The sequence below is a fragment of the Diospyros lotus genome, chromosome 7 (genome assembly GCF_014633365.1).
Source record: "Diospyros lotus cultivar Yz01 chromosome 7, ASM1463336v1, whole genome shotgun sequence".
NCBI classification, from domain to species: domain Eukaryota; kingdom Viridiplantae; phylum Streptophyta; class Magnoliopsida; order Ericales; family Ebenaceae; genus Diospyros; species Diospyros lotus.
The window spans coordinates 29,780,944-29,853,032 of record NC_068344.1 but is presented as its reverse complement, the minus strand read 5'-3'; the positions used below and the strand labels follow the sequence as shown (position 1 = coordinate 29,853,032).

At 33.6% G+C, this 72,089-nt stretch overlaps 6 protein-coding genes across 7 annotated transcripts in view; 1 reads left to right on the top strand and 5 right to left on the bottom strand.

Moving 5' to 3' along the window:
• LOC127806073 (uncharacterized) overlaps window positions 1-1,469 on the bottom strand; it is a 6,514-nt gene extending 5,045 nt beyond the window's left edge. The window contains exon 1 of one of the 2 annotated variants that reach the window (XM_052343068.1): window positions 1,101-1,469. In XM_052343068.1, coding sequence (XP_052199028.1) covers window positions 1,101-1,388 — 288 coding nt within the window. In that variant the 5' untranslated portion in view covers window positions 1,389-1,469. The remainder of the gene's footprint in view (window positions 1-1,100) is intronic. The other variant, XM_052343067.1, reaches the window with a different exon arrangement.
• A 5,916-nt stretch (window positions 1,470-7,385) lies between these two features.
• Window positions 7,386-16,885, bottom strand: LOC127806071 (probable E3 ubiquitin-protein ligase XBOS32). The gene is made up of 10 exons (XM_052343065.1): window positions 16,227-16,885; window positions 16,042-16,101; window positions 15,828-15,899; window positions 15,557-15,732; window positions 15,319-15,479; window positions 11,206-11,264; window positions 11,088-11,134; window positions 9,543-9,683; window positions 8,994-9,079; window positions 7,386-8,245 (listed from the first exon to the last, which is right to left on the bottom strand). The coding sequence occupies exons 1-10, from the start codon at window positions 16,554-16,556 to the stop codon at window positions 7,734-7,736; spliced, it is 1,644 nt and encodes a 547-aa protein (XP_052199025.1). The 5' UTR covers window positions 16,557-16,885; the 3' UTR covers window positions 7,386-7,733.
• Window positions 16,886-32,281: 15,396 nt separating this feature from the next.
• Window positions 32,282-34,029, top strand: LOC127805513 (RING-H2 finger protein ATL13-like). Its single transcript, XM_052342274.1, has 2 exons — window positions 32,282-33,833; window positions 33,931-34,029. The coding sequence occupies exons 1-2, from the start codon at window positions 32,520-32,522 to the stop codon at window positions 33,949-33,951; spliced, it is 1,335 nt and encodes a 444-aa protein (XP_052198234.1). The 5' UTR covers window positions 32,282-32,519; the 3' UTR covers window positions 33,952-34,029.
• A 7,419-nt stretch (window positions 34,030-41,448) lies between these two features.
• LOC127805658 (uncharacterized) lies at window positions 41,449-45,108 on the bottom strand. Its single transcript, XM_052342410.1, has 5 exons — window positions 42,878-45,108; window positions 42,680-42,781; window positions 42,310-42,409; window positions 42,107-42,198; window positions 41,449-42,001 (listed from the first exon to the last, which is right to left on the bottom strand). Exons 1-5 carry the CDS (start codon window positions 45,106-45,108, stop codon window positions 41,449-41,451), a joined length of 3,078 nt encoding a protein of 1,025 aa, XP_052198370.1.
• Window positions 45,109-47,934: 2,826 nt separating this feature from the next.
• LOC127806984 (putative EG45-like domain containing protein 1) lies at window positions 47,935-49,774 on the bottom strand. Its single transcript, XM_052344634.1, has 3 exons — window positions 49,607-49,774; window positions 48,268-48,541; window positions 47,935-48,142 (listed from the first exon to the last, which is right to left on the bottom strand). The coding sequence occupies exons 1-3, from the start codon at window positions 49,713-49,715 to the stop codon at window positions 48,136-48,138; spliced, it is 390 nt and encodes a 129-aa protein (XP_052200594.1). The 5' UTR covers window positions 49,716-49,774; the 3' UTR covers window positions 47,935-48,135.
• An 18,384-nt stretch (window positions 49,775-68,158) lies between these two features.
• Window positions 68,159-69,274, bottom strand: LOC127806536 (EG45-like domain containing protein). The gene is made up of 3 exons (XM_052343901.1): window positions 69,107-69,274; window positions 68,461-68,707; window positions 68,159-68,349 (listed from the first exon to the last, which is right to left on the bottom strand). Exons 1-3 carry the CDS (start codon window positions 69,216-69,218, stop codon window positions 68,343-68,345), a joined length of 366 nt encoding a protein of 121 aa, XP_052199861.1. The 5' UTR covers window positions 69,219-69,274; the 3' UTR covers window positions 68,159-68,342.
• Window positions 69,275-72,089: the final 2,815 nt, after the last annotated feature.

Genomic DNA, 72,089 nt, shown 5'->3' with positions numbered 1-72,089 from the left:
GGGATTATAAGGAGTGAATATATTATTTGTTATAAAGTCATTTGGGGCTAAACTTCTTGTACTTGTTGATTATTGATAGTGAAATTTTGTTGAAAATCATCCTATGATTTTTTTCCTCACATTGAAGATTTTCGATGTAAAATCTTGTACTTCCTTTTGCAATTGTTTAGTGTTTCATTTTATTCAGTATGGCTATATCATTATCCAGTACTCTTTATTATATTACCACGATAAGGTATTTGTTGACTGTTTGATTATCTAGGTATTCTCCCAACACTAAGGACTGCAACCGAACATGTTATGTAAATTTTACAAGCAATGTCAACAAATCCATACAACTTTATGTCACTATAGTTTGCCTAATAGCTTAGAGAAGGAAAGGGCATAAATGTGGAGACTTGCCTTTCTATTTACGATTTCAAAAAGAAAGGCACAAAAACAAAATTCATAACCACACAACAGCTCTTGAGTCCTGACTCAGTCACTGTATTCATATTGGGTTCAATCGAGTACGTGCTTACCTTTCTGCTAAACTTGGAATATCTATTCAATATCTTCACAATTCAAACTATCAGAAAAAAGAAACCACCGAGGTGAAGGTCTATTGGTAGATTGAAATGTGTTGGTCAGGTCAAAGGTCTCGAGTTTGAGTTTTTTGAAGCTTAGATATTTCTCTTAGGCATGAATAGACTAATGACGTGAGCATGAAATCCTAGCGAAGTATCATTAAGACTCTTAGGTAGCATCTTAAGATTGACATTATGAATCTTGAACAAAGTTGCCAACCTTACCCTTTTACTTCAAAAAGAAAAGAAAAGAAAGAAAGGAAATTGGGTCTGCAACTCTTGGTCATAGTCAATGGCCGATTGAAAAAAGATAAAAGAATGTCCAGCTTTTAATAGCACCGACCCTAGTCAATTTTCTATGAAATTTATAATTTCAATATATTCAATTCCCACGACCTATAAATTCACAGAATTATACGAACCTGATAAATAACCATACTTGGATTCATCCCCAAAGATTTAAAAGAACCACCAGAATGAAATTCAAAGAACACTCCAAGAAAGAATTGAAAAATTGAGCAGAATTGAACTCACTTCGATGCCGAGAGTAGGCTGAAAGTCGTAGAAGGATCGGATTCTTAGACAGGCGGCGGCCCAGAGCTGGTCCTCGGAAGCGGCGGCGGCTTCGGCCACTTTCAAGGCCGACTTGTCTAGCGTTCTCGGTGGAGGAGAAGGGCAAGCGACGGCGATCGGAGGGCATAGGCCGTGACCGAGCCGTCGTGGGACGTCGACGGAGATGCGGTGGAATTGGAAAGACGGTGAAGATGAAGGGAAAGACGGCGGCGGAGGCGACGGAGCTGTTGACTTAACGACCACTGCCATCTCTCTCTCTCTCTCTCCTCCCCCACCCGGCGTAACGGCGTTATCTATATTTTGGGCCCATGCTCCGCAAGAGTGGAGTGGTGCGTGTGCATTTGCATGTGGTGTAAATTGGCTTTAAAAATATTAAAATAATTATAAAAATGTTTTTAAGATACTATTAGGATTAAGGATGATAGTTTTATACCAAAATTTTAAAAATATGTAATTTTCTAAAAATTGAATATTTATAGAAAGGACTACTATTATTATGAGCCAAATAGTAAGGATTTGCTTATTTTATCTTTTTAAAAATGAAAAAAAATATATCAAATTTGATTTGTTTCCCGAGTTGCTTTCAAAATTAATTTCATGTGTATGCATTCTAATCTTAAAAATTTAAAAACAGGCCTTGCATTTCAATGCAACTCAAAAGGACAAACTACAAAGGCCCACATGGGGACCCAGAAGGCCTGAGAATTTGCCCACAATTTTGAAGGCCCAAAGCCCCTAAACTAACTGAAAGGCCCAACACAATGTTATTAAAAAATGGAAAGCGGGCAGTGAGAGACCCATAAATGGAGGTCCATCAATGGCCTTGTTCTGTGAAAGGCTTTGCTAAGCTGACCAGTTCGTAGCATAACACAAGAGAAAGGATAGGTCCCTATCAAAGCTGCATAAATTCATCATATCAAGGCTCCAACAGTAGCATATGTATTCAAGAGATGGAAATTCATTCACAAGAATGCAACTTAACCTTTTGGACTGCACAACTTATATATATGCATATAAATTGCCACTTTAAGAGTTAAACTGCTCTAGCTAGTTACAGCTTCTAACCCATTAAAATTAATTTTGATTATGCATTTACCTAACAAAAACACCAAAAAAAAAACTCATTTTGACGTAATTAATTTGGTGGGGGGGAAGCCAAATGGGTGTTGGGCGGGGCGCTGCCGCTGCGGCAGCAAGAGCAAAGAAGGAAGAAAGAGAGAGCGCAGTAATAAAAAGGATGTACGGACGATGTGTTGTCACATCCGGAGGGGGTAGCGATCATGATTACCAAGATTAAAAAATCTGACCACCCACTGTCCTGCAGCAGCAGCAGTTACAATAAAAACAAATTTTGTTATTTAATATTAACGATTAAAGAATTTTTAATAAATAATAATCATTTATTGATAATTTTTTAATTATTAAAAAAATGATGTCATACATAAAATGTTACATTTTCGTTTTTTTTTTTTTTTTTCATTTCCATTCCCACACAACAACCCTTTTTTTTTCTTTATTATTTATTTTGGGTTTGGAGGTATGATCACGTGACACTAGTCACTACTCACTAGTGTTATGCTTGATTGATTTAATACAGTGATGGTACGTAGGATGGAATATATTGCCCCTGCTTTCGTAGCTGTAGCTGAAACCACAGCGCCAGCCCATGCATCAGATCGAACAAGAAACCTTACTGCCATGTGTTTGCCCATATATATGTATAATATATATATATATATGCTCGATGGACTTATTCTGCGCACAATCAAATCAAATAATAGCAATTATCAGTGTTCAAAGATAAAAGGAAAAAAGAAGACAAGTAACGATCAAAATATATTATATATATATGTACAAAATTATTATATTCTTCGAGTAGAAAAAAATTAGAGAAAGACATGGGCTCCATCTCCCTGCTTGTACTCCCACATACGTGTACTGTTAATTACTGTTAATTTTTAAAAATTACTGTTAATTAATAATAAGTATAAATAAGTAAGTACAAAGCATATTTATTATATTTTACTTTAATATTTTTAAAAAAATTACTAATTAATGATAAATATATATCATATTTTATGTTATTTCATCAATTAACAAAATTATTTAAATAATAAAATAATAATATATTTTATAAAAATTACCCCCAACATAACAGGACTCAATATCATCCTCTCTCTCTCTCTCTCTCTCTCTCTCTCTCTCTCTATGCGTGTATATAGAGAGAGAGAGAGAGATAGAGATAGAGAAGAGAGTGAGCAGTGATAGTGGTGGGTTTTGAACTCTTGGTTGTGCTTAGACAGCTCAGCTTTAATCTTATACTTGCGAGTTAAAGCAAGTGTGTGCTCTCTTCTCGTCCCCTAAAATCATGAAAAGATATCCGACGTCTGACTCTCTCTGTCTCTGTGGAGATTTGTTGTTGGAAATGGATTGCAGGATGGATATAGAAATTAATTAATTAATGTGCATGCCATGAAACGTTGACGTCGAGAAAGTTGGCTGGCTGGCTTTAATCAGGCATTGGAGAAGGCTACGGTACGTAAGCTTGCATGCTTTGCTGCTTGCTAATGAATGAATGCATGTTTGGTACTATTTTATTTTCCCACAACTAGAAAGTTACGCGCGTTTAATCATCATGCTCTCAAGCACAGTACTCTCTTCTCTATTCCCAGTCACTACTCTTTTTATTAGGCAAAAGACAGATAATAGCACGACCAATATAATAATTCTTTTATAGTAACTAGGAGGATTTTTTATCATTAAAAATATTCGATTTGGGTATCCTAATTATTGTTTTGTATTTTCATTACTCTTTAACTCCACCAAACCTGAGAGACCTAACCTTCCTACCAACCACATCCCACTGGATGTCTTGTTCTTTTTCCTTACCTATACATGCATCTTTGATTTTATATATATATATATATATGCATGTTCACATTAAATTTATCCTTAAAAAAATTTATTTATAAAAATAACAGATATTTATAATTAATAATTATAAATAATTCACAGAAATTTCTACTGTACCTATTTAATGAATGTTTCTTCTCAGTATATATATACATTAATTAATTAATTATATTTTTCATAAATATTTTAAGTATCAACAATGATAAAAGACTCCCACCCAATTCAAATTCCACAATGACTCTTGCTTTATGTGTGAATTTGATTTCACCCTCGCTAAAATAATGAATAAGGATAGCAATGAGTTCTCTATTTACATATTTATTGTAATAAATTTTAATTAATTTTTTTTACTTATATCTTAATTTTTATATTTTTTTTAATTTTAGATAGATAACTGGAACCTACTGTCGACATTCCTATTTATTGGAGTCCTGCTCTCATAATCAGCCCTCTTTTTATCACTCTCTTTCAATTACTATAGTTGGGTAATTTTTTGTTTTAGAGTTTTATTATTAGATTACCTTATTTTAGAAATAAACTACTTTAATGATTTAGTTTGTTTTGTAAATAAATATTAATACATTACATTATTTAACTTTGTGTAAATATTTTTTAACTAAATTCATGCTCGTGCATAACTACACTAATTTGTACATGATACATCGGTTGTGATCTCCATTTGATGAATGTATGTGTTCATCATGGAATCGTTTAAAGAAACTCGTCCAATCTAGTTTGTGGTCGCTTTTCAATGTAGTTACTGATTTGATATTGGATTGATAATCTTTTCCCAGATTTAGTTAGGGTTACAAGTTTAACTTTTCAGAAGGTTCCCAAATTTGTCTGTTGTAGTAGTAACTGCTAATTGTTTTGCATGATGAAACCTAAGTTTCAACTTTCGTATAAATGCCATGAAGGTGACAACTGCACCAACTTTAAAATTCAAGCAGAATTATTTGTATAATTTATTTTAAATAAAATTAATTTGATAGTCCCCTGTGAACATTTTACATTTTCAAGAAATCAGTAACCTAGTTCTGTTGAGAGACGGTTCATAGATGGACTGGATAGCTCATGGCTGACCTAAATGCTTATTCCAAATCAGTAACCTAGCTATGTTGTTCATGAGCTGTTGCCCTCCAAATCCAATGATCACATTAGAATAAATTGTGAGTTGGGAGAAGTTTAAGAAAATAAAATAAAATAAAATAAAATAAAAAGACCCGAGACTAATGTGCATATAAAAAGTGAAACAACCTACATGCCCTTCAAAAATTTAGGACGCCCTTTATACTTGTTATACCAATTATGCCATGTTTTGTTTACTTAATCCTTGATTTTTCATGTTTATCACGCATAGTCACAATTTTAATTAGACGACTAGTGATCGCAACGAGTTGGGTATGATACTGTGATGTATATGTATCCCGAACTAAGCAAGATGATGGTACCATCTTATAAGAGAGAGGGAAAGCAGCAGTTATAGAGACAGGAAACTGCAAGAAAATAGTCAGAGAGAGAGGGGGGAAGTTTTAGCTTTCTTGGCACACTTGACGAGTGCAGGGCAATACATTGATGGAGTGTTGAATCTTCCATTTGTCCTCAAAAGTTGAAAATGCGAGTCCCCATGCCTTTTCTCATTCTTTCGTATTTAGCGTAACTGAGAGGGCAAAAGATGTGAGCCAGCAGACAGACGGTGAAATTCCCCACTCATGCTTCCTTTCTTCAGAACCACATCTCTCTCTTCCTCCAACTCATGAAAATAGAGAAATATACACACAACCCAGCTTTACAATTCTGGAAGAATTGTGTAGTTGTGATCTATTTGAATACATTTTCTGTATTTCAAGTCTAATTATAATTGAATTCTTTAATATGTATGAATATAAAAAATACATCATCTGAGATAGGGAGGGTAAATTGCCCTCGTATTCATGCATTTTGGTCTTTTTTTTTTCTTGGGTTATTTGGTCTATTTTGTTGGGTTAGTTACTTTAAAAAATATATTTAAATGAAAAATCTGAATAAAAGATAAATAACATAAACTTTTAAAAATATTTTTAAACCACTAGTATCATAAAAGGGCAGTGTGCAATTTTTCTAAATAAAATTTCTCTCTGGAATTTTATATATATATATATAGAGAGAGAGAGAGAGAGAGAGAGAGTGAGAGAGAAGACCTTGCACATTATCATATGATTTTTTTGGTTAAGTCATTGCTAAAACTATACACCCATTTGGAATGTCAGTGCTTTCTGGCCCTCATTTACTACACTTCCCTATTTTCTCTATATATTCTCCACCCTTTCTCCTCAAGAAGCATCTCTTTGGTCTTTACTAGCTTCCAGCACTTCCCAAGATTATAAACTCTTCTCACTGGCTCCATGCCTGTTGTGTTTTCTTTCTCTTCATGTTCCTGGCTTTTCATGCTCCATGAGCAGCCATTTTCCACGGAACCACACAGGCCTGCGTGCTTGGCGGCCAGAAGCTGCATGAGATTAACTTCACTCGGGGCAGCACCGTTTGTGGAGAAGACATGAAAGATTTCTGGGCGCTATCCATGCTGAGCTTATCATATAATTTTTATTTTTATTTTTTTATATTTTTTTTCTTGACCTTGCAAGACTTTTATTTTTTTGTATCATCTTTATTAGTATTTTATATTATATTTTTATTTTTATATTTTATTTTTATCCACTTTAAATCTCCCATCTGAACATGTTTAACTATCCCTCTTGAGCTTGCAAACTTGTATATTTCTCAATCATCAATCAATGAAAGCACTCTTCCTTGAAATTGCACAATTCATTTGCAACTTTGCTGAGAAGAGTCCCTTGTTTCCATGAAGAGCCTTAACAACATGGAAGCCCATGGAGCTATCTTGAGATACTACTGTTTTATTAAAAGAGTATTCTTCTGCTGAGAAGAGATCCTTGTTTCGACGTAAAAATGTTGTATTGTGAGTGTGATAGCTTTACATATATGCACTTTCCTCCACTGCTTCTGGTTCTGGTTCTGGTTCTTTGTGTTTCGATGTTGATATTTTTGTTCATCTTCGAGCAGTGTTCAACAGTCAACTGTTCGATCTTGTGTGCAAAGATGGAAGTCTCTCTTTTTTGGATAAAACGCATTTGCATGTGATAAACGAATTTTAGAAAGTGCTCTGATCTGAAGAGTCTCTAGGCATCCCGATTTTAGGAAACATCAAAAAGTCGTATGAAAAAACCAAGTTATCAATTTTTTTTGTTGTTTTTTGTTCCAGAAGCAGCAAAAAAATAAAATATAACGACAGCACAGGATGCAAGAAAACTTAAAACAGAAGCCGCCAGAATGTAGGAAATTGTTTCAGACTAATAAAATTGAGAATTCCAATGTCATAATAATATACGCACACAAGGTATTGCAGAAGACAAAAATGAAGTTGAGATAAAGGGCAATATGCATACAACTTGGTGAAGTACAGGTGTATTTGCAAGCTCGAGGAGGCAGAAGCAAAGAAAATATCAAATGAATCCAGAGGATTCAGTGACCATGATTTTGGCATTTACAGAGCCGTCAACTTTCACGAAGAAGACAAATGTCACGAACATGAATTTATGGACAGGTACAAGAAAAGATGAAAGGATTTTTCATGAAATACACATTTGTATGTATGTTTTTATCAGGATCTGTTGCCAGTTCCTACACATTGTTGAGAGAGCAAAGCCATGACCTTCTGCCTTCAGCATGAGAGGTTGAACGTCTGAAGTTCAATCCTGAACACCTAGCAACGGGGCTTCGAAGCTCCCTGTCGCGGTCAATGCTAGTTCTATGAACCAAAGAAGGGGTAACCTCTGGAGCTCCCATGCAAAGGCTAGGGTTGAGTTTTACCACGGGAAATCGCTGGAAGCTCAAGGAGCGGAAAGATCCCAGTGGTGAAATTCGAGTGCAATGGAAGTCCGGCTTGCAAAATGGGGTTTCCAGTGAGTTGCTTTCCCGCTCGTCGGCGGAGCATGAACAAAGTGTCAATGGCAGACTTGTTCTTGACATCTCCTTCGCTAATGGCGTCGTGCTGGCAAGCTTGGCGAAGGATACTATTCCGTGGCGGCAGAGAGGGCATGCGATCGAGCCGGCTGGGCCGGGAGCCCTGGTTGAGGTGCTGTTTGTGGAACAGAGGTAAAGAGCACACTGTATGCAGAACTCATGATCACAACCTGAAACACAGTTTCATATTTAGCTGGATAATAATTGTGGGATTTTAATGATCTCCAAGAAGAAATGGAAGCAAGTTTTGAATTGATGCTTTATTTGGTGCCATCCATACACGACTAACACGAACAGGTAGTGCCAGAACGAAACAAATTCTTGAAAGATACAGAGGATAAAAAGGAAGTCAAAGCAATAGGAAAAGAATGGTACTTCTCTTTTCTTTAGAATTCACAAGTACACATTATTTACGAAACTTTTATGTTGCCTGACATGGGCTAGCGGGCTGGGTCTCACGCCCCTCTCCCTCACATACACAAGAGGCTGGAATGACATTGTTTAATACCACAAGGTTGCAATAATTAATTCAACAAGACTTATGAACGGAACAACTCAGAAATTTAAATGTTCTTTAGTTAAAATTTGAACTATTTAGCGACATTCTTTTAAAAAATACCATGAATAACATAAGATTTGATCTACACATGGATTGTCTCTCGCGGAAAAGGATATTATTCAAAGTAGGATGTTTCCAAAGCAATTCAAATTAGGTTAATGATGAGGCAATTACAGCTACTCGAAACAAGAAGAATTCTCACATGCTAACATTTTGATGGCATTCAACAGCTTTATGTTTCCTCTAGATAGGAGGGATATAAACAAATTGCCAGTCCTTTTTTTGTCGCACTAAAAGAAACAATGATTGTGATCATAAATTCATAATGTTGCTGCGTTGCAAGTTTATAAGGGGCATACCTTCTGCAGCCACAGTGCACTTTCTTTCCAAACATACAACACAAGGGTCAACAGGGTCATTATCCCTGTTCCTCCATCCACACTCTCTGCAAATGGCAGGAGGAGTTAATTGTCATGTAAATGGTTTTAAGTATTAACAATTTAATGACAGTTTGTCTGGGTGCCTTGCATCTGTTTTGCAAGCATGCATCAACTTCATACCAGACAACAAATGAAAGTAAACCAACAACTTCAGCTTGGAAACAGAAAATAACTCAAAAACTTCAAAATTGGCATGATGTCACTAACTTATAGATGAAATCAGGCAATATTTGGGAATTCTGTATGTAGGTTCAATCTGCTAGCAGAAGATAAAGATGTCAAAACACGAGGGAAATGAAGTCTTGTTAGACAGAGTACACACAGGAATGTATAAAACAAACCCAATTGGTAGAAAACTAGAAATGAGAAGCCCATGTTTTGAATAGTTGGAGATGAAGTATATACAGTGTAATGTAGAAAAGAGTTTTAAGTTTTTCTGAGAAGAGAATGGTGTTAAACCACACTCACCTAGCAATTTTGACAATGCTCATAAGGGGAAGACATAAATATGGAGAAGGAAGAAGTTGAGGCTTGTCTTTTGGCATGCTGCCAAGAATTTCCTCAAGCCAATCTCTATGCCATGATTGTGCGACCATCAATGGTTTCCATCTTCAAGAATACAAAATAAACACTGGATAAGTAAAATGATGTAAACCAACAAAGAGGAATTAACACAGCACATGGTGCTTAATGTTCTTCCAATTAAACAACCAGTAATAGCAGCATATTATACAGCTTAACTCAAAGACAACATTCTGCAAACCTTTAATACAGAATTGTCTGGTTGTATTCACATGAGGAGATATTATTCTTGTCCTGCTAATCTCATAGTAAGACATCAACATATTTGAGAAATAATATTATAGCATTAGGACGCTGGCCATGCCAAGGCATATATATTTATGCTGGAAGTTATAAAACAGACACACAAATGTCCAAGCAAATAACTTGCCCATGCATGATAACGTAAGAAGAACTTTCAGTCACCCATTCACATCAGAATCTCATATCTCAGCCATCAATTATAAGATTTAGATACTAATTCCTAGCAATTCATCAGCATTAAAGCAGCTATTGCTTCTGTAAAAGTTTGGACAAAAAGCAGTAACATTAATGGTTAGGATGCTTACAACTAGATATAATGCTTCATGTAAGATCTACACACACAAGCAATATGTCATTCACGATCAAATCATGTACATACCATGCTATTATCTAGATTCTAAAATTATTTCCACAAAATTGGTTAACTAGTCATTTTCTGAGATCTAGTGTGCACTGCAGAACTGGACCTCAAATTCTGGATACAAGTAGGATAAAAAAGTAGTGTACATCTCTGAGATCTTAATCACAATTTCTTAAGTTTACAAGATAAATAATTTCAAAAACAAAATCAAAATCAAGCTTACAATTAAAGGATAAGAATTCTAGCTATCAAAATTATCAACTCACTAATATTAAATTTCTCCACTCCAATAGGAGGTTCGTTTGCCTAAACTTGAATTACAAAAAAAAAAAAAAATACCCACATGAACTTCACATTCCTCCCATTCAACTACTAATCCCACCTCTGCCTCCCTTCTCAGGTTTGTTCATAAGTTTGCTTTCACCAGGTGGGTGTGTACTCTCTAGCCTTACAGTCAAATTCAAGTTTTGCAAAAGTAAGTCAATACTAGGAGTGATTTTAGATGTGAATTCTCAAAATTTTCCAATGTAAAAGCTCATCATGGTCATTACTGGATTCAATTATTTTCTGCACAATTAACACAAAGAATTGTTCCAAGCAAACCCACGCACAGAGACAGAGTCTTTCACTTTTTTCTACTTTATGTTCTACTAAGGGAAAGGGTTATGTTTGTCATTCTTCAAGCAGAAATCCTGCTATTACTCTAGGGATAAGTTCAACAAACAAATCAATAAAGCTACTGCAAAAAAAAAAAAAAAAGAGGAAATATGCCAAGGAACATTTTAAGTCATCAAAATACATATGTTCTAAGTGCATGAGATGCATACCCATTTGCATTTTCAGCGCTCAGACTGGCACCTCTGGCAAGCAAGATCTGTACATAAAGATACACTTCAGCATATATCCAAATACCATAAATCCAGTCAAGTCAATGATGAATGCTACCTGGCAGCATTGTGCATTCCCACCACATGCGGCATAATGAAGAGGGGTGCTCCCTGCACCTGCAGTGACAAAAGGTATTGTAAGATACAACAACAACATATCCAGGCTTTATCCCACTATGTGGGGTCGGCTACATGAATTCTAGACTTCCATGTATTTCTGTCTTCTGCCATATCTTCATTTAGGCCAAAAAAGGTATTGTAAGATAACAAAACAAAATGATAACAACTGTAAAACCAGTCATGGAGCTGGAATTTTAGGCCAGTAGGGTGAATTTCAACATGAGGTTTTGTTTGAAGGTTCCTGAGCTTTGTCATGAATAAGTGATGGTTCCTCTAATCTTTGATTTTTTATAACAAATTTGTCCATTATCTAACAAAAGTAAAGAAATTTAACTAAAGAACCAAAACAAATATATGATAGAACCAAAAAATCCCAAATGTTCAAAGTTCACTTTCTGAATAAATTGATGGTTTTGTGTGATTTGTGTGCAATGGAGATGAAGTTTCATGTACGAGTGTCAAAACAGGTAAACAGGTTGGGTCACTATCGGGTCTCAATCTATTAAAACTCAACCCTAACCTAACTTGTTAGTTTATTGAGTCAAGAACCCTCAACCCTAACCTGGACATACTAATTAAATAGATAAACAAGTTAACCTATTAAACACCTGTTAAGGTCGATATGTACAGATTATGTTGACCCATTAACCTATTTAAGTACCTATTTAAATTTAAATTTAAATACTAATCAAAATATTAAAACTAAAAATAAAAGAAAGTAACCCACAAATTATTAATTAAGTGATTAGTTTCATTCTATTCTTCTAAACAATCTAAAACAGTCAAGACATAAACCAATAACAGTACATCCATCATCCATGATACAACTTGGAAAATAATCAAAATCCTGCCTTGTTATCGGGTCGGGTCTGGGTTTTTTCAAGTTGACCTGCTATCAAATCGAACCCAATAAGTTTTTATTAGGGTCAACCCAATAATGACCCAAACCTATTAAGGGTCGACCCAAACCCACTAATTTCGTGTCAAGTTCAAGTTGGATCATTAAGTCAAGTGATCTATTGACAACTCTAGTTTCATGTGGATGGAGGTGAAAGTGTTTGGAGTTATGGAAAAATTTTGAGGAATAAGGATTGATTTTTGAGGAGAATATGGCAAAAGAGGAAGATTGAATGTGAGGAGAAAAAAAAATTCGGTTCGAGGAAGGGGTTTGGGTTGAGGACACCTCATGTTTATATAAAATATATAGGACTTGTGTAATTGAATAGTTGGATTATTTATTTGTATAATACCTTTTATATTAAGTTATATTTTTGCATGAAAGTTTTTACATTATACTATATTTTTGTATAAAATTGTGTTTTTAATTTCTTTGTATAATTTCTAGTGAGTGGGAACCATTAAAATTTTTCATTCTTTTAGTGGGGGTCAAACTTTGAAGTTTATAATGTCAATATGACTTTAGAAGTTAATTGACATTATAAATGACATGTCATTGACCCTAACTTGGGTAGGATAAGGTGTAGTTGATGATGATGTGCCTAAGAGTGTTTTCTTCATTACAAAAGCCATTGGCCTACTGTAAATTTCAATTGCAAATGAAGTTGATCCATTAGGGGTTTGAGAAGATGCAAAACAAAGGCTTGCAGGATCTAATAAGGGGCACAAAGCTAAAATATGGAACCCATCCTCAGTGCTCAAACTATTAGATTCGTGATGCCTCCTCCCCCTTCTCTCTCCACTTTCTAGTAGAAGTTTTCAAAAGTATTTTCTCTGAAGTTGCTAGGCCAAAGCTCCTCTGAATAGCTAAGAAAATATAAAAGATATAATATCAAAGCATTGTGACACAGACAATACTGCATTTAAGATATCAAGCAAAAAAAAATGTATATAAGATACTAAGAGAAAACATCCTTCTGTAATGCTGAACATTGTCTGAGATCTTTATGGGGCTAAGTTCATTGTTCAAAGAAAAGAGAGGTTTGGCTTCTTGAATTAGATCCTAAAGTTACAACAGAGACTAGCAAGATCTAGTTCAGAGGTTTTAAGAGTTATACAGTGTAAAATTCAAGAAAGTAGAAGTACAAAAAGAAGCTATACATCACGTGAAGATTCTGTATGCAATATGCATCAAACAAAGGGTCAGAATTACCTTCTCTTATGCTACATTTGGATCTTGAATTCATGGAAGGAAAAGAAAAGGAAAATGGATGTGTTTATTGACATGTAAAAATGCATGTACATAAGTTAATCACGTTCATTTCCTTATTTCTATCAAAAAATCCTTGCACCAAACATAGTGTTAATGGATCTAAGATTTTGTCTCAATAGATACCTAGTACACAGAGTGTTACATGGGCATGAATCATAAGGATTACCAACTCTTAATATACTTCAAAACTATTACTCTAAAATTGAAGTTTGACACACACAATTAAACTAGCAAAAAATTGTGTATAAAGATCAAATGATTGGCCATGATAGCTTGCATATAGCATAGCTTTTTTTTTTTTGTGTGTGTGTGTGGGGGGGGGGGGAGTGTAATTCTGAAATAGTTTAAACATGAAATTAGTAAAACAATTGTTTTTTTATGAGAAACAATTAATTTTCTCTAACATTAAAGAAACACAGAGAAGAATGTATTTGCATTGTACCAACAGAGACACCATGAAATATTAACTCTTAACATGCCCTAAGAGGGCTTGGGCCTCAGAAACCCAATCAATTTCAGAACCACCCTCTACTTCAACACTTGATTCTTCTTTAACTTCTCATAGATTGCATTATGTGCACACATAGCCCAAGAGCAACCTGAATTACATTCTTTGAAAATGATGCCATGCTCATGATTCTGTATGGCCTAAAGAACAAATTGGCCTACAGAAAGCTTTTTGATCTCTTTTCTTTAAACATGACATTGAACTAATTAGAAAAAAAAAAAAATGCATTCCATCACAGTGTGTCATTCCTGTAACTTGAGAATCAGAACTTCCAGAATCCCAAAATTAAAGGCGTGAATTGGTTGGAAGTTATACACACAACAAATGTTTGAGTAGAATATATTGGAAGCTCATATACCAGAATTCTGAAATCGCTAGCTCAATGTGTCATAATCTAAAATTAGTCTCAATATGAGAAACAACAGCATACCAAACCTTTATTCCACTATGAAGTCAGCTACATGAATTCTAGTTTCCCACTCATTTCTTATGGCATCATCCTTTGTAAGGCCCACGTAATTGATATCAACCTTAAGTGCCTTCCACAAAGTTTTTCTTAATCTTTCCCCACCTCTTTTGCTAAATACTTGTTCTATTTCTTCCACTCTCTTCACAAGACCTCTGTTGGTCCTTTGCTTACATTTTCAAACCATCTTAATCATGTCTCTCATTTTCAAACCATCTTTATCTTTATAGGAGCCACTCAAATCTTATTACAAATGACCTCAATTATAATTTTATCTTTTCTTGTATAGCCACACATCCATCTTAGGATCCTCATCTCAGTTACGATTATATTTTGCACACATTGGTGTTGCATTGCCCAACATTTTGTGCCATACAACATTCAGTTACACTCATCTAGGTTAAGTCTCAGTACTATCAACATAAAATAAAAGTGCCAACTCATTTTTCTACACCAAAATTTCTTTGAAGCTACCTAATTACATGACAATCAAAATACTGAAGATGGACATTTGGGATCCTTCTGGAAGCAATCTACTATCATCGCACATGCATGCATATATGGGCAATGAAACAAAAATAGGTAATAGAATTCTCTTTCCCCAGTCAATTTACTTATCAAGGAAAAAAAGGTACTAGCATTTGTACAATAGTTGAAGTTGCATGCGCATATAGTGTATATATAACCATGTACGCTCAGGAACATGTTCAAACAATGATAGCATGAAAGAATGTGTATCCAGAAATACAAAAAAATATCTGTATTATCTGAGTCCCAAGTCTCTATTTCTAGTGACATGAGAAATAAATGAGAAAGGAAGTTCTTTTCTTATATATAAAAACACTAGCAATGTGTTAATAAGCTAAGTGAATTTATTAAACAGAAAGGAATTAGAAGCAGGATTGACCTATTAAATCAATTGTAGTTCCATCTTCGACTGTGATCTCAGAAACAGAAGCTCCCAAGTCGAGGAGTAATTGAACAGTTTCAACATGCCCATTCAGTGCAGCCATGTGAAGGGCGGTAATCCCTCCATCAGAAGGTCTATTAATCATCTGATGGAGTGCGCTGTTGCAAACAGAATGTAAGAAGAATGAACCAAAAATAGAAATATAAATATACAAGCAGGCTTGGTATGAAGTTACCCTTTATTGAATCCTGAGATGGAACCTTCATTTTTCGAGGATTTCCTTAAGATATTCCAAATATTGGGAATGCTAGGAATATAATCTGCAAGGAGAAGCCGAATGCATCGAGAATGTCCATTCAAAGCAGCCAAGTGAAGTGCAGTTCCACCATTCAGATAATCCGCTCTGTGGATCTAATATACAATATTGTGATAATACTATAATAAAGGAATTTAGATTCATCAATTGTAAATCACGCAACAAAAAACTGACTCAGAATGCTTCATACATTGGCTTTGAAGAGAACCAGAGTCTGAACAACCTCCCAGTGACCATATTGACACGCTTGCATCAAAGCAGTCTGTCCATAGGAATTAATTAATTGCTTAGTTTCAATCCCAAATCAGAGCTAGTTTCAGGGGGGAAAATGACCAATTTATCAGGGTATTCAAATCAATAAGAAAGAACCACAATCTTCCCGAGACATCAAAATTAACCAATACCTGCCCACGATAATTCCTGAGATTAATATCGACTCCTGACTCAAGCAACAGAGAGACAATCTAAAGAAAAGAAACATGCCACCATTACCATCAACAAAGCGCCAACAAAAGTAAGAATTCAATGAGATAGAAATGAATTATATTTCTAAAAAAGTATTTACAAGCTTGAATCAATTTTGAGGTACCTCATGGTGGCCTTGAGCTGCAGAGTAATGGAGGGGTGAATTACGAACTCCGAAAGTTGAATACCTTGCAAGGCGGGGGTTGTACTCCAATAAAGCTTTGGCTTCTTGAAGATCCCCGTCCCGGGCTGCCGAAACCAGGCGTTCACCGGACGCCGAGCAGCCAAAGGAATTGCCTACCAGACTAAGAAATTTCATGGCATTCAAATATGTTACAATCCACAGATTCAAGAAAGGAAGCAGCAAAATATCAGGTCCTTCGCTAGCTCCACCCAGATTCTTGAGTTTCATAGAGGAAGCAATCCTATGACCCACATATACATTTTTTGGCATATATTCAAACAATTTTTGCTAATTGATTCTTAGACCTTTCGAAGAATAACAGAAAATAAAATGAAAGAAAGAGAGAAAGAGATGCCTCTTCTCACTTATCAGAAACTCCTGATTTTCTACCAAACCAGTAACAACCCACAACAAAACTTTAGTTGTGCATACATCCAAAATGAATTTGTTGCAACTGTCAGAATCTCCCTGACTTCATCCGATATGACTCCAAGAAAATAATCAGAGAGAAAGAGAGAACCCTTTGAAAACCATAAATCCCTCTCAAATTGGCGATAGATTAATCAATTTGGACGTGACTTCTATACAATAATATTGGTTAAATCTCGGTGACTTCAAGAAACCCAACAAACCAGACGACAAAGGCATCCGCTTTCTGCTCACAAAGTCGCCAACTTCCAATCAATTTATCGAACACCACAGCTTCAAGATTCAGAATCTCCAATACCCAGTTCCTAATTACCCTAAAAACTCAAAATTTGTCGACAATAATCAAAACTTTCCAACTGACTACCTACCAATTTTCCCGGAAAATCGAGATACTCACGCCAATATCCAAAATTCCCCTGAAAACAGAAACCCACAAGACGGCCTTCTGGGTTCTGCTCGGAAGATCAAAATCTCAAGACACCCACCTCCAGATTTTCCGGGAAAAATCAGAACCCCCAAATCCCCAGATCACATTACTGAGAACCGAACCCAATTAATTGTACCCATGAAGGCAGGCGTTCCATCCAGGGGGTTTTGCCAAAGTCCGAAGGTAGAGGGGTGTATAATTAAAGCATGGGAAGGAATCAAAATGATGGAGGGCATGGCCACATGTCCTCCATGGACAAATATGCTTATGCAAAAAAACGGGGGATTAAAGTGGATTTGTTGTGTTGGGAACAGCGACTTTTACGGCGACCTAATATCAACAAGCAGGGAGCAGCCTCCCCTCCAAGAAAAGCGTGCATTTTTCCATGATTGGTTGTCATTTGGCAGTCAAATTTGGTAGTTGGGGGGGTTTCCTCCTCACTCACTCTCCCTCTACCTCTCCCACTGCCACTCCCACTCCCCACCGACGTCTTTAAGTGAAATCTTGAGGCGTATACCTACAACCCAACCCCATCGCCACCCCATGGTTGAGTGCTTTAGACTTCCCTTATTTTATTTTCCATTTTTTATATAAGTCATTTTATTTTATTATTTGTTATTTGATATTAAAAGTTTTAAATTCATTATTTAGGTGTATCATTGTTGGTAAGATTTGGATTTGGATCCAAGAAATAAAAGCAATTTACATAAATATTATTTTAAATTAAAGTATTTTATATGAAAGAAGAATTATAATTTAACGATCCTGTAAATGAACAAAAAATGAATCTAAAAAAGAGGGGGAGTTAAGCTTCCCACATCAATCAATCCTAAATTAATTCAATTCAATTGAGTTCAACATAATTCTTTTTGCTGTCAAAAAAGATAAAAATAACATTTACGTTTGGACTAATAAATTTAATTTAAAATAATTATAATTGGACTTAAAATCCTATATTCAAAATTAATCTAATCATAAACTTCAATCAAATCATCTTAAATTTAATTATTTTTTAAAGAAATTAATTAAACCCAAATTTTGAAAAAAAGAAAAAGGAATCAAAAAGCATATTAATAAATAAACGCAATCAAAATAAATAAGCAAAAAGCACATTAATAAATAACAAAAGTTTAATATAGTTTATATAAGTTGGGCTTGCTTGAGACTGTAAACTTACCGGTGCAATTCGAACTTCGAACTCTTACTTAATGTCAATCGGATATAAAAAAAAATAGAATCAAGAACAAATCAAATTATAAAAAAAAAAAAATAAATGACAACTAACTAACTATATGAATTGAGATAAATTTTGAACTCTACTTCAACCCATGACTATATATAATAATAGCAATGGGCAACGGGTACAATAGAGTGTGGACATGCGTTGCACCAAGGCAAGGCAGGCAGAGTAGATAAAAAAAATGAAGCAAAACTATGTGTTGGAGTTGCAGGCAGGGCTTTGGTTTGTTGTTGGCGGGTCACTTGACTTGGAATCTATGGCACTTTGTATATTCCTTCCATTCCCTTCCAGAAGAAACAGCAGCCAACCTCTGTTGGCTTTCATGTTTTTTATTTAACCCACTTCCCACGTTCTGTGTACTCTCATAAATGAATAATAATCTCTACTTCATAAATGAATAATCTGGCTTTCATGTTCTGGCTATCTTCTTCGCATAATTACACCATATCTCTAACAAAATATATATGAATTTGGTTGACAAAATGAGCTCACGACTTCATAAATCATAATTGTGTATATACAAAGCGATAATACTGTCTAATGTCTATTAGAATATCTATTTTTGGAAAACCAAGGGGTAGACCATTTCAACTTAATTTGGAGATTTAAGTAATTTAATTCATATATATAGCTCATCATTTATTATATATATTAAAAGTCATAGATCTTATAACGCGAGATAACTTAAGTATTAAATAAACTAAAAACTGAACCCATTACTTCATAATCACAAGATGATAGTTTCCAATACCACATTCCGTTGGTGGGTTATTTTGTTGTATTAGGACAAAGTTTTGCTTTCTTTTTTTTTTAATTAAATTAACTTTCGTTTGCTTATACATGCAAGTTTTATGCCATATAACCCTAGTTTTGTTTGGAATTAATGCATATTTGACTTGTAATCTATTTGGGATAACTTGTAGTTAGAGTTATAAGATACGTTTGAATAGGCTTGAAGCTTCTGTGCTGGCTGGCTGCAAATCCTATCATTGAGATTCACACAAAATTGGGCTTCATGGAATGTGAATTGGGTATGGGCTGGTAAGCACTAAACATTAGCCTACGATTTTAAAATAGGCCTATTATTCCAGGCCTTGATAGAATAAAACTAGAGGGATACGCATCGCATGAAGCCACCCTGTAATACTAACAGTCACTAATCCTAGCCCAATAAGCAGTATCTCATTGGACTTTGAAAGAGGCTAATCTTGTCGGATCCGTCTGGGCTGTTAATATAATGTGCTTGAAACTCAGAATGTTGGATGAATCGACAATCAAGTACGAGGATAAGTACCAAGGGTAGTTGATCAGGTCAGGGGTGGCGGGGGCATGATAAATATTGTCGCAAGGACGTAAAAATTAATATATAAATATAGTTATATGCATTCATATTTATTACCATATAGACTCAATTAAAATATCATACTAATTACAAATAAAATTAAAATTAAAAAACATGTGTACCTTTTTATCTTTACAAAATATTACATTTATTTCTTTTCTTTGTATAAGATACTAAGGCGTCATCTTTACAACCACTGTTAGGTAAATTTTAATGTGACATGAAAAACTATAATATATATGAAATTATCCTGAAAAGTATAAGGGGGTAAATGAGAAATCTTGAAGGGTATAGGGGATAAATGAAAAAATCTTAAAAATTATAAGGGTAAATGAAAGAATGTTGAAAGCTAGGGGTGTAAATGAAATAAAATGAAAGTTAAGGGGCATGACTTTGACCTAATGGATTTCTGCCTCTAATGGCGTTCTGCCTCCAATGGGAACTAACATTTGATTCCAAGTATGAAATTGTTTTCAGAACATCTACGGGCAAGCCCGAGTTTGATGTATCAAGTTTGTGAGAGTGCATCACAGCATAAATAAACATAAATAAATAAAAGAGTGCACTGTTGAGATCAGAAGAATGTGGAAATTTCATGCAAAAAGTAATTTACAATACCCATTATATATAATAAGATGTAGCTTTAGGCAATTGGCAAAGGTTGACAAAATCCTAAAAATTCGAACCAAATAAAGCTTGAGAGTGAGAGAGACATGAGTTATCAATCATCAGCGTACTGCACTGCACATGCAAAAAGAGGGCTTTTAACTTGCTACGTGCCTCTTCTCGATCTTCTGGTCTGCATCTGGTTCACATCATGAACGTGGAAATATTTGTTTTTCAAAACCCTTTGACATAATTAGCACATGCGACAGAGAGTAGTTAAATGGCAGGTGAAGTGTATTAGTTGGGCACTCTTAGACCAGTTAAAAAGAGTTGACAATGGGATGCTACAGCCAAAATGCGTCCGCTAGTCATCTTAAGGGCTGATATATATTTAGTGATCAAAGCATAAACAAAAAACAATACAACCATCATCCATGCATGATACAACTTAGAAAATAATCAAAATATTAAAGTATTGTGTGAAAAATGATTTAGCAAAAGTGAATGAATGGAAATTGGAAAAGTTATTGAGAATATTTTGAAAATTAATAAATATTTTAATTAATAGATCATATATAACGGGTAAATTTTGATTTTAAATGTCGTGTCAATCCAATTAAACATGCTTTATTATTGAGTCAATTTCAAACTTTTTTAAGTTGACCTGTTAAAACTACTAACCTCTTATCGAATTGACCCAATAACAATCTAAACCTATTAATGATTGACCCAAATCCACTAATTTGGTAATCTATTTACAGTTCTAGTGTCCATAAATTCTTGCATCAGTTAAGAATAAATCAATTTGAATTAATTTGATTGAATTGATTTGATTATTTTCTTTAATTAACGTGTTTGACTATGGGTTCAATTTTCTAAATCTAATTGACATTAGGTTGGGTGCATAATAGGGTTAGATCCCTTAGTTTAAAGATCGATCTGATCTGATCTAATTAATTGTTATAATTAACTATATTATTAAATTAAAATACTGAAAGTAAAGTAGTAACCAATATTTTCACAGACAACTTTACATTGAAGCAGTTTATTGAAGTTGGGACGACAACAAGAATGTTCTTGAAACTTAAAATTGTTTTTCTTTTATTTTACTTTCAACTTAATTTTAAGTGCTAAAAGTCTACTTTTTCTGAATTTATGCTTAACTTAAATTTGTCAATTTCTGAATTTATGTGAAAGAGTATATTTCATAAGTATTATTTAGAGGCCGTAGACTTTTTCTAATTAAAAAGAGTCTTAAGTTATTTTTAGTTTTAAAATTTTAAATTATGTAGTGTTTTAAGCTAATGAAAATGTTTAGATAAAATGTATTTTTTATATTATTAGTTATAAAAATATGTGTTTGATAAAACAAAAGTTTAAAGTTTTTAGAAGCGGAGAGCTTATTTGTTAAAAAGTAATTAAAAAGTATAACATAATTCATTAAAAAGTAAGCTTTATATACTTAATTATGTTTAAAGTAATTAAAGTAAGCTTTTTATAAAAAGTAAGTTTAAAGCTTTATATTCATTAAAAAGTAATTATAATAAAAAAACATAATTAATTATACTTTATAATAAAAGTATAACATAATTTTAATTAATATTTTTTTATATATCAAACAATATATTTATATAGTTTAGATTTGTATAAACTTTATATAAACTATTATATTTGTATAAATAAACTATATATAGGTATATCTATATATAAAATTAAAAAAAAATTAAATGAACTATGCGTGTGGATCAATTTATAGGTTTTTGCATAATAGTAGATGTTTACGAATTAAAAAGTACTCTCCTCAACTCAAGCAAAACCATGGTGTGTTGGTTTAGGTGACTTGTAATTTTATGCAAAGATTTAGTCATTCGAGTATATATAATATATTTATTGTATGGTAACCAAATGTATAAACTATTATTCTTTATTTCTTCTGTGCATGGATGTACACTTAAAAAAAAAAAAAAAACTATCAATGCACTATCCAAAAACCATCAATTAATGCAATAAAGAAATGTCATTTCTTACCCACATTTTCAAATTATAAAAACAAAAATCTTGCCAAACAAGCCCTAATAGGAAGGGTTCGCAATCCCCACTCCAAGTGTCTAGCCAGGACGGCAGGGAAAAGTTTTTTCGGCGATTCTTCAATCGCCTAGAGGACAAGCGTGGGGAAAACTTTCCGATGATTTTTTATTGTCAAGAAAAGCTAAGATAGAGATTATAATCAACCGCCAGAAAAACATTATCTTTGCCGGCGGTTTCTTTCCATTGGAATTTGGAAATGGCCATGGTATGTTGGCGGGTGGAGCCATCACCGATGGCTGTAACCTTCAGTATTGGTCGAACAAATGAATGATTTCCTAGCAGTAAAGAATATTGATGATTTGCCGGCAATTATTAACCGTTGATATTGTTCATTATTTTTATCAACGCTTACAATCGTCGACAATGATATATATATAGTGTTCATCTTTTTTATTGAATGGTTCTTTACCACCGAAATTGATTTATTTATGAAAAATAATTAAAATCTAAAACAGGTTTTAATTAAATGTGCAATAAATCAATAAAAAAAATTAAATTTATCTCTGATTAAATGACAAATTAATAAAACTAGAAATAAGAGGAATCCAAAAATAAGAAAATAAAAATTAACTATAAAATGAAATACATCATTAGGGGTCATTTGTTTTCTTTCTTTTTTTTTTATTTTTGCTAAAGAAGTACAATCGAAAGAGGACCAAAAGTAGGAATGAACTCGGGAAAAAAAATAAATATATAAACAATTAGCACTTAGATAGTAAAGATAGGAATAAAAACAACTAGCTAGGATGTAGAACAAGAGCGCAACAACTAAATTTAGGCTAAAAGTGTGACCACCCAAAATTTGTTTGGATTTTTATTTATAATTGACTAATAACTAAACACATGGCCTAAAAATTTGTCCCATTATTATATAACAACGAAAATAAATTAAATATAAATATACATCTCAGAAGCCTTTTCTTACTTAATAAAGTATCAATCAATCAAATACCATATATACATAATTAGAGCCCCTAATCACAACTCTCACCCCAAAGATCATTTCAGTTAGGATTGTCCTATACACATAGAATCCAAAGAAAAGAATAACAATTGCCATAGACCATTCCCAAACACCATTCTTCTCAACGTGGAATGATTTCAAAAACAAAGTAAGCCACAAGGCTCAGCAAGAACAATAGAAGAAATATGGTATGGCTAAAAATAAATCTCTCACACTGAATACCGCCCATCAAATGCCGTGATGGAAATCAAAATGTCATGCCATGCCATGTATTTCAACATGCAACCATCAACACAAATAAATAAACTAATGCACATAGTGATAATCCTTGGGGCCCACATAAAAAATCACAACCCAGCACCCAAATCCGCATACAAACCTGTCGCTGCCATGGTCTGGCTAGCATCCACCATATGGCCTTGAAGCCCTAGTATAAATCATATGAGCCCGAGGCACTAGCTAGTAGAAATATATGAACCTGAGGCCTTGGCTAGCAAAGATATATGAGCCCGAGGCCCTAGCTAGCAAAGATATATGAGCCTGCGGCCCTGGCTAGCAAAGATATATGAGCCCGAGACCCTGGCTAGCATAAATATCCAGTATAGTAACCATGCAATGCAACAAGTAATAAATGCAATAGTTTATGCAGTCTTAACATGATGACAAGGCCCCCATAAGCCAAACATCTGGTCATGCTACGCCCACGTAGAAACTCACACAAACGAATGCTCTAAGTGCACGTGCTCACCTAATACACACAAGTCAGCACTCAACAGGCCAACTATGTCATGCCAATACTCACACCCCCAACACATACAAACATAATCCCCAATGGATGCAAACCCAATCACATGCATTGTAATGCCATGTAATATGTCACATAATGGCAGAACCGGTCGACAGTGACCAAGCACCGATCAACAATCTGTGACTAAGGATCAACCAGTCGATGACTGTCCCCGGCCCGGTCGACGGTTCACTCCAATGTCACTAAATGGTCAACATGTCACCTCACCGGTCAACAGCTCATGCCTCAATTTATCAAGACTCTCACTTGCGGGAAACCATAACCACAACCAAATCCAGCCAATCCTCTAGCAACCTAGCCCCGAATTAGATTCGACATCATTTTCAAAGAAACATGGTGCGATACAATACCCCGTAGGCACATAACAAATAAAACCTCAGCGAGTCTTATATTTAATTCAAATTAATTCATACTAATAAAATCCTTAACTTGCATAATTATCACGCGAAATCGAATTGAAATAAGGGAGGGCATGTAGTTCATAAAATAGAATAGGCTCACAAAGGAAGTAAGGAGCTTGCCTTTATTTAGCTGTTTTCAGCGTTTTTACGCTTGTACGCCACCAAATTAATACACATTGTAAATTAACATAATCTCATAAAATTAATTAAATCGCACTCAAAATTAAATTTCAACCGTACAAATTTATTCACATAAATTACTTAACTTACCTATATATTTAAACTTTAATTAAATTACATTTCTTCCATTTTCCCTTGAATTTTCCTCCTCATTCCATGGCTACGCGCAGCTTTTTCTTGTACAATTTTTCCTCATGTTGCAACTCGGTTCCCTAACCAAATGCACGCTGAAGTCAGTGATTAAAAAGGCAAAGAAACAGGACACCAAAAGCTGCCACGTGGCAACCAGCTCACACCTCGCCCACGGACACCCTCGCACGCAACCACCAGTGCCAGCAATCTTCCTCAACTTTTATATGCACCCCAATAAATTTAAAGTAACTCTCAGTCACTTTCAGAATTTACATTTAAACCCTACTACTTCTGAAAATCACCACAAACACCCCCACTTATTAATACTCTTATACTCCAAATTTTCAATAATTAATTACCCATTTCTCTAATACCAAAATAAATTAATATTTCCTTTAAACCCATAAATATTTGATAATCACCTTATATTTAATAATTAATAATTATCAACTATTCACTAAATTATTCAATTCCAATAAATAAAAAAATCACTTCAAATGCAGAATTTAATAATTATTAACTACTCCCAAATTATCAAAATGTTACAAAAATTAGCTAGGATATAGAACAAAAGCACAACAACTAAATTTAGATTAAAAGCATATTTTTGCCTCTAAACTTTTATATTTTTTTCTTGTGGAGTTTTAAATTTTTTGTGATTTTAAATATGTCCTTAAATCGTACAAGATCACTTGTTTAAACATCTAGTCAATTGATGATGTGCACATACACTGACGTGCCAAATTGGCATCTCCTCAATTCTTTTTTTCTCTTCGACTACATTTTTTTCGATGTCCTTTCTCTCTCTAATGTCATCTTCTCAATTCTCCCTCTTTTTTTGGTGACGTCGCCAAATTAGCACAACAACCAAATTTATTTTTATGACACTTTCCTAATTTAACCTATTACTGATCAATGCAAAATTAACAAAATTCAAAAGATTAAGATCAAGTAGAAATGGAGTGAAAATGCTCCTCCAATTTGTAAGTTTAAACATTTAGCCAATTGGAAAGCAAAATAATTAATATTTAAATGGTGCTATCAATTGCCTATGGGCGTTAAATTTATTTTTTTTTCACTGCATCTAAAGTCATTCAAATTAGAACTCCACATTTAGACTGGAGCAAGACATACATACAAGCAATAGTGAAATAATGGAATTTTACATTATATGATCTTGCACAATTATCACCCATGCATTGGGAAAATATTCAAGAAAATCTAATTTGACCTACTCAAAGTGACTGTCCTTTTCTTATTTCATGTTGATCGTATTGACATGTGTATCATCATTATGTGATGTTTTTCATGAAATATTTCTCCTACTTACTTCAATTTTTGTCATTATTTATCATTAATTGCATTTGGTGGCAAACTCACGCACGATAACCCTGCACTAGTTAGTGACAATTTTTGGGTTCGTTTCTTTATGATTAGCATGTGTGGCATAGCCCCATGTGGCATAACCTATGTGGTGGAACTCTGAATAAATTGCTTGTGTGACGTAGCCTGTGCTTAGGAACTTGTGCGATAGGACCCTTATGCTACATAGTGAGATTAGTACGTGGAAGCATGTCATGATTTTATTCTGCCCCTACATATAAATTTGTACTAACCCCTCATGTCCATATCTTACAACGATATTGTTCTATATCTACGTACTCAAACGTGTCAAATAGCTAAACTATAGTGATACAAGGTGAACAGGCGGTGGAATTTCAATATACTGTCATTGCTATTGCCTAATTTTCATTGTTTACTTAATTTTCCTCCCTTATCAATATAGTTTACCAAATGCAATAGTTTAGTCTAAAATTGACAGTGCACCTTCTTAGTTTTTTGATATTCTAGAATTTGTTTATGTTGAACCCTTGATTTTAATGTTTATTCCAAAATATATGCTTAAGAATAATAAAAAATAAAAACTACTGTTAATTGACTAATATTCTTAGTTAATGGGGAAGTTCAATTTAAACTAGTATTCAAACATTACTCGAGTAATAAAAATTATTTACTCGAATAAAATATATTAAGAATTCAAGATTCAAAAGGTTAATCGACTAGTCACTTGACTTAATCGAGTAATAAAATATTTTAGTCGACTAACATAATTATTTAGTTGAGTATTATTCTTGAGTAAAAATTAACTTATAAAGTTAATTAACTAAAGTTATTATTAATCGGGTATTAATTTCTTTAATCAAGCAATATAATTATTTAGTCGAGTATTATTCTTAGACATAAAGGTATTTAAAAGAATTAATCGATTAAGAGTTATTCTTAATTGAGTATTAACTTCTTTAGTTGAATATTATTCTTAAGAAAAAAAGATACTTAAAAAGATTAATCGACTAAAAACTATTCTTAATCAAGTATTAAATTTTTTTAGTCGAGTAACATAATTATTTAGTCGAATATTATTTTTGGACAAAAAGGTACTTAAAAAAGTTAATCAACTAAAAGTCATTCTTAATTGAGTATTAACTTCTTTAGTCAAGTAACAAAGTTGAATAATCGAGCAAAGATATATAAATATATCTCTTTGATAATCTTAATTGAGTAAGAACAATCAAGTAATAAATTACTTAATGAACTAAATGCTAAAAATACTCAAATAACTATTAACCTTACTGACTAACATTATCTAAAATTTGAAAAATATAACCATTATGACTGCATTTAATGCTATTGTTTTTCATTTCTAGACAATTAGAACTTCATTAAATGTTGTTTGAACATTATTTGATTAAAATTATGTATGATTGAACTTCAAAACCTAATTCTAACAATTACTATGGACAAGAAAATGGATGTTCTCTACAAGTTTTCAAGTTCAATGCTTTATCCAGTGGGCAATTTGTCAAGTGCATTGAAGAAAGAAAACTATAAACATCAGGAACATTAAGACAAGAAAAGCAATCTTGAACTGAAAGAAATATTCAAGTGTTGATCAAAAGCTCCAAACTCTTTCAAGTTATATTCTTTTCTGTTTTTTTATTTTAGAGAGTTAGAACTTCAAGTGATATTCTCTTATTTTCTGAATCCAAGTGAGAAGCCTACATGATATTGTAATACCCTAAGAGCTCATAGAATGGTAGTACATATCGAGAATAAATAAAGGAGAAAATAACACTAATTGGATATCTTTTGAGTTGAATATAGACAAAGAACTTCCGGGTTAAACGTGTTTGAACTGGGAAAGCTTTAAGGATGGGTGACCCCTCTAAGAAGTTCATGTAGGCCCATCAGGGTAAATTGTTATGATCCTTCCTATTGCTCGATGTGGGATATTACAGATAGTATCAGAGCCGACCCTTGATGAAGGCGGTCCAATGAGGGCGAAGAGTGGCGTCGGGACTCGAAGGCCTGTTCAATGAGCGGCCTCTGGCAAGCTTTTAGGATGGGAGCCTCCAAAAGGGAGAAAATTGAGGACCAATTGTAAGGTCGCATGACGAGTATGTCATGTGCTCAAGGGGGGAGAATGTAATATCCCAAGAGTTCAGAGAAATATAGTATATATTGAGAATAAGTAAGGAAAGAAACAACACCACTTGGATACTTTTTGGGTTAAATGTAAGCAAAACACTCTCGACTTAAGCGTACTTGAGTTGAGGAAGTTTAAGGATTGGTGACCTCTGAGAAGTTTACGTAAGTCCATCAGGATAGATTGTTCTGATCCTTCTTATCACTCGATGTGAGATATTACAAATATAGAGTATATAATCTAGGAAAGCTTCACTAAGTAGTAGAATAGTCTCTTGAGGTCAAACCACTGTAAGTATTATGTTTTACATTATTTTTTTTCTTTACATGTTCAATAATTTATTTTTGGGTGAACTTAATTCACCTATCTCTTAAACTAATCAATCTTTTTAGTTTCAATAATAGCAAATTGATCGACCAAAGCTTTACTTTGATGGACCAAATTCTATAAAAAAACAGAATATATGTTATCTTATCTTAATCTCTTTTACATGGTCTTTTTTTCATAATTTCCTCATTTAGGCTAAAAGACAGGGGGGGTTTGAAACATTGTTTTGCCCTCAAATGTTATGTTTCTTCTTATCAGGTGTAAGCCTATTATGTTACTTGCATTAGGCAACAGTATGTTGGTAGACACGGATTATATTACTCGCATTAGACAACAATATGTTGGTAGACACGATTTACAAGAAGTGAGTGGGTGTGTGAGTCCCCCCTCACCCTTCAATGGGGTCCACGCCTCCCTTCTAATTTGCCCACGGGCGACAAACAAATGCTATATTATTTGAGCAAAACATTTTTGTTTTTCTCATTTTGTTCAAGACTCACTTATTCAACTCTCAATTCATTCAAGGAAAAAAGTGTTCAAAACTTTGCAAAGCATTCGAGCGTGAAGTTCTCTGCTGCTTCAAATTTTTTGTATTCTGATTTAAAGTGTTATAAATTTGTTTTGTATAATTAACTCGCTTGCATTGTGAGGTGGCCATACTCTGTAAAGGTTCTTATTGGCTATAAGTGTGATCTTGTTAGTAAAATTAATTACTTATAACGAACTTACAAGAGCTAAGGTTATTCACATTCATTCTAGTGGAATATTCTTCAAGTTTTTAATTCAAATAGAGAGAATATATAGACCCTTAAAATCAAATCTCTATAAAATTTTGTGTGTTTTGTGTTTGATCATTTTGCTAGTTGATATTATTTATCTATCAACAAATCACATATTACACACAACTTTAAAATCTAAACATTTGAAAGAAAATTTATAAAACATAGTTCATCTCTCTTGAGTTATTTCTCTAAGCAATAAAAACACATAAAAAGTTTGTGAGTCATCTGGCTGTTAATTCCATATTCAATTATTAGGAAGTAAAAAATCTGCCAACACAATTTTTAGTCGCAAATCTTAAAGTAGCGTTTGTTAAAATGAAGAAAATAAGATTATATCAAAATAATGTTGAAATACTTTTTAGATCAAGATATACAATAATCAAAATAAAACTAAAAAGTATTCTAATTTTTTTTTAAATTGTTTGTTAAAATTTTTAGAATACACTATAAGACATATGTATTATTTTTTCTTATCTGTATGATCAAAATAAAAAAACTTAAATTTGAAGTCACATGACTTTTTTTTTTTTCAAATATTACCAGATAAATTTAACAAATATAATTGGAAGTACTTTTATCTAAAATAATTTTCATATCCTACTTTTTTTTATCTATATGTTGGTTAACAAATACTACATAATAATATTATGCACAAAAATTATGTAACATCCCGTTCGAGCGATAGGAAGAATCGGAATAACTTATCTTGATGGGCCTACGTGAACTTCTTAGGGGGGTCACCCATTCTTAAATTATCCTAGGTCAAGCACGCTTAACTTGGGAGTTCTTTGCCAACATTCAACCCAAAAAGTATCCAACTGGTGTTGTTTTCTTTCTTATACTATCCTCGATATATACTAATCTCTCTGGGCTCTCGGAGTATTACAAATTATGTATGTGTAAAATTATTATTTTCATTAAACAGAAAAAAAAAAAACATTAACTAGAATGATATGTTTTCTATATGTATATATATATGTGTGTGCGCGTGTGTATAGGATGAAATGATCAAATTATTTTGATAATATTTTTCAGGCAATGTAATAAGATAATTATTTTGACATCCAAGATGAGTAATGGCTACGAACATTTCCAATGCTCTTAAAGGTTATAGAGACAAAGATTACAACGGGACATTATACGGCTTTGGGAAAGACATTATATAAGTACTATATAAATGAGCTGAAAATAAAAATGTCTCTGCCTTGGATTTGCTCAAATTTGACACTAGTCTAGACCCTACCACTACTAGCTTGTTAATTAGGTTAATCCTAACTTGGGATCATCACTTTACATAACAAAGCCGGAGAACATTGCCGAAACATCGTACCGATCTCCTTAATCACCCTCGTTACCTTAAATTTTTCGGTTTCAGTTTGGAATAACGAGGTGGGTTCGACATTATTGAGATAATCAACTTGCCCTTCCGGCTTCAGCTTTCATGGCTGAAATTGCGATCTCCATCTCTTCACTGTTGCAATCACATCCACTTAGATGGAGAGGTTAAACAAATCCATGTCATAGAAAGAAGACATTTTCTGAGTAAAATATTAGAATGTCAACGAATTGTGACTTTTTCCAGGTGGGGTGCCGGCTTGGATTTCACCTTTCAATGACATGACTTGAAAGTTTATTCAATCTTAATTTATTTTTTTTTTAGTTTTAGTTAATTTTTTTTCTTGATTGTAGTTTGATTTTCAAGGAAAGTGTTCTTATTTGCTTATTTATCCGACCTCTTGTTAGCTTTCTGGTGTTATAGTTTAATGATGATCATATTGGCTGAGTGACTAATATTGTATTAAAATGTACTTATATAATAAAAAAATTATTGATACATGTTTATTTTGATAAATTTTTAAATAAATTTTATATTTATATCTAATTCTTATGCTTACTTTTAATTGAGATTTTTCACCAATTTACATCCCTACAGTGTTATTGAGATGTTTCCGGCCACAAAAGCGTACATCATGGAGGCCTATTAATAGGCAACAATATCAGTAAGCTTTATCTCCATTGAAAATGAAATTGAGTTCATATGAGTTACTCTATCGATATTAAATTTGAATTTAAGAAATTAAATAAGATATATCTTAATGAAATTGACTAAAGCTAATTGCATAAATTTATTTTATGATATTGTTGAGGGCAGTAAAGCCAAAGAATAAGTGCATCACCAAGGAGACATAAAGTGGAAGATCCTTCTTCTATGGGGGGGTGGGTGGGTTTGTTTTTTTGCATTGACTGGCCGCCCTTTAAGCAGCACAAAAAGTGATGTCACAAAGCCAAGAGAAAGTGAACTCCGCTGCTTCCTATGCTTTGGGGTCCAGCAAATACTTGGTTTAACTGCCTGTCTTCTTCTTCTTCTTCGTCATAATCTTCTACTTTTCCTGTCTCTTTTTTTAAATCTGCATTCGCACTCGACCCTATGCTTCCCTTTCAATCTCCACAGAAGAGTCCATGGAGTCAGATCGGGAATAGAATAGAAGTGATGGAGAATGTGATCACAAGGAAAAAGATAACATATAGTGACACAGTAACTTATCTCCTCCAAATAAAATAACCCAAGATTGCACATGTATGCTTCTGCGAAAGCCAATTAATTTTGTCTTAATTAGGTGAATTAAATGAGCCTTGGGGTTGATGCGAGTGGCTCCCTCCATCTCAGGTCAAAGGCCTTGCATTTGGTGAAATTTAGAAAATTTTTAGATTTGTCATCTTCCCTAAATCTCTCAATTTTTTTAAAATCACTACCATAAATAACAGTCACTGTTGTCTCAGATGCTTATTACTTTCTGGGCATCACATTTATTTCCATAACCAGCTCTCTCTCTCTCTCTCTCTCTCTCTCCCCGTGTAAATTTGACTTGCAGGTTTTCTTTTGCAGTGAAATTGAAATCTCCATCACACCCTCAACCTAAAAACCTCAAACAAAATTTTGGGTGAGAGATGGGAGTCTTGGCACCATACCCTTAAGCCAAACTACAATCTTGGTGAGTTTTCCCTCACTTTCCCGAGAAAATATGCTGAGTTTTCTTTCTCCATCCCAGCAACCATATTTCTCCTCTCTGCCGCCACCACCTCCTCCTTCCTCTGGCGGCTTCAATTTGGACACAAAAGTGAGCCCAAGCATCCTCCTCATCATCATAATCCTCGCCATCATCTTCTTCATCTCCGGTTTGCTCCACCTCCTCGTCCGAATCTTACTGAAACCTCCGAGCCGAGACCCTGACGATTTGGACAATGTCACGGCCCTGCAAGGCCAGCTGCAGCAGCTCTTCCACCTCCACGACGCTGGTGTTGACCAGTCCTTCATCGATACACTACCCATCTTCAACTACAAAGCCATCATCGGCGTCAAAAACCCCTTCGATTGCGCCGTTTGTTTGTGCGAATTCGAGCCCGACGACAAGCTCCGATTGCTGCCCAAATGTAGCCACGCCTTCCACATGGAGTGCATCGACACCTGGCTCTTGTCCCACTCCACTTGCCCCCTTTGCCGCGCCAGCCTCCTCGCCGACTTCAACAGCCATGGCTGCTCCCCAATCGTCCTGGTTCTCGAATCCGGCGGCGACAGTTCTAGAGAAATTGTTTCAGATTCAAACACCCATTTGAGTTCACGTTTCAGGGATGGATTTTCAGGCGAAATACAGGCCAAGGAGGATCCGGATCAGCCGCCGCCGTCGGCTGGAGATGAAAAAGTTGTGCTTGTTAAGCTCGGGAAGTTTCGAAACGTGGACGGTGAAGGCGAAGGTAGTAGTAACAATAACATAGACGAGAGAAGGTGTTTTTCGATGGGGTCTTTTGCGTATATAGTGGATGAGAATTCATCGTTGCAAGTTCCCATTAGAACCCCAATGAAGAAGCAATCGAGCAAGAAGAAGGCTTCTCTGCCATTAACGCCTGGTCACCGGCCGGCAATGTCTGAATGCGACTGTGATTCAAGAAGAGGGTTCAGTGGTTTTGAGCCATTGAAGAGTATTGACGGAGTTGGTGCTAAGGGAGAGAGCTTCTCAGTGTCCAAGATTTGGCTTCGGGGGAGGAAGGAGAAGCCTAATCCGGCGGCCGTCGAGTCGTCGAGAAGGGCGGTTTCTTTCCGGTTTCCGGTGCACTGGAATGCGGCTTCCGGCGAGGAGTTGAAGGGTAAAAACGGTGGGAATGGAACCAGGAGAGCTGTCTCTGAGATCGACTTCGGGAAATGGGAAAATGGAGGAGGGAGTGACTTGGGTTTTGATGAAGAAAACCAGAGCCGCAACAGCTTGGATTCTCAGGCAAATCCGCCATCTTTTGCGAGGAGAACTCTGCTCTGGCTCGTGGGGAAACAGAACCAGAACAAGGTTGTTCACTCATCTTTCTCACCCAATTTCTAGCTTATTTTCTTAGTTTTTCTTTACAATTTATATACATTTTCTCTGCAATTCCATTGTTCTGAAGGTCAAATTGGTAGTTGGGTAACAGAGAAGGAAAAAGATTACGAGTCTGAACCATGAACAGAGATCTGAATACAAAAATCTGTGCTTTGCACTTGGAGTTTCTGGGCTGTAGCCATATTGATGATAGTGGAAGATTGTCCTTTCGTTTCTTCTTGTGTTTGCGTGATCCATTTGTCATTCCATGTTCATACTCCTTGACATGAGCTTGAAGTGATGGCAAACTAAAAGAGCACGATCTAAATGAAACATCTTCATTCTTCACCGATTAGATATTAGATGATGAGTTGGAATGCATCTCAATTCCCTTGTGTGCCCACTTACTTGATTTCTATTTTTTTCAATGCTTACTTACCCTTGATTTTTGCTTTCATGAGTTTTCATTTGTCATGAAAATGAAAATTGACGATGTGCTCTTGAGATGACCATCCTTTCGTAATCTTCAGTATTCGTGTCTTTGATTACGTCAGAAAAGATAAATCATAAATTAGACATTTAATTTTTACACAAAATGAGAATCGAACTCATAATTCACTTGATTGACATTGACATATTGCTCCAGAGCTTGAACATGTCTTCTTGTTTTTCAAATCAATTGAGCCTATTGTGAAACTTGGTTTAATTTTTGATTTTGGGTTTGCTCTTATTTAATAAACTAAGTCAATCTTGAGTAAGCGAAGGAGGTTATATAAGTGCTCAATTATAGGTTCATTCTAAGATAATTGTTTTTACAATGGAGAGTTTTTTTTAATTAGATTATTTATATTATTAAAAATTTAAATATCTATTAGAAAACACTACTTTTTAGAATTTGTTATTGTCAATTTCATTGTAATGTATGGTTTTGATTGTTATTGTTTGAATGATTTTCCTGTTATCTCTTTAAGTTTTTGGATATTAACCTAATCAACCATCAATTTTTAACCTTCAAACGTCTCCTGACATCAAATTTCTAAGCTTTTAATCAACCAACTCGAGTCAAGTCAAATCGGAATTCAAATCTAACAAAGTTTTAAATAAACAAGTTTGAAGTTTTACTAACTTAGATTCAATTGTTTCCATATGGGCATGCTCTCAAAATTATAGAAAGGATTGCACAAGCCTAGAAAGAAACACAAAAAATCAAACGAGGGGTCTTGAAGATGTTGCTAAAAGGTTTTTTATTCCAGGTGGGGAGGGGTGGTTGTACTTTGAATTGAATCATTTCAAAGAGGGGAAAGGATAGGAGGGGAAGACAGGTTTTTAAGAAACCTATTAAAAGCACTGAACAAGCGGTGGTTGTGGCCTTCATTGCAAGGCTTGTGCTGTGGATTGGTGTCCACTGTAATAATAATAATAATAATAATAATAATAATAATAATAATTGTGACAACACCGGAGTCTCCGAAACTATAAATCTCCCTCTTCTTTTTTATTGGTAATTCTAATTATTGTTTCAAAAATAAAAATTAAATTTTAATAAATGTACTTTCTTAAAAACTAAAAATAATACAACTTATTTAAAAATAAACTTTATCTATTGAAACTAACAATTACTCTAAAAACAATAATTAGCATTCCTTTTTTTATTTATTAATTATTTCTTACAATATGTATATATATATATATATATGTATATATCACTTCCTTGCAGTTGCAGAGACTTAAACATTAGTAGACAAAGCAAGTCTCTTTGTGGCCACATCGTGACAGGCTGTTTGCATTTATTGGAGCCCAATTTTATGTGCTAAGGTGTCCATTTGCAATAACTCTCGATGGGCTCCCAATTTAATGCCTTGTTGTTACGTTTGCGACCTAACACCGCCACATTAATTTTTGTATAACAAAAAATCTCCGCAACCCTATTTATAAAATGAGTAATGTTAATTGAGAATTGCTGTATCCGTAAATAAATTTAATAAACAATTTATGTTAACTATTACTCCCCTTAATGTTAAAAGTAATGTTAATTAAGGGTTTTAAGGACATTTGTTAAGATATAATTGTTATGATATGGGCAAAAATCTATTAAAAGACAAACAAAAGTCCAAAATAACTTTTGGGGGCTAAAAGGTGTAAAATTTTTATATGCAAGGGTCCCACACAAATGTAAAAACTAAATAATTTTGACATCCAAAAATTACTCTGGAAAGATAAACAATTATCTATAAAGAATTTTAATTCTAAAAGAATTTTGAAATATTGAGATAATCATCATTTATAAGAATCCTAATTCCAATCGAATTAGGAGAATTCAGGATAAACGTTATATGTAATAATCTTAATTCTAATAAGATAAAAAAAAGTCAAGTTAAACATTATTTGTAAAAATTTTAATCTTTAATTATTTAAAATTATTCTATATTTCTTTATAAATAAACAGACATTCATTTTTAAAAAGATACGTTTCTAATATTAGTTTCAAAATAGTTTTTATTATTTTCAATATCGGAGTGTTTTCATGAAAAACCTCACCCTCTAATTGTTTATTTCTTATAGATTCAAATCATGTTTTCAGTTAAATAAATTTATAGTTGTAATTAAGCAACAACAATAATAAATATATTTTTCAAATGATGTGCATTTATTATATATTCGATTTTAGTTCTTAAACACTCTTATTAATCGATAATAAATACATTATATTTTGAAATATTTTATAAATTAATAGAAATAAGATGTATTTAATGCATCTTCTTAAGGAGTTTCCTAAAGCTATTGCATGTTATTTTCAGTCCTAAGCACTTTTATTGATTGACAAATAAATACATCATAATTGAAAATATTTCATTAATCAATAAAATTATTATAAGTTTGAGAATAAGGTCCACTTAGTGCACCTTAATTAGCATTCCCTTTTAAAGATTCATTTTTGGTTTTCCTGTCCTATTGGTTCATCTGTAAATAAAAGCTATATGTTAAAAGATTTATAAGAACACTTGGGGCTTGACCCTGAGGTGTTTGGGCTGGTGGTAAATATAATGGGCAGGCCTAAGACAGTTCAAGCGTAGCCCAAACCAAACATCACTAAGCAACCATATAGTGAATGGCCATATTATTCCCAACGACTGGTTCTCAATTAATCACATTATTATAGGACTGAAATTTTTAGTTGTATATCATTATTTTTTAAGGTAGCGTTTTTAATCAAGATATATATCGAAAAAAGTTACTTATAAAAAGCATCCCATATAAAAGTATTTTTTTATTATATTTATTAAATTTATCTGAAAATAAGTCATGCGATTTCTTATCTTAAACTTTTTAGATAAATTTATCTCTTTTATTTTTTAAATAAGTTATTTTAGACTTTACAGATAAATTATCTTGATGTAATTTTATCTTACTCATTTTAATAAACGCTATCGATTTAAATTAATTAGGGTACGTTCTCTTTACTTTTCAATTTTCAGTTTTGAGTTTTGAATTCATTTTCAGTTTTCTATTTTGATACTCTGTTTTTAAAAAATTAAAAACCTGTTCTCTTTGTCATTTTAAAAAATTATTTTTCAAAATAGAAAATTAGAAAACGCGTTCTTTTTGAAATTTTGAAAATATTTTTTTAATAATATTTTATTCAATAAATTTGATTATTAAGTAAATTATAAATATTTAATATTAATATATTATTAAAAAATATATACATTTTAAAGTTAATGAATTTTATAATATTTTTTCCCATTACAATAATAAAATATAAATAAATAAATATGTTTTGAGTTTTGTGTTTGTTTTGGATTAAAACACTCAAAACAACTTTTTGTTGTTTTGAGTTTTCTTTACAAATTTTTTTTTGTTTTCAAAAATACATTTTTAAAAATAGCAAAGAGGATGCATTTTCATTATTTTAGAAAATTAAAAACTAAAAATGACTTGAAAACAGTAAAAAAAACGCAACCTTAGGTTTTGACATTTTTGGAGTTTCACTAAACCATAGTTTGCATGCACATGTTTTAGAAATTATGCTAACCTTTCTTTTGTTAAACAAAAGTTAAGAAATCTAAGTAATTATATAAAATGTCCCTCTTGGTATAAAATGTATGAATTGACAAGCATTTAACATTTTTTTTTTTTACTATTGTTCGTGGTTGACAAATTTATAATGATAATCACTGTGAATATTATTGATATAGGAAAAGGAAAAAAATGAACCAAAGATTTTAAAATATAATTACAAACTTGGAAGAAGTATATATGAATGAATACACATGTATGCATATATTGTTTGGAAATACAGCTTGTTATAATATTAATTAAGAAGGGCATCATCCATGACTGCTCTTCCCGGGTTTCCTTAGCTTAATTAGTACAAACTTCAAACTTGTTGCCCTTTCAAGGCTTTGGCACTCCCTTGATTGCATTGCACCGGATTCTGTACTTCCGGCCACACGCCGCCTTGTTGTTCCTCCATATGGCCTTGTCTTGGTAGCCGCCATAGCTTGCAGAAGCTGGTGAGATACGTACACAAACAAATGATAACTATCATTATAAAATTACAAAAAAATAACTCATTAAAATTCATGTGTTGAAACGAAAAGGTCAAAAAGAACTTTTATGTAATATATATATATATATAGTGCAAAAAAAATCATTATTATATCATTTTATATGTTTTTTTTTGTTAAACAAAAATTGTATTAATTAGTAGTCATCAAGAAAGTAAGGCAAAATATAGAGAGTGACAGTTCCTGAAGTGTTCAGGCCCTGAACTGCATATGCTAATGTGTCGAAGCATAGAGCCAGTCCAACCACCATCAGAATTTTCATGCTAATTTCCATTTCTTGAATTTCTTTCCTTCCAAATGCCTCTAAATCGGTTCAAATCTGTAGACTTGTGGTCCGGTCGAGGTTAATGGAGGGTTCATCTCTTTTTACAGAAGAAATTGAAGTAGTAAAGAAAGCATGTGTTTTACTTGATGAGAGACTTCAAACTTTTCAACTTTCTAAGAGTGACATGCGCTTTATTTACTCGTTTTTATGTCTATCTTCCATTGTAGTAAGGTACACAATGATGCCAATTTGGATCTTTTATCTAGTAAAAAGAAAAAGAAGAAGAAGAAGAAATAAGGTAGTAAAAATATTCCAATATTGCAACATTTGGAAATCTCTCCTTTGGAGGGGGTGGCATTTGTAAATACAATGTTTCTTCGAGTTTGAATGGATGGAAATTGGAAACTTCAATAGGTCTTTGTGGATGTATAGCCTATGCTATATTATTGCAAAAACCACCCTAATATTATACTATTTCATTAAAACTTTAAATATACTACTTTATTTTTGGTATATAATATATATTTTATTATGTAATACTATATGTCAATATAATAATATTATTATATAAACAATATAATATATAATATATTATTACTACTATGTAATAACAAAACGTGTATTATTACATAAAATAATATATATCACATTTTATATAATATTATATATATTTTTTATTTATAAATGATAGATAACAATAACATATTTGTTGTTTTTTTGTTTCCCAAAGAAGCCCAAGGCTATGACGAAATATTTGGGTTTATCTTCATAGGCTTCGGCCCAAGATTGAAGTACCGTCTAAAATACCACCCATTGACAGCCCATTAAAAGTCGGGCCATAAACCCTTAATTAGGCCTTTGGAGGAGAAATGGGCTGAGCCCATTTGCTCAAGGCTTAAGGAAGCCCAAGCCGAGCCCAAACCCAAGCCAAATGGCCATTTGCAACCGTGCCCTAGCACCACCATATAAAAGGCATCTTTTCTGCCTTCTTTGCCCTCATTTGACGGCCTCTCTCTCTCTTTCTTCTTCTCTTTGCTCTCTCGATCCTTTCCTTTGATGGCTGAGATCCGTAAGCTGGTTCTTTCCTTCTTCGGTCAGATCTCATCCTCTTGGAGTGATCTTCCTTTCCTTTGGGAAGCCCATGGTCGGTTGGTGAGTAGCCTCTATTTACTTGGCACGACAGATCCGCTTGAGGTAAGTTCTCGGGTACTGTTCTTCATCTCATATCTCTGTGATCGTTCTTGTTCCTTGGTGGATCTTGTGATGAACGTTACCTGTGTGGTTTTGGGAGAAGATTGGTGTTCTGGCCGAGAGGGTTTAGGGTTCCGATTTGGGGGTCTTGTGTGGCTTGTCCCTTGTGAGCTTCCGTGAGGCTTGATGTCCCTATTTTGGTGTTACCTGGGTGGTATAATCTGGACTGACCCAGATCTGAGCCTTGACAAGTTATTTACAGGGAGTTTCTCTTACTCTATCATGTTCTTGGCTGATATGTTCGATATCTATTTGGTTTGATTATATATTGCTCTAACCTCTTTTCTGTTTTGAATTAGTAATCTTCCGCAACAATATTATAAGTTATTGTTTTATAAGATATATAGTATGAATAACTCTATATATTTTCTTGTATTATATTACATATTTTATTTATACATAAAATATATTATATGTAGAAGTTTATAATATAGGAATTAAATCACATATATACATACAATATATTATATATTATAAAAATAAAATATATAATATATATTATATGTGACCTTATTTTGTATTATCAATATTTAATAAAATATCTTTTAAGAAACATAAGATTTCATTTTAAATGATAGGGATATTTTCGAAATTTTCAAGTATTTTTCAAGAAAAGTGTCAAAAGCACCAAACTCAACAATTAATGTTACTTTTTAAAAATTTTAATTCATATTTTCTTATGCATATATACTAAACACAAGAATCTTACTTTCATGAATATTATGAGTCACCTTTCTTTATTAGAAAATAAAAGTTCGCAAGACATCAAATGCTGCCAGCCTTCTTGGATATGGCTTTGGAATATTGCGCGAGCAGATGCATGTATCCTAAAATTTCAAATTAAATCAGATTAGATTTTCTTTTGGCAGATAAAATAAAAAGAAACGAATTAGTGAGAGGCATATTACAAATTAAAATTGAATCCTAAGGAGCCGCTGCCAAAGGAAGAAATACATTTTTCTTAAAAATAAACAAATATAGGTGTAGATATATAGGAAATTTATATCTTTCATGTAGATTACATTTAGGGGAGTTATTGTTAATAAATAGATGCCAAAATATATTTTTGATTCACATATCTTAATAATTTTGTTATTAAGTTTTGAAATTTTCAATCTTCATCTAATGTAATAGATATGTTATGTTGTCTAACGTGAACTCGTAAGGGAGTAGGTGTATGGGTCCCATCTCCCATAAAGCTCAAATCTCCTCCCTCTCCAATTTGCTATTTGAGATAAGATAACTTTTTTATATGTGTATGTATTATTGACGTGCACTACACCATTCAAATTGATCAGAAAACACCATTCAAATTGATCAACTTACTCTACAAACACTATCAAATAGGCCAATTATTTTCTTATTGACCAAGAATCTAAAATTCCCTCCTTGGTAAAAAAATCTAAGATTTGACCAACATTAAATATTATTAATATTAAAAGTATCAAAACAGTCATGTTAGGCCTAGGACTTCAGGACCTGTCGCTTAACATTGCACGGCCCTAAAGCCCAAAAGGCATGGTTATGGACTTGTAAGTAAAGAATTTATATCATCACTATGTGCAGTATAAGGAATGGAATTGTCGTCGTCATCTGATATATCAACTAGCATACCATCCTCATCAGATTCTCCAGAAGAGTAGTCTTCATCAAATTCTCCTAACTCTGCATGTAAAGACTGATCATTGTTGATTTCAACATGATTACTAATTAAAGCATCTTCCTCATCACAGCTCCCTGCCACATTTCTTTTACCCATGTTATACAAATCTCTAAGTGTCATCTTCATGATAACGTGCCATTCTTCATCAAGAGGATCAGCCACATACCACACTTGTGATGCTTGAGTTGCAAGTATAAAAGGCTTGTCTGTTGGTTTATTCTCTTGATACATTAAACAATTAAAATTTATAGTTATGAAATTCAAACTGTCAACCTTCATCCCTCTGTTATTGTCAACCCAATCACACTTAAACAAAACAAATTTGAATTCGTTAGAGTATCGTATCTCAACAACATCTGTTAGGACTCCATAAAAGGTAACATCACCACTGATAGGACGTTTATCTTTTGAACTAGCATAACTTTCAGTATTTGCAGTTAGTAATACTCCACTGTTTTGAGTCATTCTTCTCCTTTCTCAACGCCTCGTGTGGAATTTGAATCCATTTACAATGTACCCAGAATACTTGCATGCCCATGAGTGAGGCCCATCAGCTAATGTTTTCACTTCATTGGGTATATTGTGACCACTTACTTGCAATTCATAAACCTGTTTTGTAACATGTTTATAATTCGTTATGCAAATAAATATATGCAAATTCTAAGATGGTTAGATATGGATGTTTAGGGTGTGGTGGCAGCATGTTAAGACATCACTTACATGTTTTTGAAACCATAATGAGAAGTTTTCATGGTGTTTTTGTGTAATTTCACGATTGTTAGCACCTCTTCTTTCCAATCTAATAGATTGTAAGTGTGTCCTGCATTGTATGCAAATGATAGGAATTATGAAATTAAAGTATAATTTTTTTTATTATGAAATAAAATTGATCGACTAGATTAAGTTATAATAATCTTACTCTCGATAAGACGAAATTGTACTACAATTTGCTAGCACATAACGATGGGCTTGCTGCAATGAAATCTCATCCAATGTGACTAATCTCCCTTTTTTTGGGATAGGTTGACCATGTGCACCCTCATAATTTCGAACCGCCCTATTAAACTTTGTTTCCACATCATCCAAGTACCTTGCACAAAAAGTCAAAGACTCTTCTGCCAAGTAACCTTCAGCAATAGATCCTTCTGGATGACTTCTAGTCCTTACATACTTTTTCAATGTCAATAAGAACCTACATGATAAGTTACATTGTCAAGTAAATTCACAATATTTACTTAAAAACGAACAAACAAATTCACAAATAAAAAAAAATCATGGCTTAATATACCTCTCGACTGGATACATCCACCAAAACATTACCGGTCCCGCAATTTGGACTTCGTCAGGCAGCTGAACAACTAAATGCTCCATTATATTGAAGAAGCTCGGTAGAAATATTTTCTCGAGGTGACAGAGCACCAATATAATGCGTGACCTCAATTGGTTACACTCGTCTACTGTAATGTTTTTAGAACACAACTGTTTAAAGTAATTGCATAATTCAATCAAAGTTTTACTGACATACTTCCTCTTGAACACCCTCCTAATTGCCAATGGAAGCAAATGTTGCATCAAAACATGATTGTCATGGCTCTTAAGTCCACTCATTGTGTGTTCTTTGAGTTGGACACGACGTGATGTGTTTGATGAGAATCCATCGGGTGATTTTATACTTTTCAATACTTTTAAAAATACATGTTTTTGTTCTCGATTCAACGTGAAAGATGTAGGAGGTAAATACTTCTTCCCACCTAAACGATCTTCAGGATGTAACTTTTTTCTTATCCCTAGTTCTTTCAAATCAAGACGTGCTTTCAAGTTGTCCTTTGTTTTACCTGAAACATTTAATAACGTCCAAATTATGTTGTCACAAACATTTTTCTCAATGTGCATGACGTCGAGATTATGTCGGATCAAATTGTCTTGCCAATATGGAAGTTCAAAGAATATACTACGTTTTTTCCAACCACCCATTCCTCTCCCAACACTAGCGCCAGAATTCTCACGATTTCCATACATCTTCTTAACAAATTCAACATCTTTGAATACATCGTAGCCAGATAACTGAGGAGGAGCAACACGGTTCTCAATGGTTCCATCAAAATTCTTCTTGTCTAACCGAAAATGATGACTCATGTCCTCCAAGAATCTACGGTGACCCATATAACAAAACTTACCACCATGTTTTAACCATTTGGACTCCGTCTCTTTCATGCAACAAGGACAAGCAACTCTTTCTCGAGTACTCCATCCAGATAAATTAGCATACGCAGGAAAATCATTAATTGTCCACAACAATACTGCATGCATGTGAAGCATTTCTTTTCTTGAAGCATCATAAGTTTCTATCCCCTCGCTCCATAATTCTTGTAACTCTTGAATCAACGGTTGCAGAAACACATCAATATTGTCTCCTGGTGCACGAGGTCCATCAATCAATAAAGACAAGATGAAGTAAGGTTGTTTCATACACAACCAAGGCGGTAGATTATATGGCATTAACACAACTGGCCAAATGCTATAGCTAATGGTCATTGTTCGAAACGGATTAAACCCATCAGAAGCCAACCCAAGTCTAACATTGCAACTATCTTCAGCGAATTTCGGATGTTGTTCATCAAAAGATTGCCAAGCCAATGAATCAACAGGGTGCCTCATTATACCATCCTTTGTTCTACATTCTTCATGCCACCTCATTAACGATGCTGTTTTGTTCGACATAAACAATCTTTGCAGTCTCGAGATCAAAGGAAAGTGTCGTACTTGTTTAGAAGCGACTTTTTTCATCTTCGTTATATCGTCGTCCACGTGCACCTCGTATTCTTTGTACCTTGACTCCCCACAAAAAGTACATCTGTCCAACTTTGATGCATCTTTCCAAAAGAGCATACAATTGTTAGGGCATGCATCGTACTTATAGTACTTAAAACCTAAATCCTCACTCAATTTCTTAGCCTCCCGATACGATCGTGGCAATGACACTCCTTCTGGAAATGCCTCATTCAACAACTCAAGCAACATATCAAATATTTTATCCGACAACCCACCCAATACCTTCAAGTGTTGTAAACGAACAATAAACGATAATGTCGTGAAGTTCTTACAATCAGGCCATAACTCTGTTTCTGCCTTCTCCAACAATTCATAGAATCTCGTAGCTTCTTCACTACTTCCAACATTGTTTATGGGAACTCCATGTGCATCATGTATCATTCCCACCATATCATCTCCAATATTACATTCCTGATCTTGAAATTCTTCTCGACTATGACGAGGCACATATAACTCTCCATGAACCGTCCATATTATGTAATTAGTGTCAAACCCATTCAGAATGAGGTGTTCCTTCACAACATCTCGTTTATGAAAATATCTGTTAACACATTTAATACACGGACAATATATGTTTGCCCCAGGAGACTTATGTCTATAGGCAAACTGAATGAACTCCTGAATTCCTTGTTCGTATCGAGGATCTAGCCTGTTCGATATGTTAATCCAACTCTTATTCAGCTCCATTAGAATAATTTATATATCAAACCTGCTAAGAATAAGGATTCAAATGGTGCTCTAAGAATGGGATTATAATATATTAAAGTTTTAGTTAATATAATCAGTAATAGTCATACAATCACAAGAGAAACAAAATACAACCAAGTATAATTTATTTTGCAAGTGATGGTGGTGTTGTCACTTTTTTAAAATGGTAAATTAGTAAAGAATTCTAGATAGTAGAAACCACAATGAGTTGGGACTTTTGGGCCATACTGATTCCAAGTATCCTATAGTGCAATTTTCAGTTACATATATATATATATATATTGCTATTGATTTCCTTTTGCAATTAGTTTCATGTGGGGGTATTAGGAGGTGGGTTTGTTGGTTTCAACAAAACCCAGAAGACATATTGCCAGAATGATTATTAAACTTACACCTTAATTTTAGTAATAGTTGTATTTGTTTCCCCTTCCGTTGAAGAAATAGAGAAAGAATAAAGCAAGTTTTGATAAGAAATCTTTAGACAATGATAAAATGAAATACATGGGTCTTACATTAGATATTGACATTGATGGTGCTGCTGTCAGCAAACTAAAACTTATATTGCCCACTCAACTTTTGAAGTGACAATAAGACTTGAAGTTTTAGTTATTAAATAATTAATGCTATACAAATAAAAACAACAAAATCGTCTACTCTATATATTTCTATTATCGCATCATTCTTACAAAATTTTTTGAGCTAAAAAAATTATCGTAAAATGTTACAATAGATATTTTCTTCCCTTTTTCAGATAAATTCTACTCAAATCTATCGTGAATCCAACTATTTTTACGATCATCCCCTTATTATTTAATTTTGATATTTTAGGCTCCTATTGTTTACAGAAAAATAAAAATTATAAAAAATATTAGTTAACCTAATTAAGAGTGTTTTTAAAAGAAAGACATAAAGATTTAAATGCCAAAATTAATTAAATCACATGAAGTGTTTTGTAAAAATAAACCAAACCATAAAAAGTTGAGGTAAAATTTATTCTTTTTTTTTAATAATAAATCCATTCGAATTCAACTCAAAAATAATGAAAAAAAAGGTGATTATTCCCGGTCATAAACCTGGTGGTAAAGTGGCTGTGAGCCACATGTTGGAAACACAATTTAATTTCATTTTAATTGAGGAAATAGAAGATGGACAGTGTCACATGTGGCATTGGAGGGAAGGCTTTGTTTCTAGATAGTTGAAGATCCAAAACTAATAAATAATATTATTTCCTAGCATCATCTAGAGACCCGCATTGGAGTTGGGAGTTAATTTGTGACCAAATCAACAAATTCTTAATTTCGATCCAACCGAGTAAATTCCCAAAATTGTGTCTATTATTAGTTATATCAGATTTAATGTTGAATCCATTTTAACACTTCAATTGCATTTGCTTAATTTATTATATACACGGATGGTTAATTCAATTTCCAACCAACCAAATAACACAAAAACAACAATGTTGATCAATAATTATGATCTAATAGAATGAATTATCATCTAAATCTCAACCGATAAACAGAGGATTTGGGATAACATGCAAGATTCATACGTATAGATAGATAAATAAACGATAGAGATACATTATACACAAGTTGGGGACAAACCTGGTCAAGGAAGAACAACTATCGCGGAGCAATCGAACTGTAATTTACCCCAATTCCAATCAACACTTCTTTGGTTGCATGTGCAACTGATCAGTGAGCGAGGGAGGGCGAGGCCGAGGGCGAGAGCGAGTGAGAGTGAGCGAGGGAGGGTGAGGTCGAGGGCGAAAGCGAGTGAGAGTGAGCGAGGGAGGGCGAGAGCAAGTGAGAGTAAGCGAGGGAGGGCGAGGCGAGTGAGCGAGGGAGGCAGCGAGGGTGAGGCGAGCGATCGAAGGAGGCAGCGAGGCACGAGCTAGAGAATGTTAGAGTTTGTGGGGGGGGATTTTGGAAGAGATCGAATTGGGCCGGGTGTGCGCGGGGGGAGAATTGGGCTGGGTGCGCGGGGGGGCTTATATAATCCTATCCCAGGCGGTTTTAAAACCGCCGAGGATGGGTAAACACAACCGACTGTTTGATAAAACCGCCGGTTATACTTCAAAATCACCGGCGATTTTTAAAAAATCGCCAGAAATGTGTATCCCATTACCGGCGGTTTTAAAACCGTTGGTCATTTTGACCCATCACCGGCGGTTCAAAAAATCGCCGGTAATTGTGGTGTTTTCCCGACGATTATTAAAACCGTCGGGAAAACTTCGCCGCCAATGACCCTTTTTCTTGTAGTGAGGCATGGTTATGGACTCGTAAGTAAAGAATCTATTTTTTTTAAAAAAGTTTAAAGTTGTAAGTTGTACCTTTTCTTGTCAAATTTTTGAAACAATAAAAATATATATACATTATTTTAATCTAATATTTTTTATCTTTGTATATTATAATTTGTAAATCATAAGTTTGTATACAACTAATTATAAAAACTTTTTATTATTAACATTTTGGGACAATAAGATAATTTAAAATTATTTAATGTAATATAAGTGTAAGCATGAGTAATCAGTTATCTAGAGTTGTGAATTATGATGGTTTAGTATTTGTCATTACAAAAATTATATTATGAAAAATTTAATAAATTTTAAGTTTCTCCAAAATCATACTATCATTATTTGAGTAGATATATTTTTCTTATTATTGTGTCATCACAGATTCAAATTTGTTGAGTTTCAATTACATTTAACTTTTCTCTTAATTTTTATGTGAGATTCATTAGAATAAAGATGTAAAGCATATTACAACTTATTCAAATATGAGATATTACAATTTCGCTAGCAAATATATTATTTATTAATTGTCAACTAAAAAGGGGAACATTATTTAGAAGTCAAAATGATCCATTCATTTTTTTTATATAATAAAAGACATATATGACATCTAATTAATGCCATTCTTATCTTCTACTCGATCCATGCATTTAAACAAAAATTTCTCTTTTCAAAACAAATAGAACGGGATCAGTCTCTACCTCTCTACAGCTTCAAACCCTGAAAATTCAAGATGAAAACAAACAACCACGTCAGGTTAAACTCTATTATGGCGTTTTTGTTTATATATCTACCAAATCTTTGGCAAAGCTTATAATTAAGGGGAAAAAGAAAGGTTGGCTTACTCTTTAAAGTCGACTATGATGGATGGGGCCAAAGGGTTGCCAATTTCGACATAGACTTCCTTGGGGAGGCCGAAGGTGATCCCAGAGTCCATGCACCTATCCACCACTAGCACAACGGTTGAGCTATCAATACAAGGGTTTAGAATTTCATAATTGCTCCCAACGCATGTTAACTGAAACTTCTTCCCACATCCACTTCCGTTCTTCCAGAGGGAGTCGCCCACTGCTGCTAACAACTCACTAGAACTATTGTTCTCCTTTCTACACGCGGCCGCTATATATCATTCAAAATTTCATCCACATATAGTTAGTTCTAATTATATAATAAATAAAGTTTTAATTATATAATGAAAGCATGTAATTAATATATAAAATTTTGATATGTTGAGGTTATATATAATTAATAACAAAAAGATCTATCATTAAAATTACCAAAGATCACATTTTTTTTTTATAAAAGATATCAACAGAAATATTATTTTCATAATTAAGCATATCATTTTGTATATAAAATTTTATAAAAGAAATTACCTAATACAACATTAAATACTCATAATTATTCCCTCAATTTCTTTAGAAATGTATTGCATAATAAAATATTATATATGCATTTTTAATTAACATTTCTATCAAGTACAATTAGCTAGCTAGATTGACATCTCTACAAGAAAATTAACCTATCATAATCTTATTATAATTAGAAAATTCTTATTGTTTTATCATTTGAAGTAAAAGTGTCAAATGAGTCTGGTGGCTCTTGTTCAAGTCTAGTGAGTCTCCATTAATTCTCAAAAATAGAAGATTTAATGGTGGTACCTATAAAATTTAGCAGAGAATATGATCTATTCCGTAAACAACACGTAAGTTTGCAGAAAACAAATTTAGATCAATGGTTATATTTTTAAAATTTGATAATTAGATGATAAAAAAGTCTTTAAAGAAATGTAGAGTTACGTAGCAATAAAAATAAATGTAGAGTTAAGATAAAAGATCTTGATACTTACAAAAAAAAAAAAAACTTTATCAAGTATCAATCTTCTATTATATTTTTTTGAAGAAAATTATTTTAAAAATTATTCATCTCTTAATTTAATCTGTTCAATATTTACTTAGAATATAATATAAGAAAGAAAAAATTGTTCCTACTAACTATATAGGGCGTGAATCCAAACCGAGTGTAACAAGAGTGTTGACTTGTCGCTATGCAAAGAACCCTGTCATGGCCTAATCAATGGGCAGGACTGGTTATTTTTTTGAATTTCCAAACTTACCTTTTGTACTTAGAAAAATTATTTATAATTTTGCAAAAATGATAAGAGGAGGAAAGAAAAGAACTCACCGGGAGGAATGGAGCGGACGTAGGCAGTTCCATATTCTGCAGCCGGAGTCCCCCAAACGAGGCTGGAGAAAATGGCAAGAATAACGAACGCAGAAGCTTCCACGGCCATGTTCTTGAAACCTTTTATGTTCTATGAAACAAAACAGAAACTTTGGATCTCTAGCAAGCTCTTGGGCGCCACTGTTATTGCCATGATCTGAGGCTCCAGATACCCTTTTATAGAAGAACCTCTTGGGCCACATGCCTTCAATACTCCAAAAAGCCTCATGAACCACATGCATGCACTTAATTTTTTAGATAAGGTGTGATTACTATATCAATTAATGTTTTACTTGATTCAGTGTATTTGAAATTGTATATGTGAAGAAGGGAATTCTATTTCATTCATGTCAATCAACTGTACATGCCTGGGAGATTACAACTCACATCCCTAATAGATTGTGATGTCCAAAGAATCATCAATCTATTGAAAAAGGAAACAAATAAAATAAAAAAAGCTGTAAATCCTCCTTGATGTAATCCTAACTGTACATAGCCTAAAATAGAGAAGATTTTGTAAAAAGAAGAAGGAATATAGTAGTAAAAATATTCCAATATTGCAAAATTTGGAAATCTCTCCTTTGAAGGGGTGGCATTTGTAAATAAAATGTTTCTGAGTTTGAATGGATGGAAATTGGAAACTTCAATATGTCTTTGTCGATGTATAGCCTATGCTATTTTATTGCAACCCCCCCCCAATATTATACTATTTTATTAAAACTTTAAATATGCTACTTTATTTTTGGTATATAATATATTTTATTATATGTAATACTATATGTCAATATAATATTATTATTATATGAACAATAGAATAAATAATATATTATTATTACTATATAATAACAAAACGTGTATTATTACATACAATAATATATATCACATTTTATATATAATATTATATATTTTATTTATAAATGATAGATAATATATTATAAGTTATTGTTTTATAAGATATATAGTATGAATAACTCTATATATTTTCTTGTATTATATTACAAATTTTATTTATACATAACCTATATTATATGTAGAAGTTTATAATATAGGAATTAAATCACATATATACATATGATATATTATATCATAATATATAATATTTTACTCTTGTGTTGATTTTGATGATGAAAATTGAATAATTTATATGTTAAGTTAAATATATGATTTTTAGCTTTTCAAACAAAAATCAATTTCAAGTACATTTGTGAAATTGAAAACCAAATGATTTGTAATTTTCTATAGATGGAGATTTGTACAAATAGGTATTAAGATTTAAAAGAATTTCCTAAATAATTTTTATAAATTGATTTTGAACCTATCACGACCCAAATTCTGATAAATCATGATCGGCACTAATTCCTAAGCTCAACGGCCCCACAATGGACTAGTAAGCCTCTTTTCTAGTTCAATTTAATAAAAGCAATAATATTACTGACAAGATATAGAACATAGAGTAAAATACCGTTTTATCTTCTAAATAACATTTCAATATTCCATATACAACAGCTGTACAAAAATCACACTGCTGTCATAAATACATATCCAGTCCCGAATCTCAGGCCCTTGGCACAAATATGTGCCACAAAAATAAAAGACAAAAAATCAGACTCTACAGTACATATATGTCTCCACAGAGCATACTACATCACATCAGGAATCAAAAAGGGGTTCGATATCATACTAGAAGATTTGCTGGACCAATAATCAAAAAGGAGAATTCCCTGAAAATATTTTTAATAAAAAAAGGTGAGTCTTGTGGACTCGCGAGTATAAGGTATGCCATGCCCACTAAGAGAGTATACAATAAAAATGCTAAGATGAGTATCATGGATACAACAACATAATAGCAGTATAAATAGCGGGAATATGTACTATAAGTTTAAATAATTTGAGGTTTTAAAGGAAAACATAGTGTAGGAAAAATAAGTGCCTACAGACAACCCCATAAGTGGTTCCCTAACCACCTAAGTCCCCTATACTTTTATATGAGATGCATGCACTAATTCTGAGGATACACTAGTAGAAATTGGAATAACGCCTATATACACATGCACACAAATATATATATTGGCACATACGTCATCATCACACAATATTATCATAACGGACCACGTGATAGCAGTGTTGAAACATACTATTCATGTCTCTCATAGCCTTGGCATGCCAAGCCTCACAATACCATGATCTTTTCTTGCTGTGAGTCACCAAAGAATCTACTAGATAGTCCTCTAATAATAATGCAAGTGATACCCTATTTAAAGCACAAGTCATAATCATTTATCATTTCATGTGGTGCCTAAAATACACCATATCATTCAATATTTCACATTCTCAAGACAAGAAATCAGTTAGGATATCTTTCAACTTATGTCTCTCTCAGTAGAATGAAAATATTTCATGCAAGTTAAAAACATTTAAGAGTATTTTCTATGATCCGCATATAAAAATCATGTACCAGTTATGCATATAAAAATCAGTACAAGTTTATAATCTTTATGCATGAATAGTATATAAGTGCAAAATATAAAGTAAACATAACATATCTTGTCTACTCGCTTGGGAAACGATGACTCAAGTCCGAGTCTGGGGAGAAGATCGAACAAAATCCTGAGAATCTGAGCCTACAATAAATAGAATGGGTGGTCACATTTAGGTAACAAGAGTAACGACGTAATGAAATTACCGAAAATCCTAACCATTGCCTAACACCCTGAATCGATTATTTTATACGTTGGCCCGTGCAATATTCAAATTTGGCGTCATGAAATTCGTCGAGCTTAGCCATCAACTACGTCATCATGCCTCACCTTGCATGCTATGCATAAGTGTATAGTGGAACTACACACCCACTTATATGCTACAATAAAATAATATATATATTTCTATATTTACCCATAAACTAGTTTTCTTTTAATATAGATAATAATATATTTTTATTTAAATTTCTCCTTTTTCAAAGATACATATGTATTTATATTTATAACTCAATTGATAAATTTTTGAAACTTAATAATTAATTAATTAATAATTTAATAAATAGTTTAAAAGGAATAAATTGCAATATTCTAGCCTCAGAATAAAATGAATCCATCAGAAATCAAGATTCGGAATAAACCCATGTCATTATCATAGACTAGCCTAGAACGCACTCATGGTCAGTCTTGCTCGGTCTCGAGTCATCTAATAGAGTTTCGTCCTCAGGACTCCGATTAATAAAATGACTCGCCAATCATATCGCCAATTCCAGGAGACCTAAAGAGAACCCAAATAAGACTGATGTCGATATCCTGAGTAGGACCAACCTAACCAAGTCATCCTAGGTCCACGGACAAGTGACAAGGGAGAACAAGTCGAGTGGGTCAGCCCAAGGGCTGCCACAACTGGGTCAATCATGCCCAACACATTGGGTCATCCTATAACCCAATCGGGCTCCGCCATCCTAGGCCAAAACCTAACCCGACATGCCCAACCCGCAAAGCCCTCATTTCATTTTTCTTTATATTTTATTTATTTTTATTTTCTTTCCTTTTATTCTTTTTTTTTTTCTTTCTTCCCAGCAAACTGCCGCCGCCGGCGACCACCGCCAGCCAGCGAAAAATGGTCAACCATCATACCGATATGAAACCCTAGCCACGAATAACAACATAACTCAAAATGAGACCCATCGGACGATCGGATTTTAATAGATCTAAAAATTAATTTTTGGCCAAAATAGGGGCGAAATCTGGCCATTGCCGTTCGCCGGCCATTTTTTCGACGATCGAAGGGTACCACAAGGTGCACAGCACCTAGGCGACCAACATACTCAAAAATAACAAGGATCAGACGAGTAGATCTTCGTAGATCTAGGGTCAAACTCTCAGCCAAAATAAAAAAGCCTACTGCTAGTCACCGCTGGCCAACATGGCCGGCGATTTCCGACGATCGGAGACCGTCATCAAACTCCTTCAAGCAATCCGACCAACATATCCCAAAATCATCAAAATCCAACGGTCGGATCTTCGTAGATCTGACCTTAAACAACCGGCCAAAAACCCACATTGTGCCTCAACATACATCTCACGAAAACAGCAAGAAAAAGCAACAAGATCAAGCCAAAATGCTTATCTCTTTGTAGATCGGGGGCCCTTAAACGATGGAAATGAAGTCGGATTGAAGATCGAACGGCCGGATCGCGAGGAATCGGCAAGAATCCAAGAGGAAACAAGAGAGAAAATGAGAAAGAGAGAGAGAGAGATATTTCGGGGGGGGGGGGTTGCCCGAGTGCCTCCCCATTTTCTTATATATTTTCTTCTTTTATATATATATTATGTATATATATATTTAATTTATTTTATTTTTTTTTCGGATCTTTACAGAACCACTGGATAAATAAAGCAAAAAAAAATTTAAAAGCAAAAGACCATGTATGTTCTTGATAGATTGATGTTTTTGCTTTTGATATGGTTTTGATGATGAAAATTAATTGTATTTTGATGATAAAATTATTTTGTTAATGGTTATTAACTTGGTGTTTCAAATTACTTTTATTCTATTCAACACCAAAATAAAAATTAATTCTATCATATAATTGAATGTCAAAAATCTTTTGATGACATTTGAAATATTATGTTCAAAATTGTTGAATAAAAATTAAATCTAATGTCAAAATATCTTGGGATAAATTTCTTAATGGCCTTTGGAATATTGTGTTTTTAATTGATTAAAAAATATTGATCGAAAATTTTTCTTATTCTGTTGACTAACTTTAAGCAATCTGTCGATAGATAGAATGCCAGTTTTTGATATTTTAAAATTTTGCCTTGATCTGTCGACTAACATTTGAATCTGTTGACTTACTTAATTCTTCTGTCGATAATTTGTGTCTTTAACAACTTCCAACGGCTAGTTTTTTTAATTTTCAACGGCTACAAACAATTAGTTTTCACTTAAAACTCTTGGGATACTTATAAATACAATTAAATCAAGAATGATTTAGAAGAGATTAATGGATGAGAATGAAGTGAAGTGAGCTTACAAATTATTTTTATACTTCTCAATTATATTTGTGCTTTCATAATTTTTTCTCAAAGGCTTTGATCTCCATTTCTATTTATTTTTTTCAAACCTTGTATCATTTTGAGAGACTTTATAACTAAAAGATTTATTTCTTAGATTATTTTTTTATTATTCAATTCATATGTTTCCTAACTTGTAAGCTAGAGGGCTTACTTGTATATAAGTACGTAGGAGGTTTGTAATTTCATAAATTTTGTAATACCCAATAAATTAGGATTATTTTAAAGTAAACGTTTTATTAGAAAAATAAAATTTCGGGGAAGATTGGTATCTAAATAGCCTGAAAAATTGACTTAATCGACTGTAGGGAGTGCCATGGAGATGAAATACCAAAGGAAAATGATATGGCCATGATAAGTATTTCGAGCCATGATTTATGACATCAAAAGAAATGAGATCGGGAATAGTTTTCGGTACAGCTAAAATGCAGCTGTAATTTAGGCTGCAAAAATCGAATTGTTATAAACGACTTCTGAAAAGTCAACGGAAGCTTAAGGGGGCTTCGATTTTTCATAAGGAACAACTTTTCAGCGATTTCAGGAAGCAACGAAAGGGTTTACGACCAAAATAAAGATTCGGGCCTAAGTGCAATTTATTAATTTTACCGGAGGGAGGTCGAAATAACATTTTCTTGGAATCTTCAGGGATGTAATGGAAAGTATAGACTTGTAAGTCGCAATAGCACTATTGGGAAGCTCAGGAGCTTCAAGGAAAGGACTAAAAGTTCAAAATGGGAATAAGTTGGGGTCAAAATGTAATTTTGCAAAATTGCACAAAGAGCAATTCTGCCATGGCCGACTAAGCTTCCTCCACCACTTTCCATCACCAAATTTGGTGGCGAAATACTTGAGAAAAGTAGCCTAGGATACTCTTGGGTTGACCCTAGGCCAATAATCGACCTTGTCGTTGGTGGAAATGGCCAAATTTCTAACCGAAAGTGGTTGAAACATTGGGCCATTGAAATCGGCTTTTCAGGGCTATCTTCGAGGATTTTGGATCAATATGGGGCAGGTAGAGGCCTCAAGGAGGTTGGATCGACTAGTCATGAGCGTTTGAAGGCTCGGGGTTGCCTATAAATAGAGATTTTTGGAATGACCGAATGAAGGAAAAAATTAAACTCTAAGATCCAAGAGTTTGGGCAAAAATTGAGAGCAATGGATAAGGGGCTTTTGTTCCCCATGTCTAGAGGATCATTCTTGTGAAATTTGAGAAATTTTCGTTGAGAGATAAAGGAGATATGGAGCTTTGACGAAAAAATGAGTTTCGTCGAAAAATCGAGTTGAGCAGTCAAAAAATGGCTCCAATTGACCGATTTTAAGCTATTATCCTGTAGAAGGTGAAGAGAGGAAGGCGTAGGTTCAAACGGGAGGCAAAACAGAGTTCAAACGAAGGAAATATGGCCAAAAAACTAGAGCTGGTCGGAATCTGGCCGAAGAAGACAACCGGCGCGTGCAGTGCACGCGCCAACTAGGCCCCGCGAGTAGGGGCGCGTGATGGACATCCGGGCTCCAAAAATTTTGAAAAAAATCTCTAAATTCATGAAAAATTGAGATCTAGATGCTTGTGCAAAGAGATTTTAATTTGACCTTCCCGATGTCTCAGTTTTTGCACTGATTAGTCTCATTTTACATTAAAACGCAACATCCGAGCAAGTTCAGTAATTTTTCTTTGAATTTCATTGGATATTATGAATTGTTGTGGAAAAAGATTCGAGAAAATAGTTTAAGAAGTATTTATTCGGATTTTTAGAAGGCAAAATGGAAGAAAATGAAGGAAAATAGGAGAAAATGGAATATTGAGATATTTATTGATTAAATATCATTTTTATTATTTATGTACTAGAAGAGAAGTGATTGGTGCAACGTTTGAGAGTTGGCACGAAAATTGAGGTCGGGCACGCATATCGAGGTGGTGTACGCTTTTCGAGAAAAAATGAGTTTATCTCAAAAGGTGAGTTGTCATATCCTATATGATATGATTGTTTATTATGCATAATATTTATAAGAGATATGATTGTTATTATGCATGATATTTATTGTAACATCCCGCTCGAGCGATAGGAAGAACTGGAACAACTTATCCTGATAGGCCTACGCGAACTTCCCAGGGGGTCACCCATCTCTGGATTACCCCAGGTCAAGCACGCTTAACTTGGGAGTTCTTTGCCAACATTCAGCCCAAAAGGTATACAGCTGGTGTTGTTTCCTTTCTTACACTATCCTCGATATATTCTAACTTCTCTGGGCTCTCGGGGTATTACATTCTCCCCCCCTTAAGCACATGATGTCCCCGTCATGCGACTTTACAACCGGTCCCAGATCTCTCCCCCTTGCATGGCCGATGTGGGATTCGCCTAAGGTGCCTACACGCATCCCCCATAGGGGCCTCACACCCCTCTCGGGACTCAGCCTCCTCGCTGAGGTTTGCCCCACCACCGCGCTCAGAGGCTCGGGGGTCGGATTTGATACCATTTGTAACATCTCGCTCGAGCGATAGGAAGAACCAAAACAACTTATCCTGATGGGCCTACGCGAACTTCCCAAGGGGGTCACCTATCCCTGAATTACCCCAAGTCAAGCACGCTTAACTTGTGAGTTCTTTGCCAACATTCAGCCCAAAAGGTATCCAGCTAGTGTTGTTTCCTTTCTTACACTATCCTCGATATATTCTAACTTCTCTGGGCTCTCGAAGTATTACATTTATCAAAGGTATGATTGCTTATATATGCATAATATTTATGAAAGATATGATTCATTTTTCATATTACATAGAAAGTCATGATATTTGCATAGTGCGATATTATTGTCATATTGGTATTTGTGCATGGGAATGAGATGTCACCCTAAGAGTGTAGCCGTAATTTTCCAAGGGCAATTGATAGAATAACGTTAGGATTATCTTGCCGGAGGTGCCAAGATTCTGCTTAGGATTCCGTGCCGGGCTTGTGGGCCAGGGAAGTTATACTAGGGCGAATGTTTGTTCACGTTATTGCATCATGCATATATATATATATATATATGTTTTTGGACCCTCACTAGAAGTTTAATCTTCTAATGGGTTATGCCCCTGGAACATTCAACGTTTCAGTTAGGATTTGCAGCTATGGCAAAGGGATGATTGATGACACGGCCGATGGGTTCGGTGAGTTGTTCGGGTATATGCTCCTTCGTGAGGATTCGGGAAATGTTCTTAGTCATGGTTAGAAGATTGTACTATATTTATGATCATGTATAATTGAGGTATTTAGTTGATATCTCTTGATGACGAGTCTCTATATAATTTATGTATTTGAAGATGTAAAATGGTATAGATTTTTGTGTCATAATTATAGTGAATTCAGTTATGTACTATATCAGATTTCGATTTTTAAGCTTCCGCATTTATGATGATTACCTGTTTTAACTTATTGATTTTTGTTTAGTATGCTGGGAAAATAAAATGGGATTGTCGAGAAATTGTTTATATTAAAAAAAAATATTCCGAAAATTTCTAAGTTATTTAACGCTCAAAAAAGCGGGGCGTTACAGTTTTGGACAAGAGGGCTTCATTGGGATCAAATAGGAGATTTTAGTGAATTGGTTTAAAATTCTTAGTGAGGAGTTAAGATAGTGGAATAGGCTTAGTTTAAACCGAACCAATATAAATCCGTTGTGTTCTTTATCTTTCTTGTTTTTTATCCTTTAAGCATTGCATTTGTCATTCTATATATATTTTATGTTTTAATTTACTAAAATCTCATTTATATTAAAAAGATTTTAAGTGCTATCAATTTTTTTTTTTAATTTACCTAATTCACCCCCTCTTTAGTGTGTCTCATAACGTTTCAAACCTTTCAATATATTTTGTACTATATATTATAAAAATAAAATATATAATATATATTATATGTGAACTTATTTTGTATTATCAATATTTAATAAAATATCTTTTAAAAAACATAAGATTTCATTTTAAATGATAGGGATATTTTCAAAATTTTTAAGTATTTTTCAAGAAAAGTGTCAAAAGCACCAAACACAACAATTACCGTTACATTTTTTAAATTTTAATTTATATTTTCTTATGCATACTAAACACAAGAATCTTACTTTTTGTTGGGTATTTGAGTTCTTTTCTATGTGGAGAAACCCAAAACTTATTTGGCCCATGAGTAAGAAGCCCAAGGCCCTTAGGGGTTTCAAATCTTTTAATATAAAAGGAGAAGATGTGTGTGGGGACAACTGTGTGGGTTTTAAACGAGAGAAGAGATGAGAGATGGAGAAGAGGTGTGTGAAGTGTGCAAGTTTGAACAAATGATTGATTGAGGCATCATTCGTGGTCCGATCTTATTGATTTTTGGTCAGCTTGTAGAAGACATCTGGTTCTTCGTTTTAACGGTCAGATTAACATTTTGAGGTTTGCAGCTCGGGTTATTGGTCTTCGAACAGAGTTTGTTATCTGGAATTTTTTTGAGTTGAAGAATAGCGAATAGTTTTTGATCATTTGCAAATTTGAGGTTCATCCATGGTTTGATTGGGCTGATTTTTGGTTAGCAGACAAAGGACATCTAGAACTTTAATCTAGATAGTCGAATCATTTATTTGAGCTTTACAACTCCAATTTTGTACTTTGTAACAATAGCCTAATTTCGATAATATTTCTTTAGTCTCTCTTTTGTGTTATGTTTTGAAGTTGTTCATGATTGCTAACCGATTTGAGGTTGTGTACCTGCTATTTTTGCTGAACAATAACTTGTAGAAGCTTTTTATTCATAGTGGAGTTTTTGAAGTGGACCATTGAGTGCCGTGGTTTTTACCTTTTCATATTAGAAAGGGTTTTCCACATTAAAAATTGTTTGTTTGGTGCGTTGAAGTTTTGTTCTTACTTAACTTATTTTTGTGCTTCATATATTGTGGTATTTATTATGAACTTATTTTTGTGCTTCATATATTGTGGTATTTATTATGCCATTGTATTCACTCCTCACAGGTTTAAGTAAATAAGGAAAGTAGGTGAATCTTTAGTTATTCTCTCTCTCCGGTCACTTTTCCATGAATATTATTAGGAGTTACCTTTCTTTATGAGAAAATAAAAGTTTGGAAGACATTAAATGTTGCCAATTGTTCCTTTTTGACCAAAAGAGGATGATCGGAGGCAGGATTGCAATGATAGGGCGTGGGCTTCGGCGACCGGTCAGTTCGAGGGGCGACTGGCACCTGCAAGCACTTCGACGCTCGAGTGAGTAAGAGAGTAAGGAAAATGCAGTGTATCAGTAGGTTAGATGTTAGAACATACCTTGACTCTGAGAAGAGTTGGCTGATATTGGAGGAGGAGATGCCCTCCTGCATGTATGCTTCGTGCGTTTGCAGATAATAGGACTAACTATCTGGCGCCAGTAGAGGTTCCCAGGTGGTAGCATGGTGGCAATGAGACCCTTATCAATGTGGATGAAATCCGCCCTTAATGAGGATGAGATCTGAGGCAGTCGCGCAGATACCTAGTGGGGGTTGTAATGATGCCGTGGCAGGCTGGTGTTGGGCTGAGGTTAGGCCCAAGGAGAGGGCCAAGACTGGGCACATAGGGAGGCAGGCCTAAGATTAGGCCTAAGGAAATGGCTGAGATTGGGTCTAAGCAGATGGCCGAGATTTGGCCCGGATGGTCCACAGCCCCCCAAGTTGGATGCTCGAGTAACGAGCGTTCGAGCTAGAAAATAGTGGCCTGGGCAGTTTTTACTGCATGTGCTAGTTTTAGAGAGTTGGATTAAAACATGACCGAGGCGGTCGATTGAGCTGACTTTGGCTTTGCTTAAATAGTGGCCCTGGAGTCATTCGAGGTCGGCATGACCTTGAAAGCAAAGTGGTTTTCTTTGTGTGCTGACCCACAATGCGCGTGGGTTCAGGATTCGATCTCAAGTGATCCCCACCCAGGAAGGGGGGGCCCAAGGTGGCTGCACTACAAAAAAAAAAAAAAAAAAAAACAGCATTTAGCGACAATTTTCAATCAGCCTTAAAACAGCCGTCGTGAAGCATTTAACGACAGTTTTCAGCAACTGCTGGAGTAACCGCCGCAAATTACATTCTTTGCGGCAGTTTGAAAAATGTCACGAAGTAATAGATTTAGCGGCAATTTCATAACCATTGCAAAAAAATTCAAAACCTTGAATTTTAGCGATTGTTTCTGAAACTGCCACTATTTCCCCCCCCCCACGCGCGTCACGTGGCCATGCTAGAAATTTAATTCTAGCACCTTCCTTTGCCCCAATTTCGAACCCAGGACCTCATCATTCGATAACTACCAATTACCCCATCATTCAGCGTAAAGATGTCGACTAGCGACTTCAAATCGATTAACCTCAAATCAATAGTCTCTTTATTTGTCGGATCCATAATCATGGTTACTGAGTCAACCTTACACCCGAGTCATATCATCATATCCTAACTTCAATAGCTAAGTCAAATCGACTAGCTATTCTATTGCTTAATAAGGTTAGATCTTTCAATCAATAACCTATAGGGCTTCAACCGTCAATCCCCGAATCTCCATATGTCGATTTCATTCTACAAACAATTACTCTCATTTCCCCTAAGTCTCCACTCGGGGTTTCTACTAATTGGCTCTAACTAAATCATATTCCCTTAAGTCTCCAAGTTGCTATTCTCTAATTCTCCAAATAGGTTAAGCTCTGAAAGTCCTCAACTAAAATAACAGTTAATCACCAAGTCAGACTTTTCTAAGTCTCTAAATGAAACATTTGCTCTGCCACCAACTGTATCAGAGTCCCATAAGTCTCCAAATCAAACTTTTCCTATGTCATCAAATAAAATTTCGCTCTGATACTAACTGTAACACCCCACTTTTTCGAGCGTATTATAAATTGGGATAATTCTGGGATAATAATTTTTTTTTCTTCAAAACTAATGCTAAACCATATCATTCCTTATATCCCTCCCAAAACTTTCATACATTTATCTCGAAAGAGAATCATCATAAACATCAATTGCGGAAGCTAGAATCGAACCTACCATTTTAACATTAATCACAAATAAGGTTATATATTATCATTAATCATAAATGAGGTTATATATCATCATTTCTCAAAACATTCAGAATTCAAAATAGCAGAACTTAAATACATGGGCTACATAATATACATTCAATTCATCATGCACTTTGCTAAGTGTCATTTCATGCCTCATTCATTCTCATTTCTGCTATAATCTTCATTTGAAACGTTTGAATATTCTAGGGGTAAAGCCCTGATTAGATGATGAATCATCTAAGTAAGGGTACAATAAACATATTTCGTGCATGAATGCAAAATGCAAAATATTATCATTCCTTTCTAGTTTGAGTTGACGGCACCTAACTGCTGCTCCCCATTTTTACAACCTCCTTACCAGATCGAGGTGTATGGGTGCACCTTTGGTAGAGCAGCAGTGCCATCCTATAATCCCATTTCCCGTGCAATACATAACCAATAATATTATTGTGTACATATGCACATTTTATCATCAATACATGTAAATGAATGCAATCTACATGACATATTCATATTAAGACATGATAACATGATAAAATCATTTATATAAAATCAAATGTTGGGTAGAATCACTTATCTCGAACGTATCTCATAATATCTTGATTCGCGTGCCAGGCTTCTAATGAACTCAATTCGAAACCTTAACATATCCTGACCATCATATTTATTCAAGAATTTCAATATTCATTTTTTCTTAATTTTCTCATATTTCCTCTATTTCCACCAATTTTCCTCAATAAATTCAAACTAAATATTTCTCTATAACAATTCATAAAATAACTTTCCTAATTTTTTGAAATTTTCTAGGAGATTTTACTCACCTTAACTTAGCCTCTCAAGGCTTCTCGATATGCGTGCACAGCCTTGATTTTCATGTCAATCCCAAAATTTGTACAAGTCGCTTCACCTCAACTCTCAAAACACCCTAATCATCATATTATCCAAATAAACATCAAAACCTATTTTTTCATAATTTCTTTGCAGTTTTCTCCAGTTCTCTCTCATTCTCCTCACTAATATTCTAACATAAATATCTACTTAAATATTTCACCAAATATTTTTCTACACTACAAAAAATCAGTAATTTAGTGATTGATTTAACCATTACAAAAACCTATTTTTATTTTTTTATAATCTAGCGACGGAATTAGCGACGAAAAATTTCGTCACTGAATAATTTTTATTATTTTTTATTGAAATTTTAAATTTAGCGACAAAATATTCCGTTGCTAAATAATTAAAAAATTAAATTAAAATTAAAATTATTTAGAGATGAAATATTATGTCGTTAAATGATTTAAAAATTTAAATTAAATTAAATTACAAAATTTACAACAGAATATATTTTTTTAATTTAAATTAATTTTAATTTTAATGACAGGGTTATCCGTTGCTAAATTTGGCTTTTTTAATTTAATTTATTTTTATTTTTTAGCGATGAACGTTATCCCGTCTCTAAATTTTGTATTTTTTATTTAATTTATGTTTATTTTTTAACGACAGGTGTAACCTCATCGCTAAATTTTAATTTTTTATTTAATTTATATTTATTTTTTAGCACCGGGTAATATCGTCACAAAATTTTTTTATTTAATTTATTTTTTATTTTTTAGCGACAGGTGTAACTCCGTTTCTAAATTTTGTATTTTTTATTTAATTTATTTTTATTTTTTAGGCACAAAGGCTTTTCCATCACTAAATTTTGTATTTTTTTTATTTAATTTATTTTTTTATTTAATTAAATTAAATATATTTAGTGATTGAATATTCCTTCGTTAATTAAAAAAAATTAAATAAATAATAAAAAATTAAATTTAAATTAAATATATTTAGCGACAGCATATTTTGTCGCTAAATAATTAAAAAAATTAAATTAATAATTAAAAAATTTAGTGACAGTAGTAATCCGTCACTAAGAAAGGAAAAAATAAATTAAAAAATAAAATTTATTAATTATGTATTAAACAAAGATTAAATAAATATTAAAATGTATTAAATGTATATTTTATGTATTTTATTTACAAACTAAAAATATGTAAATTGATATGATATTGTAAAATTTATAATAACAAATATGTATTAAACTAATTTTTAAGCAAATAAAATTTAAATATTTAAGAGATTAATTAATTACAATATTTAATTGGTACATTAGTTGAGTTAAAATTTACAACATTTATTTTTTTAAATATTAATTTATGAATTTAAAATATTTAAAATTCAAAATCTTAATTTAAAATAAAATTAAAATGGCTGTCAACTAAGTATAGTATATAGTTAATATGTGCAGTGTATAAATTAAGGAGGCTTGCAGCTCGGATGGTTGCGCACGCGCGCTTACACACGAAGGATCAGGGATCGAAATTGAGGAAAGGAAGAAAGGAGTACGCTGAGATTAATTCCCAACGCGTAGTGGCGGCGCCACCTGGCACTCATAGGTCGGGCGCGCACGTCTGTCTGGCGCAAGCTATTATTATTTTATTTTTTTAAATTAAAGTCAGCGACGGAAACGGATCCGTCACTAAGAACTATTTTCGTTGCTAATTCTAATTTATTTTAACTTTTTTAACATTCTAATTTTTATTGTGTATTAGCAATAGAAAACTTTCCATCGCTGAATAGCGACGGAACGTTTTTCGTCGCTAAAATAATATTTAATTTTTTGAATAATTTTTGTTTTTATTTTTTAATCAGCGATGAAAATTTCCATCGTTGATTTGTGCTGTTGCTAAATCCCGTCACTAAAATTTGGCGACACCATTTTTAGCGACAGGAAGCTACTCGTCGAAAAATCCGTCGTTAAATTTTTTAGCGACGAATTTTGATGTTTTAGCAATGAATTTTTCCTTTGCTAAATGCCATTTTTCTTGTAGTGATATAAGAATTCATAAATCATTTTTCTAAGAACATTAAAAATTCCAAACTCACCTAAGCTTAACTTTTAAAGCCTCATTGATACACGTGTCTTGACCTCGAAATATGTGCTCGATAAATTTTCTAGCTCCAGGCATACTCTTTAAACCCCAAATTAATTCTCAGATTTTTCTAGAATATTTCTCCATTTTTCCTATTTTTTGGCTACGAGCATACTCCTCAAACCCCAAATTTTCTTGCTATGCTGTCATGGTCGCTACTTGCGGCTATGGTTTCTAACCGTTTGTTGCGGCCAATTTCGGATTGCCTCTCAGCCACTAAACATCGGCCAAACGGCTGCGTCCACATGCTGCCCAACTCCACCGTGACCTACTGTTGCGCTTTATCGTCGGCTATGGCAGCAACTACCATGGCTGATCGACCTTCTTTCTCGATCTCTCATCCCTCTCACTCTTTCTCAATCTATTTTCGGCCTTCTCCCGAGCCCTCATTCGATCCTTCTCTCTTTGCTTCTTCGATTGGGCCAAATGCTTGCTCCATGGGCATCCATTCTCCTTCCCATTTTTTTTCTTCTTGAATATATATATATATATATATATCAAGAAGGCTTAGCTGCCAGCCATCACTTCTTCCATCCACTTGCACCATTTACAGCTGGCCATCACTCTCTCTCATTCCAATGCACTTAAATAGTGCAAATTTATCCCTCAAATGATGCAAATTTGCCCCCAGCGTATACATATATACATTATATATATCTCACACATTTAATCCTCACATTACATCTTTATTACCCTTGAAAATTTCTTAAATTGCAAATACACCCTTTAACTTCCAATAAATTTGCATTATGATACCAAAAATTCAAAATTAATAATTCAAGATTTAGTTAATAAGGACGATTTCATCCCTGCGCCCTCGCCAGAATCTTATTTCGTCCTAAAACCATTTCAAGGTTGATCCTTACGTAAAACCGAAGCCACCACAAGGTTTCGGTTATTTCCGGAAAGTTTCCTTCGACTGCTCAGTTTTTCAACCTGAATCGAAGTTGTAATTTAGCTGTATCGAAAATCATCTAAATTCTGATTTATTTTAATATCATAAATCTTATCTTGGAAAGCTCATTGAGATCATATCATTTTTCATAGATATTTATATTCTGGGGTATTCCCTACAGTCGATTCGGTACTTATAATTGTAAGAAATTATACTTAAGCCCATAATCTTTTAATAATTTCACCTATAACCCAAGTTAAAATTACTCTTGAAACCTTTAGAAAATTTGGAATATTACAGCAGTGCTACCATCGAGTGACCCTCACTCAGGGGTGTTAGTTTTGGCCACCCTCGAGTGACCCCCACTTGGAGGTGTAGGTAGGGGCCATCCTTGAGTGATCCCTACCCGGGAAGGGAGGGCCTAAAGTGGCTGCACTACAAAAAAAAATCAGCATTTAGCAATGATTTTCAAACGTTGCTAAAATAGCCGTCGTGGAGCATTTAGCTATGGTTTTCAGTAACAGTTGGAGTAATTGCCGCAAATTACATTTTTTGCAACGATTTGAGAACCATCGCAAAAAATTTCAAAAACCTTGAATTTTAGTGGTTGTTTCTAAAATCGTTGCTATTTCCCCTATTTGCGCGCCATGTGGCCATGTTGGAAATTTAATTCCAACGCCTTCCCCTGCCCCGATTTTGAACCGGGGACCTCTCGTACGTGCGTGCGAGCTTTAAGCCATCTAATCTACGAAGCCTCATTGTTATATATCCACACATATTAATTATGGTAAATTATATAAAACCCCCTACACTTAGGGTCATGTGCAACTTACCTCTCTGTGCTTTTGATTGCATCAAATAACCCCCTTACACTTTCAAAATGTTGCAATCAGCCACAATTTGTTATTATTTTACACAATTTTATGCAATCTATTAGTTGATTAATACAAAATTTTATATTTTTTTGATATATTGAAATTCTATATGTAAAATTATGTATTTTGTATGTAGATTATTGTATAAAATTGTGTAAAATAACAGCAAATTTTGGTTGATTGTAACATTTTGAAAGTATAAGAGGGTTATTTGGTGCTATTGAAAGCACAGAGGGTAAGTTGCACATGATCCTAAGTGCAAGGGGGTTTTATATAATTTACCATATTAATTATATACTAATTTGACCACTATTTTACAGAATTACATTTTATATTTCTTTAGTATAAATTTAGAAAATAAATTAATTGATTAAATTAAAAATATATTTTTTAAAAGAATAATGGAATAAATTAAAAATAAATTAATTGAATTAAATAAAAAAATAAAAAAGAAGAGTTAAGAAATTTTTTTAAAATTTCTTTTTATAAATTATTAAAATTTCATAAATGAATTTAGTGACGATTTTCAAAAATTATCATAAAATTTAATTTAATTTTTAAAATTATTTTTTAAATTTTGTCGCCAAATTTAATTTTTAAATGAATTTAGTGGAGAATGTTTAAAATCGTCGCTAAATTTAATTTTTTATTTTTTAATTATTAAATTATTTTTTAAATTTAACGACCACTTTAAAATTGACAAAAAATATTAAAAAAATAGTCATAAAAAATATATTTTGTGACAGTTTGTAAATTACTGTAAAATACCATATTTTGTGATAATTTTAAAAATTACATCAAAAAAGCCCAGCAAAAAATCAAATTTTTTGTGGTGCTACTGGAGTTGCCACATGGCACGATCTCCTCCCTGTAATTTCTTTGCTTATTTTTTGTTAATCTATTTATTTTGGCACGCCTAACAAGTTAACAACAATGCAAATGGAAGATTGGTAGGTTAAAAGAAGGCTATATATGGCTGACACTTAGACTACTATATTTTCTCTATTGTTTTTTTTTTTTTTTCAAACTCCGACTATTATATTCAACAAAAGTGTATCAAAAACCTTGAAATTTTTGTTCCTAATTGTTGCCAGTAATCTGACATAATTATAAAAATTATAGTTTATTAATAAAATCGATAAATTACAAATATTTAGTTTAAATTTTAAAAGTAAAATAATTAAGAGCATAAGCAAAAAAGATTATTCCTTTAATATTGTAAAATAAACAAAACATTGAAGATAAAGGATAAATCAAATGAAGAAAAGGCTTTCAAATTAATTGATAAAATAGATTGGATACCATTGGTATAATTAATTTACTATTATTAACTTAAGATTATAATATCTCGATAATAATTGTCGAGAGGTTTAATTTTAGTTTTTTTTCGATACAATTGCTATCACTTCACCTTTAAAGTAAAAAAGAAGAAGAAGAAGATTGAATTAACGTTTTTGTTCACGTTTTAAATTTATTATTATACTATCTCATATAAAAAATAACCGTTAAAGATAATTTTAAAATATAAAAATTGAAAGGAGACATTTTGAAAATTAATAAAATACTTTAGCATACTATAACATTAACATGTGTTTGTTTAAATAATAAAACAAATAGATATGTTTAATATGTAAATATATTTTAGTGCTAAAATAAATCAACAGAAGAATTAATTAATTGCACACCTCAACATATATAAAATATGATTTTCATTATTTTTCTGGTACAAGAGACACCATTCATGATAATTTATTGAGAACTCTCAATTTTGACACCACAGGCCCATCTCTCTTATCTCCTCCTCATCACTTACTAGCAAAAAGGAGAGTTTATTCATGGCAGCTAGCTAGCTTTCGTTATATATTCTTCAAGAGCTTCAAACCCTGCAAAATAAACCACGAAAAACTTATTAGAAACAATAATGATACCTATGCTACTTTTGGGTTGATTGTTCTTCTATTAATTTTAACAATTAGATCAGACAGAGTGCTTACTGATTGTACTCAATATTGATTCTTCCGGCTGCCGGGTCGGCGATGACCGCGAAGGCATCAGAAGAGAGATCCAAGGTGTCAGACGACGAGCAGCGATCCAAGATGGTGACGGTGACGCTGCCGCTCTTGCAAGGTCCTCCAGTGCACGTAACGCTGTACTTTTTATTACATGCCGCTCCATTCTCCCAAAGCCCGCCGCAGGCCGCCGCCACGTTGCCGCCGTTAAGGTTGGTGCCACATGCTCCGACTGCCAGAATCAAAATTTCATTATGGGCGCTTTTGTTTCTTAAGCAACATACGTAAATCCCTCTTCCCACCTAACATTAGTGGGGTATTTAGCAAAGACAAAATGTATTTTTGCAATATATATGTATCCAGTTTTGTTGTGTGGTATATATATTTTGGGAGTACTATAGCATCAAAGTGCAAAAATAGGAACGTAAAATAGGAATATTAATTAAGACGATCGCACATAAAAAGATAAAATAAAAAATGATATTGGTATTTATAAGACTTTATAAAAATATGTATGCCACTATAAACAGTTTACGAAAGACAAAATTATTAATAAAAATGATTATCAACCTATAATATGATGAAAAAATTTGATACGTTATTGTTGGTTAATGAAAGAATAGTTACAGACTTCCAACGGCGTAGTAGAAAGTAGCAGTTCCAGTGGCGGCAAGCGTAACTGAGGCGAGGCATGAAGCCGATAGTAGCAGCAAGAGCGCACGGATTTGGGTCGACATCTTCATCAGTGACTTGCTAATTGCTTGTACGAGGCAATGAAACAATACTTGTTTGTATAAATATGTGTATATAGCACTATTTCAAGGTCAGCAAATTCGCCTTTACATGTGCTTCTTCTCCTCTTCGTAATTGTCCTGTTATCCTCTCGTCGCGTAATGATCGATAGAGAGAGAGAGAGAGAGACTTTGAAGGTTGAATGGTCAGTAGAAGAGGGAAGAGGGAATTGATTCGACAAAATTGCCACTTGAGGTTTGGCTGCACCTGAAGTTGTTGTAGGACTCATTATAATAAATTTTGGATTTTTTTTTTTTTTAACTCGACCCAAATTGATTAGTCTAAATAAATTTAAAATATAGAATATTAATTTTAGTAAAATTTTAAAAAAATTATTAAATCCTAAGCGGATTGGAGACCCATTCTCCTCCAAACTTTTTTCCCTTGTAGGTGGATACATTTTGAAGGCACTCTCCTTTCGTCAACAAGATGGGTTGCGGTCAAATGACATCAACTGTAGTCTTTTTGCATATGAAATGAAAAAGTTTTTCAAAAGAGATTCCTGAACAAGATGAGTTAGTTTCATATTGCATTAATTACTTCCTGTCTTCACTTGAAATGGACAAGTTAGTGTCTCATTGTCAAAGCAAGATAGAATATCTGTATGCTGAAAATGTGGCTCTATGTATATAGAAATATAAGAAGCGATAAGATAGTGAAAATAACTAGGACCCAGTCATCATTATTTTCTTGTTTTGAAGGTTGAATGGTCTGTAGAAGAGGGAAGAGGGAAGAGGGAAGAGGGAATTGGTTCGACAAAATTGCCACTAGTTGAGGTTTGGCTGCACCTGAAGTTGTTGTAGGACTCATTATAATAAATTTTGGATTTTTTTTTTTAACTCGACCCAAATTGATTAGTCTAAATAAATTTAAAATATAGAATATTAATTTTAGTAAAATTTTAAAAAAATTATTAAATCCTAAGCGGATTGGAGACCCATTCTCCTCCAAACTTTTTTCCCTTGTAGGTGGATACATTTTGAAGGCACTCTCCTTTCGTCAACAAGATGGGTTGCGGTCAAATGACATCAACTGTAGTCTTTTTGCATATGAAATGAACAAGTTTTTCAAAAGAGATTCCTGAACAAGATGAGTTAGTTTCAGATTGCATTAATTACTTCCTGTCTTCACTTGAAATGGACAAGTTAGTGTCTCATTATCAAAGCAAGATAGAATATCTGTATGCTGAAAATGTGGCTCTATGTATATAGAAATATAAGAAGCGATAAGATAGTGAAAATAACTAGGACCCAGTCATCATTATTTTCTTGTTTTGAAGGTTGAATGGTCTGTAGAAGAGGGAAGAGGGAAGAGGGAAGAGGGAAGAGGGAAGAGGGAATTGGTTCGACAAAATTGCCACTAGTTGAGGTTTGGCTGCACCTGAAGTTGTTGTGGGACTCATTATAATAAATTTTGGAGTTTTTTTTTTTTTTTAACTCAACCCAAATTGATTAGTCTAAATAAATATAAAATATAGAATATTAATTTTAGTAAAATTTAAAAAAAAAATGTTAAATCCTAAGTGGATTGGAGACCCATTCTCCTCCAAACTTTCTTCCCTTGTAAGTGGATATATTTTGAAGGCACTCTCCTTTCGTCAACAAGATGGGTTGCGGTCAAATGACATCAATTTTAGTATTTCTGGACATGAAATGAACAAGTTTTTCAAAAGAAATTCCTGAAGAAGATGAGTTAGTTTCAGATTACATTAATTACTATCTTCACATGAAATGGATAAGTTAGTGCCACGTTTTGAAAGCAAGATAAAATATCTGCATTCTGAAAATGTGGCTCTTATGTATATAGGAATAGTTGCCCGTCTAACACTGAAAGGCCGACAATGTCGCTAACAAACATTTGAGATATTACAATTTTATCCATCAACAACATTTCGTTGGGAAGTGTGTAATACCCGAAGAGCTTAGATATGGGTAGTATATATTGAGGATAAATAAGAAAGAAAACAACACTAGTTAGATACTTTTTGGCCTGAACGTGGATAAAGAACTCCTAAATTAAGCGTGTTTGAACTGGAGAAGCTCAAGAATGGATGATGTGACGCCATATCCCCACTACAGGGTGTCACCGTAACCCAACATTACATCAAGAAGTCCCATTTCGAAGGCCGACTATGCCCTAACAATAGAAAAATAAAAATAATGTTGGTGCCCTAGGTAGGGTCCAGACTTCACCGTCTTCGGCCATCGAGAGCTCGAGGTCTAAGAGTCATAAGCAGCGGAAGGACATCTAAGTCTCAAGTTTGACCTGTGTCTCATAAGTAGATTAATAAGCTACAATTAAGGTATATCATAATTTACTCACACAAAGTGCTCATTTAAAAAAAAAAAAGACAAGTCTAATTGACAAATACAAACAACGTTCGACACAACCATAAAATAATTACAAGTCACTAGACCTGCATCTCAATCATGGATTGCCACTCTCATCATCAGCTGGTCATCGACATACATCACCTTTCCCTTACTAGACCCCAAGCTATCTGTATGATTAGTGGGAAAGAAGAGATGAGCCTTGGAACTCAGTAAAGGTAATATGCAATGCAGTAAATTATTAAGTATGACATCATAGATAAATATAAAATGTAACATGCATGCAAGCCCGTCCACCGAATCTATCTCAGGCTCTAGGTAGCCCTAGTGGTTTCCTCCAAAACCTTATCTCGAGACTCCCACGGTCAAAAATTCGCTGCCTCATGCCTAGGCACGCCTTCAACATCTTATGCAAGCCATGACAAAAGTAATTTACACACAGAGCATATTAAACCCTTACCTCGAGATACATGTCATCTAATAATTTGTACC

What these genes read in the sequence shown, in the direction of transcription:
- LOC127806071 (XM_052343065.1), bottom strand. Translation starts at nt 16,556, where the DNA reads ATGCCAAAAAATGTATATGTGGGTCATAGGATTGCTTCCTCTATGAAA. An exon ending in TGGTTCTCTTCAAAGCCAAT is followed by an intron (nt 15,733 to 15,827) that starts GTATGAAGCATT and finishes ATTGTATATTAG; the next exon opens with ATCCACAGAGCGGATTATCT. An exon ending in GTGCACTGTGGCTGCAGAAG is followed by an intron (nt 8,246 to 8,993) that starts GTATGCCCCTTA and finishes ACTGTGTTTCAG; the next exon opens with GTTGTGATCATGAGTTCTGC.
- LOC127805513 (XM_052342274.1), top strand. Translation starts at nt 32,520, where the DNA reads ATGCTGAGTTTTCTTTCTCCATCCCAGCAACCATATTTCTCCTCTCTG. An exon ending in GGAAACAGAACCAGAACAAG is followed by an intron (nt 33,834 to 33,930) that starts GTTGTTCACTCA and finishes ATTGTTCTGAAG; the next exon opens with GTCAAATTGGTAGTTGGGTA.
- LOC127805658 (XM_052342410.1), bottom strand. Translation starts at nt 45,108, where the DNA reads ATGGAGCTGAATAAGAGTTGGATTAACATATCGAACAGGCTAGATCCT. An exon ending in CATTATGGTTTCAAAAACAT is followed by an intron (nt 42,199 to 42,309) that starts GTAAGTGATGTC and finishes GTTACAAAACAG; the next exon opens with GTTTATGAATTGCAAGTAAG. An exon ending in TGGGCATGCAAGTATTCTGG is followed by an intron (nt 42,002 to 42,106) that starts GTACATTGTAAA and finishes AAGTTATGCTAG; the next exon opens with TTCAAAAGATAAACGTCCTA.
- LOC127806984 (XM_052344634.1), bottom strand. Translation starts at nt 49,715, where the DNA reads ATGGCCGTGGAAGCTTCTGCGTTCGTTATTCTTGCCATTTTCTCCAGC. An exon ending in CGTCCGCTCCATTCCTCCCG is followed by an intron (nt 48,542 to 49,606) that starts GTGAGTTCTTTT and finishes AATGATATATAG; the next exon opens with CGGCCGCGTGTAGAAAGGAG.
- LOC127806536 (XM_052343901.1), bottom strand. Translation starts at nt 69,218, where the DNA reads ATGAAGATGTCGACCCAAATCCGTGCGCTCTTGCTGCTACTATCGGCT. An exon ending in TTTCTACTACGCCGTTGGAA is followed by an intron (nt 68,708 to 69,106) that starts GTCTGTAACTAT and finishes TGATTCTGGCAG; the next exon opens with TCGGAGCATGTGGCACCAAC.